Raw genomic sequence first — 71456 nt, forward strand, 5'->3', positions numbered from 1 at the left:
TGGCAACAGAAAGTGTTTTAGGGAGGCAGTGGTTCCAAAAGGTTCGGCAGGCAAGGGCAGAAAAAATAGAAAACACAAACTACAGAGTCTCTCTCTGTGTGTCAACACAAACTGAAGATTTATTGCAGAGCTGTTGTTGCACTGAACAATTTTCTCCATATGAGGGTACATGTGTGTTTGTGTCCGTGCTGTAAACAGCATCAGTCCTGTTCTGGAGGACGTAATGATGTATCGAGCCCTGTGCCAGGAAACCTAACTTGATTAGCAGCTAATGTGGCCAGAACCGAGCCCATCAATCTTCATCACGGCCCCGCCCTCCCCACGGTGCTGAGTGTGTATTTGGACAAGTGTAGCCGGTTTATGTAGAGAGTGAAAAAATATAATAAACACTTGGATTAAAAGGCCTTTTGAACTGGCGAGCCCCAAACCGTGTGATTTAGCACCGAGCTGGGACTTGATTGCACATGAAACAGAGATGATGACACTTCCCAGAGTTTCGGCCGTATTTCTCTTGGTGCGACTACAGAGGCTTGTCAGCTCGGTCTAAAAATGAAGCATCGTGACAATATTTAAAATTAGCTTAAAATGCTCCGAGTTAATCCACATTTATCCCCCAAAGTAGCACAGAGACTCCGGCACACTGACTGTTAAAATCACTGCAAGGTGACAGAAACATGGTAACAAGGATTTTAAATGATTACTAAAAATCATAACGTGGAATGTAAACAGCAGTGCTCGGCTTGGTTTAAGCTGCTTTCACACGTGCGCTCCAGCCGGGATGATGGCAGAAGCAAGCCTTTCAGAAAATGTTTTAAACCCTTGTTTTTTAAGGAAATATATTTTAAACAGTTTTATGTTGCAGTGCCCAATCGAAGTTAATTCAGACAAGACTTAAAAATGTCCACACCAGCATATATCACATCCCCTTCACTGCATTAGGTGTGTATCATGGACTGTGGTTCCCTCTTTGGGTTTTAAACTTCTTATTCTTGATGTTGTTCTCTATTATTATTGAAATGTACTTGACTGGTGTACATTCAGTTTATAAGAAGCACATTTTCCTTAATTATTAATTATTTGTATAAATAAACCTCTAATTTAATTTATTTCAGCTGCATTTTACTCGAAATTATTGCTTCATGTTTACTGAAGGTGAAAAATTGCTTCTTTCAGTGCAGACCTGATTACTGCCAGACCCACTGAATCAATAAATCACTTAAATAGAACCTGTTTTGACAAAGTGAAGCACGCTAAAAGATCTCAAAAGGCAACACATCACGCCACGATCAAAAGAACCAGCTGAGAAACAAAGTCGGTGACATCTATCAATCTGGAAAGAGCTACACAGCCATTTCTAAATCTTTGGGACTCCAGAGAACCACAGCGAGAGCAGTTATCCACACAATGGTGGAAACTTGGAACACTGCTGAACCTTCCCAGGAGCGACCGGCCTTCCAAAATCAGAAACACTTGACTGCAGTTCTCAGTGCCAACGGTGGTGCAACCTGTTATAAGGAGCAGTTACTTTTTCACACAGTGCAGGGGGATTCAGTTGTGTTTTTTCTTAATAAGTGAAAATAAATGGAATTTATTCAGGTTATCATTGTCTAACATTAGATTAGAATTTGTTTGATGACCTGAGAGTATGACAAATACTAAACAATCAGGAAGGCGGCATACACAAATCATACATTAAAGCTTATGAGAAATCGTTATTCTATATATACACACTGTGATGGACCGAGCAGTGAAGGAAACTTAGACACAGGCTAAAGTCCAAAACAATGATTTTTTATTTAACCCAAAAAACATAATTGGTTAACTCATGCCAAAAGAATCAAAATCTTGGGCCCATAAAAGAGGTCAAAACAACAAAACTCTACTCAAAGTTGACAACACAACTGATAACACACACAAACTGACCTAACTTAATGAGACAAAGGGGGAACTTAAATAGTGGCTGATCAGCCCACAAAAACAGGAAAAGGGGTAAAACACACAAAACCTAACTAAACCAAGCATAATGAACTCCAATTCCCCCCCATGGTCCTGAGTTATGGCATGAACCAATTTGTAGTCTTCCTTTAAAGCTCGCTCCGCCCCTTTTCCACCTCTTGGCTCCATAATCAAGGGACTGGAACAGCTGCAACTAAGGAAACTCAGAAAACAAAAGATTAATCCTACATAACAGTGTAAACTAAAATGTGCGCACTTATTTTAGAATGCAGCGTTATGTGGATATGTGAATTAACTCTAAACCAAAACCAGTTGTTTATTGTCCTGTAAATAAATTCCTATATTTAAAGAAAGAAATGTGAATGCAATGTTACTTATAAGCCTCTACACTAACATGGTGGGTATTACCACTGTGTGGCTGTAAGTGCAGCCATCACACACACATACAAACATTGTAGTGGTCAAGTGTTGGTCAAGTTACTTGAAAAAAGTAATTAGTTACTAAAAACTGATTACTTCTCCCAAAAAAGTAATTTAATTATTACTTATTTTCAAAAGTATTTAGTTACTTAGTTACTTTTTAAAAACATGATACACAACCCGAATACGTAATAAAGCAACAGACCTTTCAGCCCAATTCTATTTTTTCTGCATAATCCATCATTTAAAATGTAATCAAATGGAAAAGTCTCTTTTTAAAACTTGTTCTATTAGTTTTAATCTTTTAACTTTATGCATCAAGCAAAAATTAAATTATATGCAACATTCTTTGACTGGAAGAAATTGTTTAACATTTCAACGTATTTCCTGCAGATTCCAACACATAAAATAAAACAGTGTTTTGTGTTTACACTCAGTCTTTCAAATAGATGCGAGTAAAATAAATAAAATCAAAGACTCAGCAGCACTGAGTCCTGCCGCTCTTAAATCTATTGTCACCTGTTTAGCAGGAGTGGGACGGGTGGAGGTTTGCCCGGTGCAGCAGCCGTCATGTCAGTGGGGGGATCCGGGGGTTTCTCTGTGAATGTCACATTCCCGTGTTTGCTCAGATTTGAAGTTAAATTTTTCGCTGTAGAAAGACGTTTTCTTCCCACGCACAGCGGACACTAATGTTTTTGTCACTTTTTACGGAATCAAACTCAAAGTAATGTCAGTACTTCCACGCTGTAAACGCTGCATGGTCGTACTCTCCCCTGCACTCCATATTATCCACTGGTGTTCTGCACGTTGTCATGAGACACTCACAAACAAAATCATGACGGTAACGCAGCATGCTTACGGGAAAGTAACAGTAATCTAATTACTTTTGTTGCAATAGTGATCCCTTACATTACTTGTTAGTTGAAAAAGTAATCAGATTACAGTAAGCCGATCCTTGTAACTACACAGCACTTTAGCTGTTACTTGTAACGCGTTACTGCCCATCTCTGCCTGTGATTAAGTTGAACTTTTGCTGCCACTGAAACCTCAGTGTTCACACACATTTGCCTCCATCCTGGATAACTCCTGCGCACATGTCAGTGTAAAGGTAATATCTGAAAATGAAACTTTGCCATGATGTTGGTAACAAACGTAATAAAAACTGTTCTTTTCAAGCAGCTTATGCACACAAAGGTTACAGTTTCTCCATCACTGTGCATGTGCATTTCGAGATTCATTTACGCGCTAATTAAAGATGAATTTCTTTATATTTTACTATATGGTAGTAATATTAGTAAAACGCATGACACCGACAGATCTAAATATTGTTAGGCTGTGGAGGTTTGTGTGAACAGAGTGGTCTGTATTATTATTTGAGTCCAACCCTGCTTTGGTGCTTTGATCAGCTCTAATCCCCGTCATATTAAACACATTCACATATGGAGAGCATGCTTGTAGGGTTACCATGATATGCAACACAGAACTGTGGAACAACACAGAAATGTTCCGTGTAAGTTAGCAGATACACACTTGAGAAAAAGCACTGCAGCCTGAAACTCCAGAGAAATATGTATTATTTGATTTGATTGAGACACCTTTGCACCACATTGATTTAATTAAAGATTTATTGAACTAGATTATTATTTGCCGCAATAACAACTGAGTTACGCAGTTTGGCTAAAGTCCTGTGTAGTTAGTGCCGTGTGAATCACAGTGATTACAACTCAGCCTGAGGAGGGAGGAAGAACATGTGAACCAAAAGTCAGGTCAACGGTTTTATAGTTGAGAAAAATTAGACATGAGGCCAGGGCGAGCCAATAGAAAACAAAGAAGCATTTCATAATTTAATGAGAACCCTATTACAAAAATATGTTTAACACTGGAGAGCAAAGTTGCTGTTGACACATTTTACTGTGAGGCTAAAGCAAATGTTAACTTGTTGGTGGAGGAAAGGTTAGATTGTTTCTTCCAAGTAACAAGTTTGAGATGAAACAAGCACAGTAAACTCTGCATGCCCATTTGAAAGAGAACTCGCTCAGGCAATAAAATCATTTCTGTTCAGTCTCTCCTTTGTGTCAGACTGTGAAAAAACAAAAGTCGTTTTTCAGCATTTGTAAATTTTGCACTCACTTTCCTTGGACGTCTTCGTGGGCCAGCCTGAAACCTTTTCATATAAATATGAGTCCATTTTGCTGCTCTGTCCTGTACGATGGATTATTAAACAGAACAGTGATTCAACCTGATGAAAGCTTTTACATTTAATGTTCTAAACACACCAACGGTCTGGTGGGTGTTTCTGCTCTGTCAGACAGGAAGTGATGCCTTCTCTTCTGCTTTGTTTGGATTCAATAAAAGGAAAAAAATCAGTCCTGACCAAGGAAACATGCATTACCTTTATGGCTGGTAGAAAGAAAAAGAGTGAAGGAAGAGGACAGATTAAAGAGATTTTAATTTGACAATAAGAATAGAAATGTGAAGGACAATGTGTGACATGACAACAATCGAAAATGATTTAAGGGTTAGACTGTTTTTATTTCTTAGAATACACAGAGACAAAAAAACAGAAAAGGAAAAACAACCTCAGAAACAAAAAAGGACTTAAAATGACACAAAACAACAAAGATGTGAAAACAACCACAGACACAGTGATCACAAAATGTCCACAAAGAGACAAAAAAAAATGCAAAACCACTTGAAACTGATGTAAAACAAACGCAAAGACAAAGAAAGGGACCTGAAAAAGACACAAAAAAGTCAGACATCAAACAACCACACACTGACCAAAGTTAGCTGCCAAATAAAGACGTGCAGATGGATGAAATAATGTGATAAGAAGTTAAAATGAGTGAAACAATTACAAAAAAAGACGAGTACAAACATATAAGCTCAAAAAGCAAATGCAAAACAGATGAGCAAAAGAAAACTACCAGATTTAGTCTCAGAATGACCCACACACCAAAATGAGACAAAAATTGACCAAAAAAAGACAAAAAAGGACGTCATAGACAAACAAAAAGACCACAATGATGTACAAAACACATAAAAAGCCATAAAGAAACACAAAACTAGACACAGAAGATGCACAAAAACAAACACAACGGTATGCAAAATGAGGCAAGATGCATTTATGGAAACACAGAGCCGCAAACCACATGGTGGGATGATTAGTGGGGTTTTGTGGGGTTTTTCCGTCTGCGCTGCTCTTCTGGACGGAGTCACGAATCCAGTCACGATTTTAGTCAATCTAAAGACGATGTCACTTTGACTGAAGGATGACATAAAGGACAATGACGAGCTCCATTCAAAAGAAATGTGTCTCATAGTTGCTCTGATGAGCAAATCCTGCATAGTCCACAATCCTAAAGCCTCTCACAGGAAGGGACTGGAAGCCACCTCCACGTCCCTGCTGCAGAGTTCAGCCCGGTGCCAATGCTGGCTCCGTGCATGTTAAAGATCTGTGACCACGGCCCATCAGCAAAGTTTGTTTTCTCGCATAATAAATAGAAGCGACAGGATTTCCCTTTTGTCTGAGTTGCTTTCTCAGGAGGATCTCTTACTGTTCAAACACCATCAGATAACCAACATTTATTAATCTGCTTTGTTTTCAGAAGACTTTGGAAATCGCTGGAGGACGAGGAACCAGCGGAGCCAATTACGCTGGTTTATGTGTCGGTATGAAACGCACCCAGACCTCGGAGAGCCCGAGCGTCGAGTCCAGTCACTCCTCTTCTTTCCACTCCTCTCTCGCCATCTTTCCCTTCTGAGGTTTTCATCATGTTTTATTTACACGTCCGACCAAAAGAATCCTATACACAGGAAATGCTTGTGATTGTGAGTTCCTCTCCTCAAATGTGGGCAAGTTTATTTATTTCAAGCAAACATTCCTGATTTGCACAGCGCTAGCCTCAAACAGTGCAGCTTTTTCAGCGGAGTGTGAGTCTGAGCGGCGGGCCTATATTTAGACATGGCTGCTCTGTGTTTGTAATGATGCTGTCAGCACAGCGCTCTGATTTCCTGCAGGTGTCATTCTACAACAAGTCGCTCACAGACCCTCGTTTGGGACTTTCAGCACCATCAGACCTTAAAAGGCTTCTCATTAGCTATTTATGACTCCCGGTCCAGAGCAAAAGCAGGGTTACCATTGTTATTCAGCTGTTAGCATTAGCGGTGAAACCAGGAAACACAAGCTGTGTCTGTACGTTAAACTCGTCACTTCTTCCAGGTAAGCTGAGCCCTGCTGAGAAGTAAATCCAGAAAATACGGCCTCTGTCACCGCCGTGACGTTCCTTCCACCCACGCCACGCGCAGCTGTTGTAGGTAGAAGTTATCAGCTAATGCTAGCAAGCTTGGTTATCAAGCTACGATCATAAACTGTTTGGGGGCAACACGCGGACACAAATACCTGCACCTCACAGCAAGTCATTTTATTTGTCAGATAATTCAGTAAAATGGTCCAAAAGGCTCCGGCAGCACAAACACCTCCAGGACATTCAGTTCAGTGACTGGATGTAGTTTTTAATCCAGGCTGTAAATGTCTTTATTTCTGCTGTAAACATGAACATGTTACACGGGAGTTGCCTCATTTTTGAGGAGACGGCCTCAAGTGGACATTCGAGGAACTGCAGTCTTTGGCACTTACATGACCTTGTTGCTCCTGCAGGTATGAAGCCAGTGACTACAGTCAGTGCACAGTGAAGAAGACTTATGAGGTGATATTTCACAATAATTCTAACCTTATTTTAAATCTTAGATGTTTGCACGTGAGGTGTTTTATTTTTTAAAGGCGGGAATGCTAAATACACTTTCTTTCAGTCTAACATGGATAAAATCAGGCTGTAAGGATGAGAGATACTTGAGAAAAGTTTGAAATACAAGAAGTCTCTGTCTCCATAATTTAAAACGCTTCAGCAATAAATGACACTTTTGTTTCAAAAGCTGTACATTTTCAAGTGAATAGCAACCTTATAAAAACGAGTGCGTCAGCCACACGTCACCCAGCAGACAGGAAGCAGGACAAATGCTGCGTCCAGCGTAGTCACTGTCGTACCACCTCTGAGTGCGCTACGGACTGAAGCGTTTAGAAAATCAAGCAGGTTGCATTTTAATAACAGATTGCAATCATGGCAGAAATGTGTTCGTTTCCAAACACTTTCCAGGATGTGTTATATTAGAACCCCCCCCCCTCCCCCCAACCACACACACACCAGAAAACGCCCTTCATTTTCTGTCATTAAAAAAAAAATACAGATCAAAGTTATTATGTAACAAATGGCAGGATTGCAAAGGACTGATGTCCTTATTATCTCCACAGAGGGGTGGAGATAATAGGGCTGATTCTTCTTCTATAAGTTTACTCAAAAAGTTCTTGATGCATTTGAACATCTGAAGCTGCTTTTGGAGAAATGTAGAAGTGATTAACTTTTGTTGTTGATCCAGATCCAGATTTAATTATTTTTGGAAGAATTCCTCCATTGAGAGAGCGCTCAAAATTTCTTGAATTGAAAGAAGAGAAAGTGGAAGAAATCATTTTGATATTCCCGAGGAAACAGTCACACTCCAGCCCGGATCTGTCTGGATGCAAGGAGGGAATTTACAGCCTGATGCAGACTGCTCCAGCTTGTGTATTAATGGAGCAAACAGACATAAGATAGATTGCAACAAATGATGATAATTGTTTTGTATAAATATAGAATCAAATAAACATGAGGCTGTGTGTTACATAATTCTATATGAACACATGAGCATGAATAAAATATCTGGAGTGTGTTGAGCTGTTAGTTATGTGAATGCTTCAGCGTGTCGTTGCGTTTACCTGCATGGAGTCATAAGTCATAAGTATTTCACACTTTTATGATTTAGTATTAATATTTCAGCTTTATGATGAGAATTTGTTTTATTCATTTGCCTTTCGTGCTGTTTGAAGTTTTAGCTTTAACTCCTAATGTAATAATATAAATGAGAAAAAGGTACCAGAATTAAAAAAATACAAAAAGTTAAAACATGAGAAAATTATTAGATAGGATTATTACTGTTTTTGGTGTTTGGTTCCTTTGAGATTTAGATTTTTTTTATTATTATTTACTGTGATTTTTACAAACTCATTCTTGATGTGGAAACAGTTGAACCAAAAAACGTGTTTCTAAATGTTGTTTGCAGGTGACCTCAGACATGGTTAAAGGCCCAAGGAAAGCTGATAAATGGACGTTGAGTTTAGGTCATGGTCAGCGCTGCAAACAATAAAAACATGCCGTTTCTTTTTGTAGTCCTAGATTTGGTGAATTTGACAGCTGCAGCTGAAACTCTGGATTATGTGAACTTCAGTAAAACAAAGATTTTCCCCATTTTCACTGACGGATGGTTCCTGGTTTTCTGGGTGTTGATTAAAACACACTTTGAAACACAAACTTAAACAAATAAGCTCAGCAGAAAATAAAGCACTTAAGGTCTATGTATTTAACTTAAACTGTGCTAATATATCATCATCATTAGGCTGAAATCATAAGTAAACTGTGGACTTTTGGGGGCGCCTGGGGGACCTGGTGTTGCCACCTTGCACAGGGTGTACCATATGACTGATTGCACTGATTTAAGCAGGTATTTATGAGAACACCTTCACACACAGATCTGTGTGGCTGTGCCAAATATATCCACACGTACAGTATGTATAAATACTGGTAAATTACTTTAAGCTTCACCTTCACAAGGTCACCATCCAGCCTGGACTGCTCTATAATCAAACGCTTTGTGGGCAAAAGCTGAAACCGCTGGTTCCAAACATAAAATAATCTAAATGCTTCAGACTCTGGATGAATGCTGGATGTGGAAGAAACTATATGGATGTGTCTCTTACTGATCATAATCATGATCTACAATTGTTTTCTGTGCTCGGCACTGTTCATATGAATGCTTCCTCCTCCACCTGGAAGCCTTTTGATTCCTTTTATCACATCGCACTGCATTTCATTGCGGTCGATAATCTTTTCTCACCGTATGAAATGCAAAGGTGGGCCGGTCCTCCTCAACAAATACCAGGGAGCAGCACAGCATGATGTTTATTTATAAAGCTGCCCTCCAAAAACTGCCCGGCTGCCTCTGCTCTCTCATTCCACTGAAATAAAGCGCCATCACCGCACATTCTTACTGCCGCTCAACTTGGAAAAACATGATTTAAATACTTTGCTGTGTTCACAAATATGAAGTTACATTCTCTGATTTCCCCAGAACATTTTCATGTTTTTTTATTAATTGAATTTTTATGAATTCTGTAAATGCACAATGTATCTCTCTGTTCTCAAACGGTACATGTTTTTGATTTCAATGAAACTTTGTTATAATTTTTTAGATAAGCATCAACTTTTAATAATGGAATGTCTGTCTGTCCTTAAACTACAAGGCAGTGTCCAGTTTTTCAGTTCTGTTGCTGCTGATGTTTCCGTTGGTGAAAGCCCTGATATGGGTTTTATTTCATTTTTTTAAACTCATAAACTTTAATGAAAATGAACAAAACCAAACACGTCGTCTCATTCTTAAAGCAAAACGGGGGGAAAACAAAGGTGCAGTTTTCCAGCAGTGTTTCTATTTATTCTTTCGTACCACAATTTAAAATAAATCACGTCAACATTTTTGGCTAAATTTTATTTTGCAGTAAAATAAATGTTCAAATCCAGAGCAGAGTGGAAAATAATAATAGGTTTTGGTTACATCATTACTGAGTACTAAACTTCATATTGTACGGCATCTTCAGGCCCAGTCACGACAATTAAAATTAAATTACGCACTGTTCTTGCTTTATGGGGTTTCACCATCATGAGTAAAGTGTAGCATATGAGAATATCCGTAAATATTTACATGGCAGGGACGACATCCTTTTATTGTACTGAGCATTATGTTTTGTGCAGCCATAATTTCTGAGGAGCAACAGATTTGGGAGGAAAAAACTGAATATAATCACAAACCTGAAAATGACGCATGCGTAAAGATGGAGATAAAAGTCTTCTTGACGCTCTTTGTTCATTTTTGTCCGAACTTTAAAGTAGATGATGGCAGAGATCCTGTTTCGTGTCTCTGCGTGTAAAGCTAAACACAGACTTTACACTTTTACGCGTTTGGTGCGTAAAACGCACGAAAGTCTGCCGGTCATTTAAAATGCAGCACTTTGTCAGGGTAAGACAGCGACAGGTAAGAGCAGAAAGGGAATCCCATCTGGTACAACTGATGCTGACGCGCGCCGAGGACCACGGACGCGCTGAAAGCCGGATTTTGGCCCTGTGCGCATGTCTCGGCCGGCAGGCCGAGGATGCTGCCTCGTATTTCGTCCTCGCTCTTCGCTAAAATACTGTCTATGCTGAAACCTTTGGATTTGTCCCTGCTCAGTGTGTTCCCCCTCGGCCTGTCTGGCGCAGGTGCGGCCAAGTTTGTGTTTCCTGCGCAGCTGACGGTGCAGAGAGGACCTCTTTCTCTTTGGCTGAACGCAGACTTCCTCTCCTCTGATTTCGGGTCAAGGGTCTCGTCTGGGAGATGAGCGTCGTCCGTCCACAGCGCAGCGCGTTTCGGCGCGGAGCACGGCTCGGGCTGTGGGGCGTGAAGCTCCCTGCCGGCGGCCTGACTGTTGTGTTGGTTGGGGGGCACTTTAAGTCTCTGCGTGGAGGGGCTCTGCGGCTGTTCCGCGTGATTCAACTCGCCAAGAATATGTTTCCTGTCTGCGGGCGTCCTCGCCTCCTCCTCCTCATCCCTCGCGGGTGCTTCTGTTACCCTCGAGCCAGCTTGATGTTTCGGGGAGGTCTGAGGGTCCCTAGGTTGCCCGGGGGCCTTGGTGCGCTTGTGCCCGGTGGCCTTGGAGTCCAGAGCCTCCTGCTGACACTTCGCCTTCCTCTTCCTCCGGCGGTAGTTGCCGTTTTCAAACATATCCAGACACTTGGTGTCCAACGTCCAGTAGCTGCCTTTGCCCGGCCGGCCCTTCTCCCGGGGCACCTTGATGAAGCAGTCGTTCAGGGACAAGTTGTGACGGATCGAGTTCTGCCAGCCCTGTTTGTTGTCGTGATAGAAGGGGAATCGGTCCATGATGAACTGGTAGATGCCGCTGAGCGTGGCGCGCTGCTCCGGTGCGCTCTTGATGGCCATGGCGATGAGCGCGATGTAGCTGTAGGGCGGCTTCTGCGGGGGCTCCTGGCGGGCCGGCACGAAGCTCAGGGCGGTGGGCACGACCCCGCCGCTGTCGCCTCCGTACAGGTAGATCAGCGGGGGGGCGGACAGGCTCAAAGCCGAAGATGTCACACCGAGCGACGGCAGACGGCCGTGGTAGAGAGTCATGACGGCGGGAAAGCCGCAGTGTGTCCCGGGGAAAGTTGAGCCTGCTCCCGCAGCTCCACTCCTCCACTGACTGACTCTCCAGCCTCATGAGGGCCCCAGAAAAATGTTAATAATTGTTGTACGTTTGCTGTGTTATGTTGACTTTGCACTGGGAAATAAATTGTCCATCATAAACAGTCGGTGCTGCTCTTAGCCCACCCACATTAATTAAAATTTCATTGCGCTGAAACTCCCTCATGTCCCCCTCCTCTGCCCAACAACCAATGAGGTGCCGGGTTATTCCCTCATCTGTTTATAGAATTAGTCGCTTGATAAGTCTGCCCACCCAGGTTGAATCAAGCTGTGTTTATTTGGAAAAATTTCCGGGCACCCAATACATAAACGCACTGATGTGCTGTTTGAAATATCACGTCCACCCCTGACGCTCAGAGTTGCTCACACAGAGAGAACAAGCAAACATTGCCGAGTCCTTTCTGGGAGTTGCTGTGAGTTCACTCGAATGAAAACAAAGTGTATAAAAGGGAAAATAACTTAAACAATTTCTCTTCACTCGTGTCAGACTCTCGTTTTGCTTCCAGTCCAACACAAATGACGCAGAGGGAACATTTCTGCAGCAAACTTCATTTCAAAGAATATCTGAGCGCATAAATCAGGCATGGCTGACAATATGATAATAATGATCAGCTTAACAGGAATATAAGTACTTCAGGCTGACAGCTGCTCTAAAACGATTGACTGGGTTTTGTAGGTGGTGGCGTTAAAAAAAACAATTATATGATTAGCTCAAAATTTGCAACTTATTGCGATCAGCTAATGTTGAGATTATTTTTATTAAAACATTTCTTGATACCAAGCAGTAAGGTACAAAGACAATATTTTTTTTTTTTTATTGATTGAAAGATGACACAAGAAAATGGGGGCATGCTTACACAAACAATGCATAAACCTAGGGACCTTAATATATTACAAGATTAACTTATTACACAAATATACAAATCGCATTTCCCAAAAAGAAAAGGAACAAATTATTTTAATTTGCCTTTGTAATGTGTTCAGTTTTCAGTCCACTGTCGATTCTTCCAGTTCATGTCTGTCTTGTATAAAACCAGGGGCGATTCTAGAACCAAACTTTTAGGGGGCTCAGCCCCGGTCATATTGTCATGCATGCAGTGCCTCGCAGTTAATATAAAGAGCACATGATGATTGCAAATGTAGTCAGCTTTTTTCACATTTGCAAGCTTCATTTCAACGAATCGTGACAATGTTACCATCAAAACAAGCGTAATTACTTAGATCTGGGTCTAAAACTAATTCAGTATGAATAAGCGCACATTTCAAAATTATACACCAGTTTTATCTCGTACCCTTTATTTACCAAACCGGAGACAAAGGCTCAATCATGCTGACCAGAGCTTTCTAAAGTAAGTTAAAGCTGCTGTTGAACATTGACAGATCACATCCTCTGACTTACTCTCACCTGCACTTGGAGCTGTAAACGAACACTGAAGCTCAATTCGACCAAAATAGGAATAAAAATCGTTAACAAACTAAAATTATGAAGTACACCAGCTCCTTGGGTGGTAACTAGTGATGTGTCAGCACACTAATGGCCCTAAAGAAACATTATAAGAGTTCGTGAAATGACCTCTTCATTTTCTTTCTGCCACAGCAACAAAAACCTCCCCCCAAAAAGTCATATTTATTCCTAACAAACCTGCTGTTGAAACAGCAGCACCTGTGTGTGAGTGCACTGTAACATCATTACAGCAGCAACACCGGACATTTAAACCTGTTTTTATTGGATCCTGTCTCCAGTAGACCAGCTGCCAAAATATAATATCAGAAGACATATAAGATACATTGTTATTATTGCTACTCCTTCTATTCTATTTTAATGGGTGGTATGATCAAATGTAGGGGTGCCCGAGTGTCCCAAAAAACATCTAAACTCACCTAAGGTAAAACTAAATTTAAAGCTCCGTGTTTGGTGAAGCCGCCAAACTCCAACACTCGATAAAGTGTTAATAGCTACAGAAGTTAGCAAAACACGATAAACATCTGGCAGTCTAAAAGATGGGCGTGGCTTCGGGATCTGACGTTATTGAATGACCAGCAGGGGGCGACCCCCACCACCACCACCTCCAGTGCCAACCTCCCCACGTCAAGACTTTGTTATGTTAAATAATAATTTTAAATAAATGTGATGTTAAAAGATGATTTTGTTTTGTACCAATAAATAGTTGGTTTTGAAACATGTTAACATATTATGAATATTTTTACAGGTATTTGATCCATGTCAGGTTGCAGAAAAGCCGGTGCCGACCCCTGGAAAGATCAATGGTGCATCTCAGGGGCAACACAGAGACAGGCATCACACTCTGACATGATCCCATGAACAACTTTGCTTTTAAACTGAACTCCTTCCCGGGAGAATGGATCTTAATTTGCTTCTGCTAACAATCATCAACTTTAATAGCAGGAAATGAACTCGGCATATCATTCTTTTCCGTCTCTGTGTTTTTGCCACATTTTCCAAGTAACTCGTGTATTTAAGAACAGCATAATAAAACTGGAAATTCTGCTTTTCGTGTGCCACTCCAATATTTTTAGTGGCCCTCATATGGCCACCCCAATGAAAAAATTCCGGAGGCGCCCCCGATTCTGTTTCACATTTCTGATTATTTAAGTTCATCACTGTATTTTCAGCTTTATCGTTAATATTCTTTTTTACATTCAGGTACATGTATTTCCTTTAAAATTCTAAATTTTGTAGCTAAGTGATAATTTTAAGAAGTGAGTCTCTTTTTGACGTGAAGTAAAATGTAAATTTTGTAGTTCATCTTCTGGAAATTATCATTTCAATGTGTCAGACATCCGTCATCAGTTTAAGGAGGCCGGTGTAGGAGAACCACGGCTCGCTGTTCTCAGTCATTATGAGGTCTCCTTCACACCTTCCTCTGACCTCATAGGGTTTTCCATCAAGGAAACACTGATTAGGAAAAGGATGTGGGAAGATTTTTGTATCTTCTTTTCTTATTTCATTTATTTCTTTGTTTTGTTTTGTTTTGTTTTTGAGTATCTGACTATGACCAAAGACCCACGTGAAAGCCAGCCTTCAAAGTAAAACAGGAAGTAACCAAACGCTCACACTAAACATGAAGATAAGGGGAGGTGAACACAGCGCTCAATGAAAATTTCTAATTATATAATAATGGATAAAGAGTGTATTAATTAAAAAAAATCTGAAGGGCTCAGAGAATTAAAATAGCAACGTATAATCATATAAAACAACTGTGTAAGTACTGAAATGTCTCCTACAGATGTGACCAAATCAACTCTCTGCTCTGTGGAAAAGTTCTGAATGAATATTTGTTTTCACATCGACTGCAGCTTCTTCAGGTTCTTTTCTGACCGTGTCCGTATGAAAGTGGGACAAAATGAAACCCGACTTTAATTGTCCTTGGAGAAGCTTCGTGGAGCCACTCGGGACTGTATTGCCTTACAAGGACAACATGGACAGTGTATTATTTGTAGATGTGAGCATGATGCTTTATATTATGTATTTTCCTGTTTATAGGTCAGAGGAGGATTATAACAACTTTACAAGTGCGCACAGCTGGCTCCTGCTTACATTAAGGCCTTGGAGCTTTCAGTGGATAAACTCAGAAGTTGGTCTTTTCTCTGTTTCTCTCTGAGCAGACGGTGATTCATTAGCAAATTAAACTAAACTAACATGAAAGTATGAGACGAGTGCGGGCCACGGCGAGCAGGATTCAGGATCTGACATTTTAGTGGAAATTCTGCAGGACGCATTTTGATATCTACAACTTTATGTTCGAGCAGCAGATGCACGAGCATGATGTTTTATTGACAGTGATGTCACCCAGTCGCCCAGCTGTTACAACCTTTATTTGAGAGTTCACAAAAGCAGCACTGTGTGTCCAAAGATCAGGAGCATTGACTCCCCAAACTCAGTGTTGTAGGGTCGCTTTATTAGAAACAGATTATTAGACGTGATGTGCCAGAGCGCTGACTTGTTTTTCCTTTCTGATTGCTTTCTGCTTTCTTTACGATCTTTTCCATGTCAGGATTGTCCATGACACAGTTTCAGCCAGTCTCCCAGACCTGGATTAAGCCTAGTCCCAGACCAAAAAGAGATTCCAGTGATGATCTCAGACTGAGATTAGCTTTCATCTGTATTTATTTGGGTTTTTGTAAAGATTTATTCTAGTGCATTTTATCCTTTATTGCTGGAGAGAACAAGGGGAACAACATGCAGGAAATGGCTTGTGTTGCTATGTAGTTGCATGTTCATCTTTGCTATAATATTGGGTGTCTTTGCAGACACTTTGTATCTGTTCGCAGCGGTTTTTCACCTGTAGGCTGATGAAACTGAAGGACGAGAACAGAAAAAAACTAGAATGAATCTGCAGGAAGTCAAAAAGCACCTTAACGACCACAAGATTTCAGAAAACACATCTTCAGTGGACAATTCCAAACCACAGGGAGAGCAAAGACGGTAGAAATGACAAAGACTGAGGAGAATGACGCAGATGAAATACTCTTCTCAGCAGAGGAGTGAAATAAGGAGTGGGTGAAGTCAGTCAGTCACTAATGAGGGAGGGGAAAAGAGAATGGAAGCAAAAGCACTGAAAGCCACATGAAGATCTAACCTTCAAAATAAAACAGGAAGCAAGATGCCAAGACCTCACAGACGAGGAGGCTCACGAGAGAAGAAACCATTCAGCAAAACAAAAGCTGTTGTTTTTACACATAAAAAAAATCGAAAGCTTTTAAAACTTCAAAATGAGAAAATGAAGCAAAGCTAATACAGGAAGCACCCAGAGAGGAGGCGCTGTCTCTTGCAGTATTTGCTTTGAAGGCTAGCACGGTGGTCAACACTGCTGCACAGCAAGAAGGTCCTGAGTTCAATTCCACCATCAGGCCGGGGCTTTCTGTGTGGAGGTTGCATGTTCTCCCCGTGTTTGCGTGGGTTCCTCCCACTGTCCACAGACATGCAGTTTGTGGGGGTAGGTTAATTGATTAATCCAAATTGCCCATAGGTGGGAATGTGAATGGTTGTCTGTCTCTATATGTTAGCCCTGCAACAGACTGTCCAGGGTGTAACCTGCCTCTCGCCCTATGACAGCTGGGATAGGCTCCAGCAACCCTGAAAAGGACAAGTGGATGGAAAAGTAAGTTTACATTTTTCTTTTTAAACGTACTTTAAGAAGTTGTACTTTGTAGAGAGGGGGAGGAGAGGTCAGAGTTCAGATGTTACATAATATTTGGGCTTTTTGCCCATTGTTGACCAATAAATCATTAAGTTGACATTGAAGACCTCAGTGGAGTTAAGCCACATTTTAAAGCGCAGGTAGTGAACTCCAGTCCCCAAGAGCCGAAACTTTTAAATGTCTCCCTGCAACAACACACCTGGATAAAATTAGTAGGTCATTAGTAAGACCTGACTGCATGCTGAGGTGGCAGTTCAGCCATTTGATTCATGTTACAGCAGCTCATGAATGAATGAATATGATGCAATAAAAGTACTTTTAGAAGTGCATTTTTCCAAAAACTTACATTTATGTAAATTTACTTGAGCAAGGTAAGGGGTTGCCACCTCAGCATGCAGTCCAGTCTTGCTAATGACCTCCTAATTTTATTCAGGTGTGTTGCTGCAGGGAGACATTTAAAAGTGTCAGGACATCGGCTCTCGAGGACTGGAGTTCGACATCTGTGTTTTAAAGGATTGTTAACACGCCCCCATTCTAAAAGTTCATTCGTTCAAAACACAATGACGCAAACACAAATGCTACCAAATACATAACCTCCTCGGTGGAGCTAATAAATACCAGGATGTGTTGTGTGTCTTTTCTAGTTACTTTGCATCTATTTGCAGTGTTGCATTTGTGTCATTTTCCTCACTTTAGACATTTTTGTGTTTTTGCAAAGAAAACGTGACCATTCTTTACACAGTGGTTATACGGAAACTGCTGTTAAGCTTTCTTTTGTTCTTTCTTTCTTTCACAAATTGCTGTAAACCAAAATAAATTGTTTCTTTTCTCACCTCTTATTTGCTTATACGAGCAAAATGAGCTTTTTATGTCGTCTTCAGATAATTAAAAACAATCTAGAACACTCAGTTAAGTTTAAAAAAAGGTGTTGATAAAATGCAGTTTACTGAATGGTTGTGTGCATGGCCCTCTCACAGTTACAGCCTCTGGTTGTTTGTAGACACCAGGGGGAGACAGTTATCTCTTTTTCATCATTTCAGTCTCTTGGGGGTCACATTGCACCTTTTTCTGATCATTTTTACTCTGTTTACACTCATTGGTGCATCAGCTTCTGTTAATATTTCTCCTCACTTTGGTCATTTTGAGGCTTTTTGTGCACATCTCTTTTCAGTTTTCTCTGTACCAGGGCTCCTTGACTTCTTGTGCCTCGGGGTCTGTATCCTGTTCAGTCATCCTTTCCTCTGTTGAAACATCCCATCATCTGATTTATTTGGCACCTGTTAAAATGAACAAAAACTAACCTCTACTGTTTCCTGCCGAGTTGGTCCTCATGCACAGTGTGATGTTTGGAGAAAGTCAAACACAGCTTATCAGCACAAACATATCGTTAGCTTCATAGCATAAGTGCCTAAGTCATTTTTTGGTCAAATTGAGATTTTTGCCTAACTTTACTCCCCTACCACTGCTGCATCATCCTGTCCGTCTGCCTATGTCATCACAAAAAAATGACTTAGGCACTTATGCTATGAAGCTAACGATATACCGACTGTCAGCACGGTGGTGGCGAGCTGATGATTTGGGCACCTTGATGTCACTGAGTCGACCACAAACTCCTCTGTATGCCAAAGTATTCTAGAGGCTGATGTGAGCCCGTCTGTCCCACAGCTAAAGCTTAGACCAGAAGAATCGACCTGCTGTAAGGGCCCAGAGTCCAGACCTCAGCCTGACTGAGATGCTGTGGTGGGCCTTCACATGGCTGAAGCCACGATGTAAAGAACAGTGGACCAAAATTCCTCCACGATGATGTGAGCTGTGGTCGTGCAAAAAATGATTGCTTCAGATTATTACTGTCAAAGGTGGTTCTACAAGCTGCTGAATTGTGGTGCTCACTTACTTAGTTGTGTATGTTATTTATTTATTGGTTGTTCTCATTTCCTTATTATCATAAACTGTTCAGTTCCTAAACTTCCATACAATGGCAACATTGTTTTCTTCTTTGCCTTTTCTTTTAGTGACAGTAAATACTCACGTATAGGAGGCACAGCTCTGCAAAAACTCCCTCCTCTGCCTACCAGCATCACTTTGTGAGGTTTTGATTAGTTCACTTCACATTTTTTGCTTTGACGTGCGCATTACTGAACCGCTGCATCAGCTCGACTTTAACAAGCACGGTCTTCAGCGACACCTCCTGGACGAATAAAGAACAACTCTTTTACCTTTAACCAGGAAATCTGAATATTTGATCAGAAATAAACCCTGAGTCTGATTTTCAGGATTATGAGCCTTCATACTGATGAAGAACGTGAAATATGGCTGCATGAGAGCCTGGATCGATACTGAAAAGCTGCCAAGTTTAAAAGAAAGAAAAATATCTACTAATGCAGCTTTACTAGTTTTTTGTTTTCTACAAATATGACGACTTTGACTGAGGTTTGGGTCTAAGAATTCTACTGCAGGTGAGATAATAAAGCTGCTAACTGAGCTTCTACTGTTAATACTGCTCTAATCATCTCCACACTCAACAATGAAAAAACACAAAAGCACAGCTCCAACGATGCTCTGAGACATGAGGCGGTTCTATGGAGAAAACTACAAACATCCTTTTTATTCATCTGCCAAGTTTTATTTTTCTTTTATCAATTTTGTCTGAAAAACAGAAAACTGTGGGGGGGGGAAAAAAAAAGAGTTTAGAACGCAGATTTTTACTCAACTGTCACAAATATTCATTTATCAAAATGTGGAACAATCAAATATTTTACATTTTTGCTTTCATGGATAATCAAACAGCTGCTGATGACGTCTGACATCAAACTAATGTCAGCTGAATATTGCAGCGTGTGACATTTCCATTAATCACAGACAGGAAAGGTCTGAAATCCCAAAAGAGAGCAAAGCCACAACCTCTGCACTTACAGAACATTTAACAGCAAATGATTGAAACGAGACTCCAAACGTGTTTTATTTGGACATCTTAGCATCTAGAGGCTGAGAAAATATTCATTTTTAACCCGTGACAGCGTCACACAGCATGAAACACAAGCATGGTTTCACAGTGTGTGACGAGTTTGTGCATCGGTGTAAGCACGGCGTTCCTGCTCAGGTGTAAGGAAAACTGCCGTTTGGCTTTATTTCGGTCAGTAATTGTATTTATTGATGATTTAACATTGTTATTTGTGTAGAGCTCACCAAAAATTGTTAAACAAACATCGACCGTGTGTGCAAAACATTTTCGGTGTCTTTGGCATTGCTGTCATGTGCTTTTGTGAAATGCAAACCTCTTCTGTTTGCAAATTTTTATACAAAATATCAGGAAAAAAATCAATCAAATTAAGTTTTAACTTCCTACAAGCCAAGGTGATGTCTTATATGCTCAATAAACCAAAATCAGATCAGTTTCTCATTAAATTAGGAAGCTCTGACTGAAACGCCAGCACTTTGTTTTTATTTTGTTCTTGGAAAATGAGGAAATCTTCATAAAAGCTAAATAAATAACAGCTGTAAATTCCCTCATCAGCTGATGTGGACCTTCGTTTGATAAACCAAACCATCCCAAACAGAAATGGCCATCAGAGCGGCCTGAGGACACCATCATAACCGACAAACTGAAGCAATACCAGAACAGAACTAAAGACAGACGAGAGGTAAACTAGGCCCGCTCACGCTACGTTTGCAGGATTGTCTGTCTGCTTTGGAGTCACGAGATACTTCACAGCCCAGTGCAGCAGAGATTCAGTCATTCTGAAGCGACTGAAGTCCTGCAGATTCTGTCCACACACGCGGTACGAGTAAGAGAACGGCCTGCCGTCGCGATGAACCTTTGGAATTTTTCTCGGGACACTCCCTGAAGCCTGTTTAGGACTGCTGCCGTCTTCAGCACTGGAGCCTCCTACCGGAGTGTCAAAGAGCCACGATGGAGGACTGCTGCTCAGCTCCGCCTCCTTGTCCTCCGCCAAGGTGGAGGTGTCGAGGACTTCTGGTGTGGACTCGCTTTGCTTTCTCTTAACTTTTCCGTGTCTTGTTAAAGTTGTCTCCTCCCTTTCTCGGTCCACAGGTGGGAGGCTCTGCTGTGCTGTCCAGGTGCGATGATTTTCCATTTCTGGAGCAATCATGGAGCCTGAAGCTGAACAAGAGGAAGTGGCAGTGGTGGGGAGAGCAGTCAGCTGTTTCTGGTAGGGTGGGAAGTAGCTGGACTCCACCAGGTGGGCAGGAAGCTGCGTGCTGGTGGCGGGATCAGGTTTGGATTCTGCAGCAGAGGCGGGGTGCGGCGAGATGCTTGGTGTAGCTTCTGGAGATGCATCAGAGGAAGATGAGGAGATACAAGGAGGAGGAAATATGTTCCACGGGTTGGACAAAGGCTCGTCAGTCCCACCTGTGATCACATCCTCGTGGAGCAGGCTGTCCTCCATTGGAAGAGATGAGCTGTCACTGGATGCACAAACTCCTTGTACAGCTGCTGGCTGAACTATCTGCCAGTGTGCATCATCAACAGAGGGCTGCGTGGTCTCTGGAGGGTTGCAGACTTGCGGTATATTCTCCTCCTCCATCCTCTCTGTGCTGCTTTCAGCATTTTTTAGAGTCTGGACCTGCTGAGAGTCTTCTTCTGGGATAAGGAGATATTTCACAGGGACACTGAAACACTTCTCTCCCTTATATCTGATCCTGTCCACATCCCAGCGTGTGCTAGAGCAGGTCTGCGTGGAGTGACAGGTGGAGGTGGAGGGCTGCAGGCTCGCGGCGCGTCCCCTTGTCAGCTTCTCCCTGACGTCCTCCAGCACAGCCTGCAGACAGTCGTGCTGCCACTCTCCCAGCAGCTCGGATAGGTCAAATTCACACTGGCTCTTCTGAGAGTCCTCCTGACCCAGCAGAGCTCTCCACGTTTTACAGATCTTCATCCTGACAGAGGACAGGGTGGTGCAGCAGGGAGTGTTGTCTTTAACTGGACCTGCTGCGGTTGTAGCTAGTTCTCCGACTGATAAGAAGAACCTGCATTTAGTCTGTTCTGAGGCCATGTGGAACTGCAGCCGGTAGTCCTGGATGCAAACCGTGCTGTTGAGTAGGCTGCTGAAGCACTCACGGTCCTCCTGCTCCTGCAGATGCTCCCAGGCTGACGCCGTGAGGACGGCTGGGATCTGGAGTACCCCATCAGACAGGAAGAGCAACCCGGTGGGGCCCTCGGTGTTCCCCGCCTGGGACTGGGACATCTGACCCACACCGATGACATGAGCCTTCAACCTGCTGCCCACCTCCTCCTGCTGCTCTTCCTGGCTGCCGTAGCTCAAGATGAGCCGCTCTATCCATGGAGACAGTCTGTTCCGCGGAAGCCGAGGCATGTCCGGAGTTTTAAACCGTACCGCAGAACAGTTACGAGACTCAGTCAGAAGAACACTCCCACCACATCCTCACTGTAGTGACAACTTTAGCAGGGACTCGGTGAAGTCCACACACTCGTCTCTCGCAGTGTCGCCATTTATATTTTAGCCACGTTAGCTGGACACTTGCTTAGCTTAAATATTTGATCAGCGTTGTAACCTCTGTGCACTTCCGCTCTGCGCGTGTCTGCAGTCATGGCGGCGACAGTCAAGTTACCGACAGAGAACAGCAGCTCCTTCAACATAAAAGCGCAAAAGTTAATCGTTTTATTTCGAACGATAACAAGAAGATGAATTATATATATTAATCATTAGTCATATTAGTTATATTAAATTATATTAAACCGTCGAAGCCAAATACTTGGGTAAAATAGCGAGTTTATGCCTTTAATAATATGTATAGAAACTTTGACTGACATCATTCTATCGGGGATAGTTTTTTTTTTTTTCGACCATGAGCCACGTTTTACGACATCCGCCATTATGCTTTCAGGCATGAATCCAATAGCTGCAAAGAATTTCCAGCATTACCCTCCTGGTTTCGGGTCGCCTTCGAGCATTAAAACTAGCCGGCCGTTTTACACAAACTGAAGTTTTTTGTGCTTCAAACTCGTAGTTATTGTGTGGAAACACGTGACAATAAGGGAATGGGTGTGGTCGTAAATTCTAAACCGACCAATCAGCGTCCATTACGAAAGTCAGAAAAAAATAAAAGACATTGCGAAAACTAAAATAAAATACATAATGAAATGTAACATGTTTTTTGTCTTTAGAAACCAAATGTACATATTTATATCGGTTGTTTGATTCACAGCTGTTCTGTTGCTGCACACATTTTAAACTGCACGCGTTCCGCCCTGATGCTCCGTTCAGGTGGTGTCGCCAAAATACATTGCAAACGGCAATTTTTTTTATCTGTTTAAAGCAACCGAGGTGGTTTCTTCTTTATTATGAAAGCTTTCAAAACATAGTGGCTTGAAATATAAATAGATATGTTCTCCGTTGTACGTTCTCCATTATCGTCACATATATTCGAGATGGATGTCATATTTACCACATTTTCCCAAGATTTGAATGTAGCACAACACATGCCTTGACGTCTACTTCCAAAATTTTCGTCCTGAGTGACCAGAGAGGGTGGATGAGTAATTCATGTAGTGTAGGTACGCCCTGTGCCCAGAAGAGAAAGGTGCATTTTTCAGTCTTAAGGTGAGATACTTAAATTTGTAATCAGTAAAAGGAAAGGATGACACCTCAGGTTTTGCATGCACTGTAAACAGTCCATGTCGGAACCCCATGTAAACATAACTCCACAGTTTTCATTTACAAAAACATTTTGCTAAAATCATGTAACGATGTTACTTAAAAAAAAAACGTTAATGGCGGCGTTGTCCTTCCTTTATCACGGGAAATCTTTATCGAGGAAATCTTTATCGACATGTCGGTTGTTTTGGTGCTATGCTAGCATTTACTGGCCAAACCTCATTTAGGAATATCAGTTCAAGTTTAGACTCGATACAGTCAAGATCGCTAACATATATAAATGTAAATCATTGGGTCCCATGGGTCCTCGGGTGTTTCCGTAATATTCGGCATTAAATTGATTCACTGAAAGCATGATATGTTTGCTACGTTTGGGTTTTGCTAACGCGGCCCGTTTACACTCGCTGTACTGGCAGAGGACTAGCCACTCCAGAGAAGTCCTTTATTTAAAAAAAAAAAAAAGTTTCGCAATGAAGAGTTTATGTTGAGACTTTTGAAACTCGATTTTAAGAATGGACCACTTTTCTTTTACTTAGTGCCGTAAACTGTGCATTACTGTCATCGTATGTTCGACAACATTAGGTGGTACTGTTTGAAGAAGCTCAGTTTGGCACTATGTTGGCAGGAGTGTGCTGTGCGTCCTCGGGCTGTCGCAAGCCTAGACATGCCCGACACTGCCTCCAATGAGCCCGGTTCGAAGGTTTCGGATCCACAACATTCCCAGAGACTCCTGAGAGTCCTTCGCACCTTTTGGCAGGAGCAAAGTTTCCACGATGCGCTGCTGGTGGTGGACGGAGAGGAGCTTCCTGTCCAGAAAAATATCCTGGCCGCTGCCAGCCCCTACATCAGGTCAGTCAGTCACAGCACATATCGAACTGTTTGTAAACACCAGCCAGGGACAACAAGGGCGTGTCCAATTTTATTTAGTGGCAGTGCTATAGCTCAGATGATTCTTGCTTTACTTCCTGTTAGGACCAAGCTGAACTACAACCCTCCAAAGGAAGATGGGTCTACTTACAGAATCGAGCTGCAGGGGGTCTCTATGGCCATCATGAAACAAATCCTGGACTACATCTTCAGCGGTGAAGTGAGTGGGGATGCTTTAAAAAGCAGAGTGACCTGCTGATATCCTAATAGCGTGTGGCTTTCATTGACTGTTCATATGTACCTCACACACAGATCACCTTGAGAGAAGAGACCATCCAGGACATGGTGCAGGCATCCGACCTTCTCCTCATGACCGACCTCAAGTCAATGTGCTGCAAGTTCTTGGAGAGCTGCATCACTGCAGAGAACTGCATCGGTATCCGCCTCTTCTCTCTGCACTATTGCCTCTACCACGTGCACTACGTCGCCACAGAGTTCCTGCAAACGCACTTCCGTGACGTGGCGCTGACTGAGGAGTTCAGGGAGCTGCCACCGGACCGACTCTGCGAGGTGCTGTCCATGGAGAAGCTGAATGTGGGCAACGAGAAGCATGTGCTGGAGGCCGTGGTGCGGTGGTTCGCACACGACCCGGATGATCGCAGGGTGGGTAGCACTGGAAAATGTTCTCTTTTTTTGCAGAGATACCTGCAGCATTCAGAGGCGAGTCTCATTGTCCAGCTTTAGTTTCATATCAACAAAATACTGATGAGTGGTTTTTCTTATTAAATTCTAAACTACCTAACTATAAACACTTTTCTTTTTTATGCATATAAAACTGTGAAGGGCTGGCTCAAACTGAATAAAAAAAAAACTGTTATCCCATCTGAATTTGCAGGTACGCATGAAGGAAGTGATGTCTGCCGTGTGGCTGCAGGGTTTGGATCTCAGCTACCTGAGAGAGCAGGTAAACAGTCTAAATACTTCTTACCAGCTGCTACTGGCAGGCACAGGGAGACCGTGTTTGGATGTGAATGTTACACTGAAAACTGTTGTGTCAATTAGAGCAGGGCGATATGGCCAAAAATATTTATCACGATATATATTTGAAAATTTGCGATAACGATATAACCGACGATATAATTGATGCGAGACAAAATACAACTCCACAACATTACTAGCGCAAAAAGACAACCTTCCATTTATTTTCACTTAAACAAGAAGCTGGTTTTTATGTACATTAAAGCTTTATAAAAATGTAACAGTGCAAATGCAAATTCCTTGCTGAAAGTTTAACCAAAAGGCATTTCCAGTAGAAATGTGCTGACATATCCTGAGCATAACCATGTATAATATTCACTGAAGTTAAAAAGAGGTGCTTTGCAACATTAAACTGCAGTGTGCAGTACACATTTTTCGGACCATAAGGTGCACGGGATTATAAGGCACATTAAGTGAAACAAAGCAGTCAGATAAATCAAACTTTATTAAACTCATTCTTCTTGCTTCCTCCACTTCTGTACCATTGATTCATTAATGTTGAATTCTCTGGCAGCGGCTCTATTCCCATGTTGTTGCAGTATATTAACTAACCTCGTATTGTGGATGGATTATCTCAGTTGTTCTCCTGACTGAAGATTGGTCCTTTTACAGCATCCTGCCATGCGATTGCATTTGTCTCTAACTATCAGGAACCTTAACGTTAACTTTTATAAGTGGAAAAGTGTTAGTGTTCGTCCTCCAGCTTCACTGTTTATGTTATGCTAACATAGCTGTGTCACTAGCGATCACGTAGCACAGCATTAAATACCAGCTAGCCCAACTTCAGCAACCCTACAAACGTCACTGCTGTTTAGTTTCCTGTCTTCATTTATGTTGGAAGTGATAGCAGAGCTGTACGTTTGATTTTTTCAGAAATCTCTCAGTCAGAACATGCTAGCGAAACTAGCGAGCTAACTCCCGCTAGCTTCCTGCTAACTTCTAACTCCGTTAAATGTAATAAATTCTGTTTTCATGGATGCCTGGAAGTTAAACTTCATAGTTACACCTGGTAAAGCAGCAATGCTGATCGTTTTATTAAAGATGAAAGAATTTAGACAGTTTTTAACTCTCAGTGATGCTGCAGTGTTCGTTTGACCTGAAGGTTATGGAGTTTAGGACCCAGATTACTCCCAGATTTAAGAGCATCTTAGTCCGACAATAACGACGGGCGCTTGCATGTTCTGCAAAAAAATGTGCTTTGTCGTGTATCTGACGGACAAACACCAAACCAGTTCCACATCACTGAAGTTGCACCATTTTTACAAACCAATTCTGGTTCATTTGTTTCACTCAACAATCCGCCATGTGCGTATGAAAACAAAGCCACTGCGCATGCGCGTTGTACTCATATTCTATCGCGATATTTCATTATCCTATCGTTGCCTAACATTATACCGGTATTACCGTGAACGGTATAATATGGCCCAGCCCTAGTGTCAATGTAAATGTATGTCATGAAAACTGTAACAAGAATCAGGAAGTATATTCGATTTTATGAGCTAGGATTCTGATCCCAGCTTATCGTTTGGCTATAATGACAGCGTCACAGCTCAGGTTAAAGGCTGTAGCAGCTGAAATGCAGGCTGAGGCTGCCTTTCTTCAACATTAAGTGTGAATACAATGAGTCTCTTTCTCCCCGTGTTAGCAAGGCTAACTGACAAATGAACCATGGTTTTAAATCTGAGAAAACATCAAATGGCAGCAGAGAATTTCAGAACAAAGTGGCTCCTGTTTTCAACATCTAACAACACTGAGCATTGATAACTGAGTATACTGATGAGTGCTGTGTGTGTAGTGGCTAAAACACACACACTTTGTCTCCTTCAGCCTCACCTGGTACATCTCCTCCACCTGCAGACATGGACAGTTTAGCTGTGTGTGAGCCAGTGATCCTCACACGCAGTCATTCACCATGAAAACTCTCCTGAAAAGCTTTTAGTGACATCCCAGTGCGGGAGGAACTGCTGATTACCACCTTTATGTGGGAAAGCTGTGGCTTACTCAGTCTGCTATAAACATACAAATGCAATATAAGTTTTGAGCTAACCTCGCTGTGTGCTACCGTTGTATCCCATCAGGCCATGGGGGAGCCTCTGATGAGGGAGGTGATCAGAGAGTACTGTCAGCCGGTGCTGACGCAGGGTCAGCTGCAGGGGGAGGCTATGCTCGCTGCCTTCAAACCCAGAGGGTATTCTGAGTGTATCGTCATCGCTGGAGGTGAGGATCGCAAGTAAGTCGCACTCGCCAACTTTGTTTTGTTCTGTTTGGGCTTCATGCAAAGAAACAGAAGTTTATTTCATACATTTATTTTGGCTGCAAATACATTACCATTTATATGCTTTATTTATTGTACTGTATTCTTCAGTGTCTGCTGATGACATCAAAACTGAAGTAACCTTAACTAACCGGCCTTAACTCGAGTGTAAATTGTGTAATTTTGTGCCATTCTGGAAGAATGACTCACGTGAAATAACCATGACGGTATTTTTGCCTGTGACTATGAAATGTTGGTTCCATGTGTCACAGTGTTCAACAAAGATAGCCTGGGACAAAATTCCGACACAGTCAGAATGAATGGATGACCATGTCACAGCTACAACCTGCGTCTACTGAGCGAAGAAAGGAAAGGTGGGGGTGGGAGGTATATCAGCACTTGTTGGAAGGAAAAAAAAAAAAACAGCTGACGGAGGGAAAAAAAGATTGAAGCAGTAAAACTGAGCTGAGCGCTGCAGCAGAAGCTTGTTTGTGTGCTGTGTCCTTCAGATGCTATCATGACTGACGCAGCATGGAAACAAAGCAGATAACGTAGACTTTGAGATTCAGTTATCACCTTTGAACTTTGAATGCCTCTGAAATCTCACAGTGTGCTTCACTCTGTCCTGTAACCAAACCATCTCAGCTGAGATTAGTTCAGGTCATGGTGGAGGTGCGGTGGGTTGATGCAGTGTTTTTGTTTAATTACGTAAAAGCTCAGATACCTAAGGAAGCTAATAAATCTGATAAGACAATTTTATTGTGACTTTTTTTCTTTTTTCCTAAAAAACCCTGATCTGTACGACATCAGTGCTACTGCAGTGATTGATATGATGGCTGTATGAGTACAGACTCTGCGTGAGCGTTGATCAGGGTGAATGTGGGAATAAAAACTGTACAGATGTCTGCTTGATTTTGCATGCAGCGCTCTGCAGCGCCTACTAGAGGGAAGCAGTTGGAACAGGTTGTGTCCGGGGTGTGATGAGTGCGATGGCGTTGAAGGTGAAATAAACACTCCAGCTTCAAAAAGACTTTTCTGGCAGTTATTTCATGGTTCAGGCTTTGCAGGGTTAACCCCTCCTTAATATTTTGTGTGTGGCTCTATAGTGTACTGGTTAGCACATTCAAATGGTTGATGGTTCGATTCCATCTGCATCTGACACACGGCCCTTTGGGGTTGTGTCAGGAAGGGGATCTGATGTAAAACCTTCCCAAATCCAGCGTGAGGTTTAGGGAGATTTATATCTACTTGTATTTATATAAGTAGATATAAATACTTACTTTTTGTCTGGTTTCCTGAAAACTGTCAGAGATTTAATGAAAGTAAATACAGATTACTGTAACTTGTACAGGGAGAAGGAAATGATTTTCAGGCAATTCTTTTTTTCTAGTACTGGAGCTACAATTACTCTGCAACAGATCTTTCTGGCTTCAAACAAGAAGATCTAGTGTGTTCTCGTTAGTTGATTTCTAAAGGCTTTGTCCTAAGCACCCATTTAAAAGCTATATTGTTTTGTAGTTTTCACTTTGTTGGCCTACTTTTAAGATCAGGCTTCAAACTTTCCTTTTTGCTAAAGCATATAGTCAGGGCTGGACCAGGTGACCCTGAATCCTCCCTTAGTTATGCTGCAATAGACGTAGGCTGCCGGGGGATTCCCATGATGCATTGAGCTTTTCCTTTCCAGTCACCTTTCTCACTCACTATGTATTAACAGACCTCTCTGCATTAAATCATATCTGTTATTAACCTCTGTCTCTCTTCCACAGCATGTCTTTTATCCTGTCTTCCTTCTCTCACCCCAACCAATCACAGCAGATGGCCCCGCCCCTCCCTGAGCCTGGTTCTGCCGGAGGTTTCTTCCTGTTAAAAGGGAGTTTTTCCTTCCCACTGTTGCCAAAGTGCTGCTCATAGGGGGTCATATGATTGTTGGGTTTTTCTCTGTATCTATGAAGCGCCTTGAGGCGACTTTTGTTGTGATTTGGCGCTATATAAATAAAATTGAATTGAATTGAACTTATGCAACACAATCAATTGTTTGCAGAGAAATCATACTTTGACTGTAGCTCAGGAAGTAGAGCAGGTCATCTACTGATCGGAAGGTTGGTGGTTCGATCCCTGGCTCCTCCAGTCTGCAAGATACTAAAGTTGCCAAGTTGCTCTCCAATGCATCCATCGGGGTATGAATGTGTGTGAATGTACTTAGAAAGCACCAAGTATAGAGAGAGTGCTTGTGAGAATGGGTGTGATTGGGTGAATGTGGCATGTTGTATAGAGCGCTTTGAGTACTCCAGTAGAGTAGAAAATCGCTCCACAAGTATCAGTTCATTTACCATTTAAAAATATGCAGTCTGAACAGGTCTGAACAGGCAGCCTGTTCTCGGTCTCCTGTGTGCACTTGGTCTTCAGTAAAAGTACCGGGAAGGCCGACTCACATCCTGTCTGAACAGAGTGAGGGGAAAACCTTTTGTCTGATCTGATGCGTTCACTCTGTGCAGAACCAGGAAGCCGACAGCTGCGTCGCGCTGCATGTGTCCTCTGTATGACGCCAACAGGCAGGCTTGGATAGAGTTGGAGCCAATGAGCGTCGCCCGCCTCGGCCATGGGTTGGTTGCTGCCGGTCAGTGCAGTCCACCGCACCTACATGTCTGTAACAAAACGCTTTGTGTTCAGTAAAAGACATTAGCAGGTGTGTCATTAGCAAGGCTGTCTCTGTTGGTCAGGGGGGTTTCTGTTCGTGGTGGGTGGAACAGATGAACACAACGCAGTCCTGGCCAGTGGAGAGAAATATGACCCCGACTCCAACACCTGGAGCCCGATTCCCCCAATGCTACAGGTAGGATCACGTTTCTGAAACAGTTACTCATGGAAACCCATAAACAGATAAACGGCAGAAGTAAACTCCTGTGTGAGTGTGCAGAAAAAGTGCAAAATAGGGATGCTGTATTAAAAACAGCAGAATGCAGTGTTTTGCAAATGTCATATGATACACTCTCTCCTTCTGCTCAGTGCTTTTCTGTCAGATGTATGAAAACCATCATTCGTGCTGCTTGGCTACATAAATATTCAGTATATACCAGACGTAGAGCAGATATGTTGCTGCCATATTGTTTTATATTTGACTTCATGGCCATCAGGTGTCAGCAGTGCTGCAAAAATTCCCTGACAGCTGAAGGGTTAAAGGCAGATGATACACAAAGCGCACGATCGTTCTCCAGAAAAGTGATGTCATTCACTAATAAAAGTTTGCTGTCATTAGTAAGTTCCTGATATGAAGTAGCTGGCGGAAACATGCTGGAAGGTGAAGTTAGGAAAGGGCGCCGACAGAGCTCCACCAGCAGATCATCAGCTTATTAAAGCTGCTGCACCGAGATGAATTTGGCACAGGAGCACTGCACACAGTCTGAAAACAATATAATAAATAATACACTTCAAGCCAGTCATGGGGTCTGATCCCACTGCTGCGTTTGTGTTGACACAGACAAACAGCTGTGTGAAAAACTGACGTCACCAGCGGTACTCTTCGTGGCTTTGGTATGCTCTAATAGCGTATCTGATTTAAGCTCAAGTCCCCCTTTGCAAACAAACCGGGCCACAGATCGCCCAGCTGTGCCCAGTTGTGCTTTGCACTTATGAAACATCTGAACTTGGAACTCAGACGTGGGAACACCCAGAGACCCCAGGAGGGTGTTTGTTTGTGGCTGAGCGCACAGCTGAGCTTGGGGGATGTTGTTGGCGGTGGTGGTTGATTATATTAACATCCGCTGACGTTCTCAGGCTCGTCAGAACTTCGGCGTGGTGGAGCTGGATGGTCTGATCTATGTTCTTGGTGGAGAGAGTGAAGAGCTGGGGCTGATCACCGTCGAGGTGTTCGACCCCTACTTCAATACCTGGAAAATGCAGACCAGTATGACCATGATCCGCAAGGTAACCCCCTCACCTACGCACACGCACACGCGCACACACGCACACACACACACACACACACACACACACACACACACACACACACACACACGCACACCTCGGGTATTCATATCATCTAATTGACATAATGCTTTCCCTAGCCCCTTACCCTAACCATATAAAACAAATGCCTAAACCTAACCACAACCTAACTATAACCCTGAAAAATGCCTTTAGATATATAAAATATCTAAATGGTATCAAATAAAATAAAAACAGACATTAAAATAAATAAATGTTGACGTAAGTGTTGAACAATTAATTAAACATCAAATTAACATGACAGAAATGCCCAAAAAGAAAATGTTAAAAGTGCAGAAATTGCATAAATAGAAGCAGGACAAATACTAAATGTTGTGCAAGCAAAGGAATAAAGTAAATACAGAAACAAATAAGGGTCTAAGGTGCTGCCCATGTAACTGCCAGGCTCAGGTTCTACTGTGGATTTTTGCTGCGTGTCATCCCGCCATTAAAACGATCAAAATAACACCATGAAATAATCGTAGACCACTTGGTGGAAAAAATGTCTAAATGTGGGTTTGCTGAAGTGGTGCGACAGATCGAATCGATACTTTTAGTGAGTTGGGTCTTTGTTATCAGTAGTTAGTTTTTTAGCATTTCTACAGCTTTTCCATCTGAGCTCATCTGTTCTGCAGAACCGGAAGCTAACTGGCTGCTGAGTGTTAATGATGGGTGACAACGTCAGCAATTTGTCATCTTACACGAGAGTCTGAAACCACCAATCAGAGAGCTGCATGAGGTCAGCTTCTTGTTAAATTTGAAGGAAGGACCAGAAAAAGAGAACAGATGATGACAGTCTCACATTTAGCTTGGATGGGTTGTGAATGTTTCCAGTAACGTCAGCACTAGAATTCCCAGCACAATGCCCCTATCTATGTGTATTGGACTCGGTGTTTAGCTATTTTTGGAATAGGCTGGAATTTGACCCGTATTCCAGTTGGGAATGCTGTACCACCCGGAGCGCTTGGAACTACGGTTGTCGTCACTTGTGTACGCCAACGATTTATTGCTCAAGCTGGAATTCAACTCAAACTGATGGATGTCACTTTGATGACTGAATGTAAAACTCTGAGTAACAGGATTTGTCTATAAACTGTATATAAAAGATGACCTGCAGTTATGTCACGCAGCGATTCTGGACAAATGTATTTATATTTTTAAAGTGTGTGTTTGGGATTTGGTTTGGCAGCTGTATCCATACATGGGTTCAACACAAAGATCTCCTTCGATTCTCCTTAGATTAATGACTGGATGTTGGTGGTCTGTTATGACCCCGTCTTCAGCAGTAACTTCAGCAGAACAGCTCTCATTGTTCTGAAATGTTAAAAACAACAACAACATAAAATCAGTGACAGAAATATTTGGTTAGCTCGACGGCTGGACGACGCTTTGACCTCGTCTGATTTGTACGATCGTCTCCGTCTTCTCCTTCAGGTCGGCTGCTACGCCTCCATGAATAAGAAGGTCTACGCCATCGGTGGGGGCTCCTACGGGAAGCTGTTTGACTCTGTTGAATGCTTTGACCCCAAAACCCAGCAGTGGACGGGGCTGTGTCCTCTGAAAGAGAGAAGGTAAGCACAGCCTCTGCTGTCTGTGATCTTAAAACGTTAAAGTCGGTGTTTCCTCACAGTCCTGACGTTTTTGTTTTCTTTGCAGTCAGCCTGTTTTTTTTTGGGGGGGGGGGGGGTTCTCTCACTGCATGCACACTTGCTGTGCAACACTTAACATTTAACTTCAGTGTTGTTGCTTTAATTTGGACTAGTTTATGTTGCACAACAGGAAATGAAACATAGCTCTATAAGTCACTGTCATTCTCCCCAATCTGGAAGTTTTATTTTCAGTTTGACTAACTTTATCTAACATCACAGCTTCACTGACTTGCTCAGCAAGTGTAGCTGTTGAGTCATACGGTGCAGTCAGAAGATTCAACACTGTGGTTTTTATTGTGCGTTAGTTGTGTCACACCTTCTCTTTCGTATTGCTGAGTCCACACCAAGCATGCTAGACCCGTCTGTGCTACTCATGTGGATTTCATCCATCCACAGGTTTTGGTTTCATTATGCGCTGTTATGAGGGTTTTTTTCTTCTCTGTGGGCGTCTGCAGAATTTCCTTATTGGTTTTTCTGTACTTTTTAAGCACCGCTGCTGCAACTGCGCTTTTGCCCACAGTATGTTCAGAATCTGCTGAGGATCCAACCCTCTCACAGCCGTGGCATTGTACTGAAATTCAACTAAAAAATGCTAAAAGGCAAAGGAATAAATTCAATAAATGTATTTCAAGAGCTGGACCAGGCCTCTGCAATGTGACCCATGAGTTTACGGATTTTGGATCCTCAAACTTTTACCTGCCACCATTTGGTTCCAGAAATGATTCTATGTAAGACAAAATGACATAAATATTTATTCATCCCAAAGTTGAGTGAGGGTCGAGTAATAAGCTGTCACTTAATGATAGCAAGCTGCTCGAGGCAAGCCAGGTTATTTGTCTCATTAAAAATGCTCCAAAAGGCAGCGATGGCACGAACCCAGTGTCACTGCGCTGAAACCACATTGGTCTCCCACCTTCCTCAGAACGTCAGTAAAGTTAACCACTGAATAAGTTCTGTAGTTGAAAACAGACGACCATAAATCCTCGAGTTGTGGAGAGAAGCAGTGTTTCTGTATTCTTGAACAGAGGTCCTCGAGGCTTCACGGGGTGTACGTGGTCACATGCATCCTTTTTATAGCGTTAATTATTCAATTCAGATCAATTCAGTTTTATTTATATAGTGAAATATCAGCGCTTTACGTTTGTAAAGTAAAGACCAGCAATAAGATGACGCTCTGAGCCGGCACTTGGCGAGAGTGGGAAGGAAAAACTCCCATTTAAGGGAAGAGCTCTCTCCCGTATGACCCTAATTTACTCGTTACTTATTATCTTTAAATGAATTGTTAAACTCATTGCATAGCGAGGAGCCCGCTTTACTGTCAACCCTCAAAATGTCTGTGCTGCTCAGGTTTGGCTCGGTGGCGTGCGGCGTCGGTCAGGAGCTTTACGTGTTCGGTGGAGTCAGAAGCCAAGAGAACGACAACCCCGAACAAAGACAAATGACGACCTGCAAGTCTGAGTTCTACCATGACGAGATGAGGAGGTGAGTCGTTAAACGTTAAAACCACAGACGCAGCCACAGTGACGTAAACTGTGCTGGCGCAATAAAGTGCTGTCATATTTCAGCGCTTTCCCAAATGCTGTTAAACAGGGCAAGGAATTTTTAACAGTTTTATTTTGAATGCTTCCGTTATTGAATTTGCACACAGAACTGAAAAGATTTCACAGAATTCAACGATCCGCTTTCGCCCTTCTCATTCTCCGCCATGTGCGTATGAAAACAAAGGCACTTGCGTGTTTTACCCATATTCTGTCGCCATATTTCATTTTCTAATCGTTGCCCAACATTATAGCGGTGTTACCGTGAACGGTATGATATGGCCCAGCCCTAGTTCTGTTGACCCCACAGATTTCTGATCGGGTCTTTGTGTGAGTCAATAACGTTCCCTTGTTGAGTCAGAAGACAAAACAATGACCCAGACCCAGTTTTCTTTCAAAATCTTCACGTCTTTCCTTCCGTCATGAGTCCACCTTGATGAAATCCCCACTTCCACTGAAGCATCCCCACAGCATAATACTCCCACTACCGTGTTTCACTATGGGGACAGTGTTCTTTGTTCTTTGGCCTCTCCCTTTGGCTCTAGTTTCATCTCATAATCGTGCTTAAACGTTCTCCAGGTTGTCTTCAGCGCACTTCGTTCTGGTTTGAAGGCGTCTCTTCTGTTTTTCTTGCAGTCTATTCCTGTCCAGGAAACGCTGTGATAACTTTATATATCCATTTCCTGCTTTGTGAGCATCAATAATTATTTTCCTCAAGTCTAAATTGATTTCTTTTATTTTTGGCATCATGCTTTCTCCAGTGACAGCTGAAAGTCTTGTTGAAGCTTTTATTTTGTGTGTATTTGGACGATAGCGCTCCATTTGAACTTCACTTTTTAAACTTGCAGCACATCGTTGCACAGATGAGCAGAGCTGACCTTACAGTTTGCACGTGTGGCTAATCTTACGATTGCATTATTAAAAGAAAAGAAACACGTTCTGCTGCAGGTGGATGTTCCTGGATGACCAGAACCTGTGCATCCAGACCAGCTCCTCCTTCGTCTACGGCGCCGTGCCCATTGGAGCCAGTATCTACGTGGTGGGGGACCTGGACACAGGTCGGTGAAAACATTAAATACAGCTCTGCTGGGCTTTCAGGATGTTCAGTGTTTGATCCTGTTACCCTCTCGCTTCCTTTGGTTGCAGGCACAAACTTTGACTACATCCGGGAGTTCCGGCGCACCACCGGGACGTGGCATCGCACCAAGCAGATGTTACCCAGCGACCTTTCCAAAACGGCCTGTGCCAACTTGCGCATCGCCAATTGTCGACTGTTCCGCCTTCAGCTGAGTCAGGGCATGTTCCGGATCAGAATCTGAGCCGAGACGGCAGCCGGCAGCTCTGTCCCGGCTCCATGTGTCTCCACTTTTGCACACTGGTACGCTCTATCTGCTGTAGGTCTGAGTTTATATACAAACACTAAAGCGCTGTAGTCGCTACGCTTTGAAGATCTCAACTCCAGTCATTGGTTTATACTCACGACCCTTTTGATGTATATTTATTGTTGACCAAATGGGATGGACTTTAATCTGAACACATTTTTAGCTTTATGGGTTTTATGACATTTTTCTTATCTAAATCTATTTTCTTTGAAGTGTGGGATCCTTTTTTTACAACTTTCTTTTAAAGGACATTGCTCATTTTGAATGCTTTCTGGTTCTCGGTTACTTGGCGAGGGATTCATTATACACCAGTCACTACCCCTTTATTACACTAGAAATCACGCGGCACAGTTTTTGCAGAGGCAGCGAGGCCCGCTGTGGTGCCGCTTTATTAAAGGATCACTCTAGATCATTTCAAGGCTGCAAATATCCCATTATTATCACCGTTATGACGTTCCAGTTCATGATAACTTTGCACACGTCACCTTGTGGTAGAGATACGAGGGAAGGATGAGTCACACATGAAAGCAAAGTGAAAAGTTGCAGCAGGAATCAGCTGCCTTTTTGGTAAACGCATTAGACGCTTGCCAGCTGACTCAGTCACATGCATATTAAGCCTCACACGCTGGTTTGTTTTACGTGTGTGTGGATGGATAATGTTCTGTTTGGCATGTGCTGGTCACAGCAAAAACTGTGACCAGCACAGTTTGACAGTTTAGAAGAAGGAAGTAAAATGATTTTGTACAGGAAGCTGTAGGAGCACAGTTCTGAATCCACAACCAAAGATTTCACAAATGTCTCTTAAACTCCAGGAAACTGTCGACGTTACTGGAGGCCCTCGCAGTGCGGTTGTGTCCTTTAAAAACTATGGCGTGCAGCTCAGACGGTGTAGAAAAGCCACGTGGAATTCTCCAAACTATGCACGAACACGGGTGACTTGCTTTTGGCGACAGCACCTGATTTCCGTATATTCACAGAAACGTTCCCACGTGCTGATTTCAGCGTTTGCCTCTTGGAGCACAAACTCTTTAACTTTTTATCTGAGCTGGTCCGGGCCGGTCCATTCTAAAACAGAGCACCTTACCCTGGTGATTTACTGGATGTGCTGCAGCTTTGCTGACCTCTGACCTGGCTTTACAGTCAGGACAGTTTTGGCATCTCTTGACCCCGTTTGTTCTGTGCGAGTTACAGCTGCTGGTGTCTGTCCTGCACTCAGCGGCTGCGCTTACAAAATGCCCCGTTCATGCAGCGCAGTGTGCGTTAGGGCCGATCGCCCCGGGCCAAAACACAACTCTTTCAATTTGAAGCGACGCGAGAATGTCAGGTTTTAAAGACTTGCGCAAAAACTTGCATTAGACTGCAGTTGGAGTCACGTCTGTTTTATTTTGTAAGCTTATTATTTATCATAACATAAATATTTAATACTTCAACACCATAAATATAGCAACAGCATCAGTTCAAGCGGTAATTTGGTATAAACTGATATGTTGCAGCTGGTCGCCTTTATTTGCTGCACTGTTACTGGTTGGTTTGCTACACAAGCATTTGTAGCTCACCTAACAAAAACACTCCTGGTTTTTTTATTGTTATTTATTCCAAAATATATGCAAAATGTCATCTCATTTGTATTTTTGTTTGTTTTTTTGCTCTCTATTATTACCAAGCAGCAACCTCCAGGGCTGGAAAATGAAGCCAGTCCATCAGTATTACGAGCTGTGGTCTGAGGAGCTTGGAAGACTGAACAAGCTTCTTGGATGAGAGGTGAAACAGCTTCAGGAAACTTAAAGAAGTCCAAGCTCCTCAGACTACCGTGACCTGCATGACTGAGAACCTACACAGACATTAAGATCTGTGGTTCCTCGGATCAGTTTCTGTCAGTATCCAGACTCACAGGTTAAACTGTCCCCATGCACAGCAGAAATAAATACGTTTACAGCCTCCTACACAAAGACAGTGTCTGTTTTCTATACAGGCGCGACTTCTCTGGCCCCCACACAGACCGACCTACCTGCTAGCTGTCTGCAAGGCTCCCCTCACCTGGAGCGCTCATGTTCCATGAATTGAAGCCGGACCTCTCGATGGAGGTTGCGGTGCCCATATCTAGACGTTCAGTTACCATTTATTTGCTCTCCATGTTACAAAAGTCTCCAGAGACTGGGGGGACGCTCTAGTCGCCTTCGTTAACACCTCTACACGTTTTTCTAATAATAAATTGTCAAACACAAGAGTTGATTGTTTCAATATGACAGTGATTCCAAGGGCCTAAATATTACATTTCGATAATGATCAACTATATGTAACAGTTGGCTAAAAATAGTTATTGGCTCAACAATAACGGATTAAATATCGAAATAATTTGCTACAAAATAATAAATAATGCACCTTCTGTCAATTCAAAGGGTTTACGTGTGAGGACGTCATAAAAATCACATTAAAAGGATTTAAACAGCCGCAGATGAACAACCACACAGGGCACATTACATCGTGACATTATTTAACTAAATCTAAGCAAAAAAGCAGAAGCAGTGTGTGAAATCCTAAAGACGCCGTGATTCAGCAGCTTCTACAACCACCTTTATGTCCCACCGCAACACCTCCGTCCGGCTGAGGTCTGGACTTTGATTGAATCTCCTTTCTGTGGCTGTAAAACAAGACCAAATCTTTATATGTAGAATTTTTGGACTTCAAATTGTGAAAAGTGAGAATGAAAATTTCCAAGAGAGACCTGCACAAAGGTTACAACAACTACGACACATAAGAAGTAAAAAACAAATACAATATTTCACACAGACAAGTGAGCAACAGCAGATCATCAAGAGCTACATTAAAAACAGTCACATTTCTGACAATGTCAGCTCTTTCTGTAGATTATTCCAGATTCAACGGGAATAATGCCTTTTTTCTCCGCTCTGTCCTGATTCTCAGGACGATCCTTTGTATGACGCTGTGAGAGCGAACGCTCTATTGGTTGTGGCTTTTGCACATATAAACACACAAATAAGAGGAAACCAGCACAGGCAGAGTCTGACCTCACAACCCAGGTCACTGCTGATGTCTTTCCTCCTTGGTATTGTGTTAACAGACCAGCAAACTGCCAAAGTTTGCACACTTGCAGATGATCAGTTAATCGAGTGCATCTGACTCAGTACCAGGCTGCTCAACCGCTTATTTCCCATGGAAGCAGTGGGGGTGCATCTAGTGTTTCACACGCTGCTTCTGCCTCAGGGTTTATTTTCGGTGAAAGAAACAACGACTCATTGTCACAGCGTCGTGTATTGTAGTTTATCAGAGTTGGATTCATCAAATTTTAGGACCCGATAAGGAGCAAATGACTTTTATCTCCTGATATTTAAAACTTAAGAAGTGATAGAGGGTGTGCTTTCTCGTTACCATGACTAATTGCAAAATCGCTAAAAGAAATGGCAGGAAATGTGCAAACCTAAACACAGCTGGTGCAACAGGCTGTGAGGCACACAGACGAATATGAAGCAACAACTACAATGAAACGGTTTGTGTTTTGTGCTGTAAACGGATTGTTGACATCAGTGGTGTTAAAGAAAGAACGCGGGTTTATTTCGACCCGGACGTAAATGGGTCTGTTGTGGCCGCGTTTCTGCCTGTATAGACGTGAGGAAAGACGGAGCTGACAGAGGTTTTTAAACCGTCTGATTTTCATCATCTGACACATTTGTTTTGTTTTTTCACACTATCTGAAATTCATAAAAAGGCCACAATTGGACAGAAAGCTCTGATATGACAGCCCAGCTGTAACATTCCAGGGTGTCTTAACATTTAAAGTAAGTCATATGGTTTCCAAGCTGCTCCGTGTACGAAACAGCACTTGCTCTCGTGTGTTCGCACCTCATGACTGTCTTTGTTGTGATGTGCTGGAAAACATAAGGGAAAATAATGGCCGTCTAACCTGAAAATAACCAAAGCTGTGTTGTGAAAGAAAGAGGGAGTCTTGTTTCACTTTGTACTTTTGTAACTGGTGCATGAGGAAGTTTTGTAAGATGTTTCCCATGAGTGTCGTTCATTTACGTCAGAGGAATTAAAACTGTTGGTGGTCAAGCTGTATGTTTTTGTCTCATTTGCTTCTCTATTTTATTTCAGCCTCCAGAGAGAGCGACATGCTAAGTCACTTTCCTGCTGCTCATTTTGTATCGTGCAAAGAGATGCTGAAAGCTCCTTAATAACACCTTTTATTGCTTAGGTTGACTGCATTGCTCAATAGCACATTCGGAGTATTTGCATTGGTATTATAAGGCTGGTGTTTTTTCCTGTTCTGCATGCGATCTGTGCCTGACCAAGTTTTCTTACTCGAGATCTACGCGATGCACTAAAGTTCATCTCTAAAACACAGACGTGTGCGACGTGCTCGAATTTGCACAAAGTTGTCCGCATTCCGTTCGTGAGGGTTCTCAGTACAAACAAGCACCAAGGAGGACGGGAGGGTGAATCATGCCTGTAAATGTGCTGATTCAGCTGAGAAATGCTGGGAAATATTATTTGAAAGCAGCACAGAGAATCTGCAGAGCCTCGCTGCTTTGCTTACCAGCATTCTGTTCAGTTGCTACTCGGGGAAGCTCTCTGTCGGCAGCTCCGCTCAGAATCGCAGCCAAAGAGCGGAAGGTCTCATAATGTGGATGCTGCACCAAGAGCTGAGCATGAAAGCGAAGCTGTTGATTTACTGCTTGACCGATGGCCACGAGCTGTGATTAATGACCGAAGAAGATCGTGGGTAAAAGTGTTGGAAATGAGCTCAAAGTAGGCCCGCTACATCTGACCGCGATGCCTTCACGGGCACCTACAAGGTGAGCTGTTTCAGGCATGTCCACCTGGGAGGAGACCCCTGGGTAGACCAGGACACACTGGGGGGCTCGTGCCTCTTGGGGATGGCCTGGTGTCCCCCAAGAAGAGCTGGAGGAAGTGGCTGAGGAGAGGCAGGTTTGGTATCTCTGCTTAGACTGCTGCCTCCACAACTTACACCTGGATGCTAATGAAGGTAGAAGTTGATGCACAAAAATATGCAGGAAATGACATGTGTGACCTCAGAGCCTCTGTTTAATGTGCTTCAGCAAAACCTACACGCAACTGCATTTTATAGTAAACTCCCCAACTTTACATTGTTATTTATCTTCAGGCCACTGAATCTCAACTATCGGTACCTGCAGGGCTAGTTTAATTTAGGAGGGTAAAAATGACGTTTTCATTGTTTTGTTTTGTTTTTACTTTTTCACAATCTGTAATGACTGTGAATTTCCAGAGAAATGGGATAGTCTTACACGGCCAAGCGAGTAACCTGATCTCAACCCAGTAAGAACATCTTTGTCAGGCATTGGGAAAAAACGATCCTGAATGCAGTGAGAGCACAGAATGGCTGTAATTGCTAAAACAGTGGAAACGGTCGTCAGATATTATTTCAAGATTATTTTCATTATTGCCGAGACAAACTCCATCCTTGATGGAACTTGCATCATTTCCTTTGTATTTTGTTTGAATTGATTTGATATACCTTTATTAGTCCCACAAGGGGAAATGATTTCCAATAAGACCACAGTAGACTCTGCCTGTTATAACTCGTCTCCTGAACAACACTCACCGGAGGGCCCGAGGTGTTGCAACAGGATGAGCTTTCCTTTTGAGGCACTGTTGGCGGTATGGTAGGGGTGGGGTCTCTACGAGAAAGGTGAGATGACCCAGGGGAAGCATGTGTAAACCTCAGAGGTGATACTGAGGTAGGCATTGTGGTTTGGGACCTTTGGGAAGAGATTTTAAGCTCCTGCTCTCTCTTTTAACAGCCTTTCTCCTTCATAAGGACTCACTCGCTGCTTTGTTAGGTACACCATGCAATTATCTAATCAGCCAATCACATGGCAACAACTTGTATTTCAAGATTAAACCTCCTATCAGAATAGAGAAGTAATCTCAGTGACTCTTAACCTGACATGATTGTTGGTGCTAGATGGGCTGAGTGGTTCAGAAACTGCTGATCTAATTAATCATGTGTAGAGTTACCTGAGAATAATCTGAGAAATATACAGTGAGCGATAATTCTGGGTGAAAACCCTGCAAAATGCCCACTCGGGGTATGAACAGACCCCACTATGGCCCAGTACAGGTGTGAAATCTGTTTAGTGTGGACAGCCCACACTAAACAGAGAGAGGCCCACAGTGAGGGCCCGTGGCGTACCCACAGTATGCCCACATTATAGATGTGAGCTGCCCTACATTTTACACAGGTACGGAGGCCCAGACAAGATAACCCACACACAGCACAACTGTGGTTCAGATTAGTGGGGATATTTTCTTGGCATGCTTTGGGCCCCTCAGAAATAAATGAGCATAATTTAAATGCAGCAGCATGCCTGAGTATTATTGCTCACCGTGTCAGTCCCTTTATGACCACACTGTACCCATCTTCTGATGGGTGCGTCCAGCACACAGCGTCACAAAGCTCAAAGCATCTCAAAACTGGTTTCTTGAACCAGTTCTCTGCACTCCAATGGCCTCCACAGTCACCAGATCTCAAACTAGCGCAGCGCCTTTGGGATGTGGTGGAACGTGAGATTCCTGTCGTGGATGTGCAGCCGACAAATCTACAGCAACTGTGTGATGTCAACACGGACCAGAATCTCTGAGGATTCACCACCTTGAATCTGTGCTGTGAAGAAGGGCGTCCAGCCCGGCACTAGCAATGTGTTCATAATAAAGTATCTGTGGAGTGCATGTTCCAATCCTAATAAGGTTTTCTCATGCCCAAACCTTTTTGTTGTTCCCTGTGTATATATGAAGATGTGATCCCCCTTTGAAGTGTTTGAGGGATGAAAAAATGGTTATTTCCCACATTTTTAGGACATCTAACATCTTTTTTTCCAGGTACTGGCTTGCACAGCCTATAGCTTGTTCAGTAAAATCAAACTTATGTCGGCAGAGTTTAAACGCTGTCTGAACCTTTGCTCTCACTGACACTTACATGTTTGTAAAAACACAGAAGCGACTGGTGTCGCTTTGTCTGTAATAACTTTCTGTCTCTTTGTAGCTCCTTTTAGTATCTTTGTGTCTCTTTGTGGTCACATTGCACAGACATTTTACGTGTCTGTTTGCATCATATTGCATCTCGATAGGATGTTTTCTCTTTAAATTCCATCTATTTGTATTTCTGAATGCTGAAACTGAGTTCTGTCACTGTCCAGTAACAAATGCGTAGTTACTCTTACTTTGGAGCCTCATGATGTCATTAAGTACACAGAACACAATCGGGCTTGGCACTCTCTATTTTTCATGCCTTTTTTCTCATCATTTTCATCAGTGATATGTTCAGGATGTTGAATGTAATACTTAAGAAAAACCACAGAGATCACACTTAATCAAAGGGAGATTACCCACCATGGATAAATATCGCCACCCCCTCATCACCTGTGCATTTGTCATTCAAATACATGTTTGTATTTCTGCTGATTTGTATGATGCACAGATAAACGGCCTCTGTGGGTAGAAGTTCTGCCATGAAACTAAACAGGTAACAGAGCTGAAATGCACAGAGGGTTAGGAAAATCAGCCATTGCCTTAATGTAAAGCATCTACCTGGGAAGCATTTTTTTATGACCCACCTGTGTATGTGAGTAAGTGGAAACATGAGTCACGGTGACTGTCAGCAGTGGCTGGGAAGGCATGACTCCGGGGCTCGTATTGTTCAACATCCGCTTGGATGAGACATCTATGACGGACATTGGCAAGTTGTGGCAAGTTGATCTTTGCGATCCAAAATAAACCTGTCGGGGTCCAAAGCTGCTCTGATGGCTTTTTTGATGGACGAGAGTAAAACCAAAGGTATACAATATCCTCTGACGTGTGGATGTGGACATAATCCTGTTGGTTAGTCATTCTGCTGGGGCAAAAATATATTTAGTATTTTCATGACTAAATACATTTTTGAATGATAAAAATCATTATTTACTAATTTTCAAATATTAATATATTAACGTAAACACAGTAAAATAGCAATAAAATGTTTGGGTTTTGTTCTTAAAAAATTATGTGGAAATTCCGAACACAAAGCTTCCGGGAAAGAAAATGCAGCTTTGGGAAGCTGAAATAGGCACAATGCTACTTAAACCCTATTGGCTGGCATTTGCAAAGTGTTTTTAGGATGATACCTTAAGGAATATCTTCTGTTTGACCTGTTAAAATAGGCCGTTTCTAGCATTTTTAGACAGGTCTCACGTGTTCACGGTTTTAGTCCCTAACCCCTGCGAATACCAGGGGTCAACTTTAATTTGAGAAAGTCTATTTATTCTGGGCTTCTCAAAAAAAACTAAGGGAAAACTTGATAAACAACAATAACTGGAAGCTGTCTTTTTGCAAACAATCAAGATGGATGATTGGATGACTGAGAACCGACACACAACAATAAAACAACATCCAACGAGTGATAGTTTTGCAAGTGCTCTCCACGTACCATTGCTCTCATCTTGTCCCACCTCACTCATGTTTCTCTAGTTTTACCTTTTTGTCTGTGTCTTTGTCATATCGTAGCCAGTAGACTTTTATAAGATCATGCAAAGTTTGCTATGTCTTGCAGAACAGCCTCATATGGAAATTTCAAGTTATTTTCCGCCATGTGATTCAGCTAATAACAGAAGGATTTCATCATTTGTGAAGCCATGCTGAAAATACTCAGCGATTTGTGCATTCATGACCTGGTAGGTTAGTTGTAACATTTGTAGCTGAGGGCTTTAGCTTCCAGGTAACAAGGAAATGACATAATTCACGTAGATTACTGATTGGCAGCGCTAAGTCATAAAATAAGTCGAGTTATGGATACTTTTTTTTAGTGGAGGCAACAGGCTTCCAAAGCCTCAAGAGTCTGGGAGAGATAATGGGAGATGGGCCGTAGAAGGCCATCAACCCAGCAGCAGGACTGGTATCTGCTCCTTTGGGAGAGGAGGAGCAGCGAGACCGCTGCCACAGCCCTATAAAATGACCTTGAGTGGGCTACTTGGATGCAGGTTTCTGACCAAATTGTCAGAATAAGACTCCGCGAGCACAGGATGAGGTCCAAACGTCCAAAGACTGGCATTCAGTCAACCTGAATGCCAGTCACACAGCACATGTGACAGATGTTATGGCATGTAAATGTACATGCTTTTTGTAGCAGTTGGGTTTTTCAGTTCTCCTTTGTGGTGGCTTGTCACATTCTTGCTGATGAGACTCTTCGTCTGTCTTCGTCTGTCTTGCATGCTTTTGAGGCTATGCACAGATTTTAGATGAGGTTTCGGTTCAGGGACTCTTAGGGCCACAGGAAAGCCTTCAGCTTGCACCTGCTGACATATATAAATTCCCCTCTTGCCCCTGCAGGCAGTCTTTTATCCGTCAAGCTCGGGTCCTACCGGAGGCCTGGGAGCTTGAGGGTCCTGCGCAGTATCTTAGCTGTTCCTAGAACAGAGATCTCGGATGTTGTTCCCGCGCTCCGATTACCACTGGGACCACTGTTACTTTCACCCTCCACATCTTCTCCAGCTTCTCGTTTCCCTTCTTTCTGATGTTGCTGTCATCTGGTATCGCTACATCTATCACTACAGCCATCTTTCTCTGCTTGTCTACCACCACTATGTACGGTTGGTTAGCCATCACCAGTTTCTCCGCTCGATCACTCGAGAATGACTTCCATGTCATGGCGTTCCATGTATGCCCTGCCTGCTAGCATCTTGCACCCTGCTGTTATGTATACTTATTTTATGTTATGGAGCTTGTGCTCAGAGCTTGTTCCTGTGCTGCCATGATTAGTCCCTCTGTGCTGTCTTTCAGTTCAACTTTGTTCAGCCACTGGTAGGATTTCTCAATTATTAGCCACTTTAGTCACTTCTTCTATCAGATATGCTGTGCAGGGCCCTCCCCTTTCTCAGGTTGCTGCTGCCTGAGGTATTCACTAAGCACACTATCAGTTGTGGCCATCTTCCAGATGTAGGCTACTCATGGATCTGTTGTTTCCTCCTGGACAGCGGCTCTGACACTCACTAGTCCTCAGCCACCTTTCTTCCACGTAGCACACAGTTTCAGGGTGCTGGATCTGGGGAGAAAGCCCCCATGTCAGTCAGAGTCAGTGGCTCCTATCTCCTTCTTTGGTCAGCTTATTATCCCAGCAGGGTACCTGATCACCGGCAGGCCTTAGGTGTTCATTGCCCAGGTCTTGTTCTTCCCATGCAGCTGACTCTTCAGGACTTATCTGACCCTCTGCGGGTGTTTGGTGGTTGCAGCTTTCATAGCAGCCTCTTCATGATACTGATTCATTTTTGCAAAAGATTCAGGTTCAACACATACTGGAATATAATGCAGTGAAGCTCTCAGGCTTTATGTTCTGCTTTCAAATAATCATTCCCAGCTGCTGTCATATTATCATAACTGCTGAGTCTATACACTTAAAGGGATCATTTACTTTTCTGTCCGATCTGGTTTCAGAATTTATAACAAATGATATCCAACATTGAGGCCTGTAAATACAAATTTCTTCATTTTATGTACATAATGTATATTACTTTAAAAAAATCAATCCCTTTCCTTTCTGTTCCCCATTTCTGTTCACAAAGTTGTCTCTGAGAGCCACAGAAAACTAACCTCTGCCTTTGCAAATGGCAGATGTATCTAATCTGGCTGTGGGGGCAGATTTCGATCAGCAGCTCGGAGCTGTGTAAACTGCCCGTCGCCTGCACGCATCAGCCCGCCAGCGATCGTCTTTTCCTTCCCTGGAAAGTGACGACGCTGCATCATTTCCTCAGAACTGGCAAAAGAAAATGAGGATTCGCCTGAAGTCGCTGCGCCCTCCTCCATTTTTCTGCGCGCACGGGGGAGGAGGGTGAGCGAAGCTCGAGCGTGCGCCCTCGGCAGACACTCAAGCGCAAAAGACACACGGCTCATCCGCTCACCTCCCCATTGACGTCAGTCCGGTGTCACATGAACGAGCGAGGACCAATCGGCTCGGCGCTGCCGGAGAGTGCTGGCTGCTTTACACCAAGATAGGGGGAAAAGACTGAATAAAAGGAAACCGTGCCAGTGAGCTTGTAATGACCACAAAATCCCACGGAGGAGCCCACGGTCGCCGCCATTGGATACTCGTCCCGTTTCCTCGTGAATCCCGCACGTTTCTCGCTGTGGATTATTGCGTTTGGAGCCAGGGCGGACGGAATGGATAAGGCCATGGCCCTAACATATTGAGTAGCTCGTTGGTGGCGGTGGTGGAGGGGGAGGCGAGACGCGCACCGTGGAGACAATTTATGGGGCATTGTGCGGGGAGGAAAATGGTGGATTATTTGCAGTGTGTCACGAAAATCTCCCCACATCTGGATCTCCTGCCTTGAGACACTGATCGGTGGCGTTTCTGCGCCTGTCTACAGTAACCGAGGTCGTGTTGTAGCAGTTGGTTGGTAGGTAGGTACCCCCCCTCACCCCCCACCCCCAAGCTCGATCTGAACGACCTCATTTTTTTTAAAAATTATTATTATTAATATTGGTTTTTTACATATTCATGTCGGATTGTCGTGTCGTGGCGACGCGCTCACTCTCCCCCCCTTGAGAGCAGAAACTGTTGGATTACAGACAACTATGGATTTCACCAGCGGCGGCGGCGTTGAAGGCAGCGAGCCGCACAACAATCAGTTCTACCAGTGCGAGGAGAACAAGCCTCTGCTGGCGGACATGTCGGAGAGCAATAACAACACGAAGCTGGGCGCGGGGCCGTGCAAGAGGTCCCTGCATCACTGCAGCAGCAGCGGGATGCGATACAAGCTGCTCCATGAGGGGGACATCCAGGTGTGCGTGGTCAAACACCCCCGCACCTTCCTCAGCAAGATCCTCACCTCCAAGTTCCTGCGGAGATGGGAGCCGCATCACCTCACGCTCGCGGACAGCAGCCTGACTTCGGCCACGGTAAGGAACCTTCCGGCACACACACACACACACACACACACACACACACACACACACACACACACACACACACACACACACACACTTTCCTCATAATATGCTGCGTTTCACATTCCAGTTTTGCTGTTTGCCTTTTCGTGTCTGAACGCGCACCCAGATTACGCACAGTCTGCTGTTGACGCAGTTGGAAGAAGGCAGCCTGTCACTGCTTTCCCTCCTGCTCCTAATCTGGAACCCCTCCCCGCCACACCTCCATCACTTCTCCTCACCTTCCCGGCGACCCTGCCGGCTTCCCAGGTGCCTCTCTCTCGCTTTGAGCTCGTCCTTTGACTCCGGGAGGGGTTGTTGCGTTTGGGTTTTAAATATTAACAGCTAAGATCTTCTTCCTTTAATGTGTTGGAATAAAAGCCATCTGTGGGGGAGGGGGGTTTAGGCTTTAGGTGTGTAACATGAAACCAGCTGAAGGTCTACTCCAGCAACCTGACCAAACAAAGCGCTGCTGCTTCCTGCCTGTCAGAGGGAGGCCAAGAGAAAGAGGATGCTCTGACGGGGTGACGTCTCTTTGGTCATGTGATCACATGGAGGCTCTTTCCTCTGCGGATGTGCAGGCCTATAGGTCCTGGTAATCAGCTGATTGAGCCAATGAAAACAGACCTGGATGGGATCTAATGGGATTGTTTAACCAGTAGACATAAAGAAGGAAATCCAGCAGCTTCCCCCTTTCAAAAGAAACAACATGGCCATTATTTTAGGAGCTGAAGAGCCTGGAGGAATCACACACTCTGTAATTACAGCATTAACTGCAACAGGACCCGCGTCAGTAGGGATCAGTTGTAATTGTTAGCAGAACAATTAAACCCTGTGATTTCCCCCTTCTGTTGTTATCATCTCGTGACATTTTCCTCAAAGCGTGTTTTATCAGCACACCTTGTTAAAGGCCCTTTGGACGTCTGCCTATCACACCCACGCTGGAGGAGTTTGCAGAACTGCTTGCTGCAGTGTGCAACACCTTGGCAGCTGTTATTATTTCAGAAAAGACTTTCTGATATAGTTGATGACTTTCTGAATTCATGCAAAATATCACATTCGAGAAATCGTAGAGCTTTCAGGGAAAATGGATATATATATATACGTCACGGCTCAACTTTTGCCTTACACTGATTGTTGGTCGCCTTTTTGCATTATCTCATGGGCGTAACACAGCAAGTCCATGACACCCTGAGATATGTGCGAGGAATCAGGGGTTATATGCAAGTGTTTTCATTTACAGGATGAGGTATCATGAAACTAGCTGATTAATAGAAAAATAACGTGCAGCTCTTTTGATAACGACTCCGTAGTTATTTGTGTAACCAGCCTCTGCAAAAGCAATTATTGCGGTTAATTCAAAGTTACCACGTTACTGTTAACATCAGAGTTGCCCCTTTCCAGGGCACCAATATGAATATGTCCTTAAAGGTGTGCCAGGTTAAATACCCAGTGCCATCTTGTGGTTCAAAGTGGGATTACACAAAAATACATCCCATATTTTTTTTGTAATTATCATTATTTATTCATTGTAGCCTCAAATACAAGATTTGTAAGAACGATACTGATGTATGATGATGAAATGATACGTTGTCCTTTTCTTTTCTTTGCAAGACACAAATCGCGAACACATTTTCCCAACGTTTGTTATGTGCAGATATTTACCAGTAATTAAGATATTTTGATCAATGCAGTTAAAAAAATAATTTTACTGTCACATAAACTTCCCTCTGTTCCTGACAGGAAAGTTGCAGAGTGCCCCCTGGTGGGCAAAAGATGTAACATCAACACTTACAACATGGCTGAAGGGTGTTTCTTTCATCTCTTCTTTACTTTTTACATTTATCAGCTGTTATAAATGCAGATACTGATAGAGCGCTGCTATATTGGCCCCACTTGAATTATTTTAATTTAAATTGATATTTTGTTGGTATTTTGGATGTAAAGCCACAGCAGATGTTTCTTTAAAATCTGCTGATAACTTCAGAAAATGTTTGCAGTTTGAAGTAATTGTATAAACTATAATTTAGTAGCTGGGAGGTGTGTGGGGGGGATTTCTTCGGTTTTTGACTTTGCAAATTGTAAAGTTCCAACAACCCTGGGGTGCCTCTGTCAGTGCGCCCCAGGCTGGCTGTGGCTACAACGTAGCTGCCATCACCAGTGTGTGAATGTGTGTGTGAATGGGTGGATGACTGGATGTGTAAAGCGCTTTGGGGTCCTTAGGGACTAGTAAAGCGCTATATAAATACAGGCCATTTACCATATTATCCAATATCTTGTATATATTAATTTAAAGATAACAAAGACATTTAAACAACACTTGAAATTAAAAAATATTTGAAAATGAAAAACTGTAACGGTTTTTATAAATGTGTAGTACACTCTGTACTGGGCTCAGCCTTAGAGATGGGGTGAGGAGCTCGGCCTTTCAGGTGCTCCATAATGGGCTGGCTGTGGCTCAGCAGGTAGAGCAGGCCATCTACTAATCGCAGGATTGGTGAGCCAATTCCTTGGTTGCTCTAGTGTACGTGGCAAAGTATCCCTGGGCAAGAAACTGAACCCCGAGTTGCCCTTGATGCATTGATTGGAGTCTGAATGTTAGACAGTAAGCAGCTAGATGGAGAAAAGAAGTGCCTATATGAATGTGCGTAAATGGGTTCAGTCCATGTATCGTTATCATATCGAAGGGATCAAGCAGAGGCATCAGACTAAGATGCCTCCTGGAGGCCTCGTAGGTGAGGTGTTGTGGGCACCTGTAGCTGGGAGGAGACCCGGGACACGCTGGACAGGTGTCCCTCAGCTGGCTTGGGAACACCTCAGTGTCCACCCCAGAGGAGCTGGAGGAGGTCTGGGCATCTCTGCTTGGGTGGGTCTGGATATGCGTCAGAATACTGATTAAAAATAACCACACTGAGGGGTCATTGTCATTGTCTGTGACCCTCGTGCTTTGTGAACACTAGTCGTGAAACTATTGCTGCTGAGAATGCAAAAACAACCTGCAGGTATCAGTTAAGCCTCCACCTTTTCATGCAATCTTTTTAGTTTTATTTTCAAAAGCATTAAAAAACAATAATTTCTGATTGAATCTTTTAAAACTGCAAACTAGAAGTCGGTTCATTTTGGACATTTCTGTCCTGCTCTGACAAACCTCCTGACTGCATGCTGTGTCGTCTGTTTTAATATGACATATTAGAAGCTTATTGGCTGATGTCTCATATGTTATCCTGTAAATCGCTCAGCAACAAACAGCCCTTCACTCAGCACCGCATATTTTCTTACCATACTGCAAATACCAAGTGGTGTCATTTATCACAAAATGTCTGTTAGCCTGCTTCGTTTCAGGAAATCTACCGTGTGACGTTAATGCTGCTTTGAATTATGTCACATGTGGCGTTTATTCAGAAATCCTCATGCAGCAGCGGTGCGCCTGCGAGCCGTCTCCTATTCTTTGCCCCCGTAGAGGCTGAAATCTGAGCAAACAGGGTTTTATTCAGGCCGGGAGCGTGAATGTGCACGTCCTCAGTGGAGTTTTTGTGCCCAGCGTCAAGCGGAGCCGGTATGTGGGCCGACGAACAATGCTGACCCATTTGCTCTGCGCTCTTCCAGCAGGGCTGCTTCCACAGAGCGTCGACTCTGCGTCTCCAACAACATCCCCACGCTCTGCAAATAACCGAGATGATTGTGAGGACAAAAAGCTCTGTGAAACTGAGCGCCGCTGCCAAGAGGGTTTCACCTGAATTAAATTAAAGTGGTTGCCATTTTTCTAAAATCCTTCTCATGTGTACACAAGTGTAGACAGTTGCAGTCGCTTAGGCTTTCACTCATCTGTTAAATGCTTTTTCTGTCTCTCGCTGAGTAGCAGGAGGGAGGGTTGTGACTCACTTTTCATTCCTTGCTTCGACAGACCTTCCTGCCACGGCTGTGCTCAGAAGCATAACCTACATCACATTTATGTAAGAAGGCTGCAAAGTGCAGGAAAGCACTTCCTATATCACGTCTCGCTCACAAAAGGCGAGAGATGAAAGGAACCTGATTATTTTGGGTTCATTTTAGATGGTGAGGTTGAACTTGGCATTTAAGAATCGCTATCTCGCATGTCCTTATAGGTGAAATATTTAGCAAGAAGCAACATCGCTGATCTATCTTGGTGTGCGTTGGTGTGACCCATGATGTCACTTTTAGAACAGATAAACTGGTTACATGGAACTTTATTTTTTCACAGCATTGTGCTGGACTGATTGAGTCGGAGCGTTGGAGACCATGTTTCCTTGATGGAACGAGAAAAAACAACAACAAAAGATGGAAAATGAACACAAATGCGCTCAAAATGACTGCACGAACACGCGACAAAAGAGCAAAAAGGACCGTAAAAGATGAAAAATGACCACAGCCTCAAAAAGACTGCAAAAGATGACCAAAAATGTTGTAAATGACATTTTTAGTCATTTTTAAGTGTCTGAAGAACAAACAAAATGACAGAGGCAGACCTGAGGGACGTCCTGTTTCTCTAAGAGAAAACTAGTCTTGTAGGTGGTTTCAGGTGATTTGCTGTGTGGCGAATCCTAAAGTGTGAGCGGCTGAAGTCGCACAAACAGGTTTCACATTAATGAAAACACGTGCCTGTTATTCTCAGTCACTGTGTGGATGAGCCCGTGTGTTATTGTCACCTTGCTGAACGTGTTACACTTCGGATTAACTTTGAGTTGTAACACCTAACTCCTTCACACCGAGGTGTCCAGCAGTGTCACGTGTGGGACGAGTGGGAGGCGTGGAAGTGTCACACTTGAGGGAGCACAGAAGAAACGGCGCAGAGCTGCATCTTTAAAGAAGACGTAGAACAAACTGATCCTCGACGACACAACTGCACAGCACGGAGCTGTGGGTGTGCAGCTCAGCAGCTGTTAGTGAGATGCTAACAGAGCTCTTAACACAGTCAGGCTCACAGTTAAGAAGTATTAGGACCTGCTGTAGCTTTACACTGACAATATAAATGATTCACCTCCATGAGTGAAGCAAGCCCAATTCCAAAACTCCTAAAGAGGACCTATTCTGCTGCACTCAGATCCATTTTACAGTGTAAAAGTTTAAAGGTAAACATGATTACATTTCACTAATTAGAAAACAGCAATTAGCTGCCGATTATACATTGAGAAAATATGCGTTCATAGTATTCTAGTTTTCATTTTCAGGACAGAAATTGTTTTTAAAAGTGTCACATCACTGATGCTTTTAGTTTCAGCCCAGCTGTTAGAACTCCCCTAGTTTCTTTAAAAAAAGGAAAGAAAAGTCAGCTAGACTTCCTGATGTGGTTGCTTAATGCGTCATTCAACTTCATAGAGCAGGCCTCAACGCCAAGCCACCTATCTCCACCATCTCTAAAGTAGGTCTAAGCAGCAGCTGATTGGTTATGATTTGTACAAAGACAGGAAACTCTGCTCTAGCCTCAAAAGTGATATCTTGAACCATTTTAAATGTGCCCCTGTTTTCAGAGATGCTTCTGCAGCGATAGATTTGATTACATCCAGACGCAGTCTTGACCTGCAGGACTGAAAATCCTGAACTTTTAATTGGATTTTTCCTTAAAAGTTTAAAAGTTTTGCACTCCTTTTCACGCAGCAACTTATCCTACCCTCTTTAAGCTCTACACCTGGCTTGCATCCACAGCTGTGTCCAATTTAGAATCGGCGATTAACCTAAGAAGTCCGTGTTTGGTCTGTGGCAGGAAGCTGGAGTACTTTTAGAGAAGCCACCGAGGCACTGGGACATGCTAACTCCACACAGCAAGGCCTCCAGCTGGCCGGCAGTTTTGGGCCCAGATCCTTTTTGCTGTGCGGTGACGCTGCTAACCACGTGACCGCTGCCAATCCTGAAGCTTTTACTCTGAAGGTGGTGAAGAAAGCTTGTGCAGGAGAGTAGAGGATAAAAGTATACATCCAGATCGGCTGGCCACATGTTTTGCTCCCAAAAGCAGAAGGATCTTGTTTTTGCAGTTCTGATAATACAAAATGCCAAGAGAGTCCCAAACAGGTCTGAGCAGACCTCCCTGACAGGCCACCATACGTGTTCATACTTTAAAAAACGGATCCTCCCAGTCTGTGTTTGAACAATGCAGCCATTAGGCAAAGATCTGACTTGGAGTCAGGAATGATGGTGCTCCCTGCCATATTGATTTATGATATTTAGAATGGATTGGAATTGGACTCGTTCCCCTTATTCTGCCTTGTTATGTGTGTCAGCGAGTGATGGATAAAGTGAAGGAAAACAGAGAAAACCAAACGACAGAGTTTGTCAGGAGGGAGAAAAAAGAATGTAGACTGCAGCCAAGCAGCAGTTATTCTCTATTGTTTTTAGTCGTGTCTTTCAGGAAAACTGTGGGCTGTTTTTAAGGCAGCTGGGGAAGAAAAAAAAGAAGAAGCTGTAGTCAGTTCGGGCAGTGGGAAGTTGCACACAGTGCTTTTCTGTAGCTGAACGCTGTGAAACTTGTTGTTTTCCACCTAAACTGAAATTTACATCCCGCCCGCCCGTTTGCATTTTAAGCTTTCTCTGATGTCACACAGCAGCGCATTGTCTAATCGTTTGCATGATTTAGTGGCTGATGCACAAATGTGTCACAAGATAACAAGCAAGAGCTAATGGATTGTTCATGTTATACTGTTATTCTTTCCGTACTAGCATAGCTTTGTGTAGCAGCTGTCTTTAAGTTAACTCACTGAGCTGTCAACATTTTAGTCAAGTTTTCCTCAGCCTAAGTTTGTCATTAACACGTTTCCATCACACTTTTCACCGTAGCGCTGTTTGAGTAGTTTACCCAAGTTTACAACCAGACCATGAGTGCTGCTGGTGGCCAAAACCATTGTGAGGAGGTTCTCAGTGCAGCATCAGTTGCTAGCAATAAGGAAAATCGCTATTGGCTGTCCTAAAAGTCGCTAGAAGTTGCTAAATGACCTCATCACCTAATTTGCATAATTGGTGACCCGAAATAGGCACTGGCGGAGTTTCTTTTTTGAGTGTCTTTTTAAGTAGTTTTAAAACTTTTGATCCACAAAAAGTAACAGTGAAAGAAGACTATTTTTAACCATAGCGTTTTTAACAAACTACATTAACAATCAAAATGGTCATAGCAAACCTCACCAGAACAGCGTTAGTCGAAATCGGATGTACAAGATGGAGTTGATTTATTTTAGACAAAGAAAACTGTACATTTACTGCTGCTCCCACCCTGCATTACAATCAGCGCGGGAGCAGCGGCTTCGCTAATGCACCGTTCATTAGCGGTTTGAACGTGTAGGGGTGAACTCTGATGGCAGCTGGGGGGGACTGCTGCCTGAGGACTATCTGCTGCCTTTGGTAAGGGCGAGGTGCCCACGGCAGCACCCGTGCTTGTTGAGTGTGAGAGCGATACTTGCTTTCACGTCAGAAAGTCGTTATAAGTCTCCAGTAACACCAGCAAAAGTCGCCAGATTTGTCGCTAGTCGCTTTTTAGAAAATTTTTGCTAAGGGGGTCTGAAAACTCACTAAATGTAGTCGCTAAGTTAGCAACACTGGTTGCTAGCGACCTCTAGCAACCACTCCCCAACCGGATAGGGAATGTGCATTTTTCCAACAGGGGGCGTATCCCTGCGTGACTGAGGACTAATGTAACACTGAAGAGGCTAACACCAAAGAGTCAGCAGGTTGGAGCTGTTTCTGCTACCCCGGCAGTGTTTTTTCTTTTCATTTGCGGCAGTTTTTGACTGAACTGCCCAAAATTTGAAAAAGAAAAGTTCAGATGACATTTTCATCGACTTCATCCTCTCTTAAAAGGTCGTGTGATTTAATGCACGTGTTGTTTTTTAACTTTATTCGTCCGTCTCCAGCTTCACGTGTGTGTGGAACATAGTAACAGCAGGGAAAAGTGGATTCAATGTGACGGTAAATGACAGGAGCATGCAGTAAAGACTCCCACACTGAGATGAAAGGAAACAAGTGCAAATAAATCAGCCAACGTATGCTGAAGGTGCTGATGAAGAGTTTGTGCTTTGTAGCCTGGATTCCTTGTGCTGTATCTAATAAAACAAGACAGTAAAACAGCTAAATGTATTGATACGGACCAATAGGCAGATTGATAGACTAACCAGAGACAAGCCAGTCATTTCTTTGATTAATAAACTGCCTCTGAGTTTACTCTCTGCATCTCTTTACCTCGCTCGTACAGTGTTCTCTGGCTAAAAAAAAAAAAAAAAAGAATAATGTAAAAATAAGCATGTGTTTTTAATGAGGGGGAAAAAAAACTCTGGAGTGCATTAAGATTGCAGTATTTTACCGTCAGCAGTGACCCTAGCTATTTGGAGCCAACATCAGATGAAATGACTGGTGAGAAGTCTGGTTAAAAGCCCAGGAAAAGGAAAAAAATCAGTTTTTCCATTCTAAACAGCTGTTGCTTCTTTGTGTTGTTTTTGGCTGCAGAAACCAGAACAGTAAGAAAAGCACGCATGCATACAGAATGACGACCAAACAAGCATTTGTTCGTCGAGTTGTAGGTCACGTGACCTCATGAACAAGTTTGTGTCAAACTCATAGAAGCGATGAGTGTCATCTGCAGATGTGGAGGACGAGCTGGCAAAGAGGAGGCTGACGAGAACAATACTACGGTGCCGTGTGGGAAGCAGGAGTCACACGTGACGCCTTTAAAATGAACACACTGCCCTCCTCTCATTGGTGCCTTTTGACCTCATCTGCCATTACTTTACATTATGCTCCGCTGTGGACGTGAACAGCTGGAGTAACAAAAAGCTGCCCATCCAGAGCCTCACGCTCGCCGTCTAATGACAAAATTTGCAGACCTCGGTTCAAAGTTTCAACCGAGACGTGGAAACGTGACGCACATTTAGAAAACATTTAAAGTAGCGTTCAAGATTTATTTAACCTCCTTTTTATTTGTGAATGGCAGGAGGCAAGAAATCCCGTTATTGTGCCGTCAACGCCAAATGCTTAGAATACGCAGGATCAAGTAGTTCACGTGGTGGTCTTGGAGCATCTTCAGCAGAAATAAATGAGTGACTAAGCAAAAGAAAACCTCGGTAGTGTTTGTTGCATTGATGGTGCTGTGTACTGTACGTATTTCTGAATTAATAATACATTAATTACAAAGCTTCAACCAAGCATGTTCCTGTTGTTGAATCATCTGCACTGATATGAAAGATTTTTATTCATATAAGAAAAAAATCAGCCCTGAAACCTGATGAGTCAGAAAAACAAATCACAGGCTACACTTTCACAATATATGGCAACTTGATTTGAAAAAGCATATATTTAAACAAAAAAGTGGAGGGACGAATGCGTTTCAACACTGCTTTTATTCAGGAAGTGACTGCAGCAGTTTGGTTTAGTGTTTGGGGGGGTCAGAACCGGTGCCCGATGCCCCTGATGTATTGTCTGGCCTTCTTGCTGGTGACGTCTTGAGCTCATTCATCACCAGACCACAATGAGCAGTGAAGCCATGGCCTCAACGTCAGGGGCAGTATCGCAATCTAATCTTAAAACACAAAAACACCACCAAGGGAACAAAACCTTGAAGGCTAAAGTGAATTTGAGTGTTGGTTCAGAACAGACTGTCAGGCAGTTAAATCGCTGCGTATTTATATACGAAATGACGTTACTCCTCAGTTTGTCTGCACGTCTTCAGATGCCATTAAAAGGTCATAAAAGAAGCTTCGAATCCTGTGTGTTAGGATATTTACAGATAAGTGTTAGGCTGGAATTCTAATGTGTTTGATCAGTGTTTAAGTTGTTGTCGTCATTAATGATATTACATTACTTGCCATGTTAGATTAGAGCCATAAAAAGGGATTTGGTTACACTGCTGCTTTACCTGCACGGAGAAGTCATCAGTGCACTTCTTCGCTGCCAAAGATAAAAAGCCCTCTGAGTTCGGCATCCACATGCTGGTTTTGTTCATAGGGTGTGTAGCCTGCTGCACATTTACCTCAGTGTATTGACTTTACAGAGATCACTGTAGCATCTCCTCCACAACGTAACCAGCAACAAACTCATTAGTCTCTCTGGGTGACGGTTGAAGCTGCTGCAGTTTCGGAGCTTTAGCACTGACATTCAGCCAGAAATCAAAGTCGCTACAGGACAGTTTCAGTGCCACGTGAAGCCCTGTGCATTCATACAGATGGCATTATGTGAAAAGCGGCCCTGTACAAGAGTGCACCCTGCCTCCTGCGCCACGGCGGCTGGGATAGGCTCCAGCTGACCATGACTTGAGTAGGCGGAAGAAAGTGGATGAAAAGTATTTAGACTCTTTAGTGTGAGGAATAGCTGCTACATCCAGCAGGTAACGAGGTGCAATGATAGAAAGTTTGCAGTTTGTCGCAGGGATGCTGTGTGTGCAGTTAAGCAGGTCTTACATGTTACCTGCTAAACAACTTGTCAGTGAACCGTGCTGCGATCATATCTGCATTCCGACGTATCGCTCGCTCTGCTGCTCCAGTATTTCCATTAAATACCTGAACAGGAGAAGGATATTCAGCCACGCTTTTCACACTGTCTGATGTAACTGCGTGTCTGCGCTCAGGTCTGTTGTGTGTCACAACACCGAGCGCCGACCTGCTGCGGCGGGGAATAACGACAGCTCACGGCAGGCCTGTTTTCCACAGCAACCTTCCTCCACAGTCACAGCAACGTGTGCGTGTGCATGTGAGCTTCTCGAGTGTGATTTACAGTTTTGTTTGGGTTAACGTTCCGTTTGGAGCCGGAGTCGAGCCGCTCACGGCGTTGCAGGCTGCCAGGAACCGCTACACCCATTATTACTGTGCTGTTTGTTTAGTTGTTGCTGCTTTTTGGTCAGTATATCCTGATGTCCCGCTGGTGTTAAACACACTCCCTAATACCGCTTTAGTTTTCAAATTAAAGGCTAATCATATCATTTGTGTGCTGAGCACATTCCACATACTGTTAGCGCAGGAATGAGGGTGAGGAATAAATCAGAAACAGCTTTCCAGGATCTATTTTTATCTGCTTGTATTTGAAAATGTGGCAACAGATGATGTTCTGGTCGCTGTCCCGTCCTAAAATGAACGGCTTGTAAAACTTCTAAGCATATGCTCCAAACTTAAAGTGACACTAACCCGTTCCTGTTCTTGTAAACTTAAATATTACTGAAGAAAAAGAAGAGAATGTGCTCGTTTTTCTCTCTTTTTCTAAGAAAACTTGTGGTTTGTGGAGAATGTTTACACCCATTTTGTGCTTTTAGCCAAGCCTCAGGGGCACAAATGTGGCAGTAAAAACCGGTGTAGTTGTTTTGGAAAACTGACATTCCTCCTTTGACTTTTTGGTCTTTGAAATTATTAAAACTAGCAATTTATTCTTTTTGTATATTGTATACTGAGAGGATATCAAAGACCTGTAAGACTGCAAATATATATCTAATGTAATACCAGGATTTGTTGCTATATAAATAAAACAATTAACATAAATGATGAAGATTTATGACCACTTGAATCAATCATGTTTGTTAAATGCGATTCGTCTTGATGCTGGAAGCAGGAAGTGGACGTCCCTCTGTCTCCGTCCTCAGTCCTGCACATGCAAAGCTCTGCTCTTCTTTCTGCTGCAACGCTGCGAGTTGCATTAATCAAGTGCAGCGTTAAGCTACACGTGTAACACCTTCAGTGAGTTTGGTGCTGCTGTGTGCACACACTGTTCCCCCACATGCACCGTCCCGCGTTAAGTCTTTGCTGGAGGGGTTCCTCATTTCCTGCTGTAGCGACGCCGAAGCGCTCCTTGACTTTAAACGTTTCTTGGAACCGTGTCAAGCCGCAGCGCACCAAACGCTGGGGCGGCCCGCCCGGCTTGTTGACAGTGCGCCGCGGGTGTGTTTACGAGCTGCAGTTTGCTCGTTCCTTCGCAAATGGAGAAGTGCAGCGGCTTATCGTTGAGGGAAGTGACTCTAATGCTTTGAGTCGAGCAGCTTTGCACGAGGTCTGCTGTGTGACTAAGCCCCTAAACAGAACACGTGACATGTTTATGTTAGCGTGTGATCAACCTGCTGGTCACGCTGAGCGGGGGTCTCTCCGTTACCGTAGCCACCCCTCAAATCTGGGTCGCCGCTGAACGTCCATCTGCTCGGGAAAGGCTGTTATTGGTAAATAAGAGCACGCAGGAACACAGGATGTGAAAGGGTAATGTTTGCACGATGACAGGAACAGGAAGAAATGTGCAGCCCTCCAAAGCCTGCTTTTCCTCTTGCTATCTGTCTCCAGCAGGAGGGCTGCGGCTGTCAGTGTGTGTGGTGCACCAAATGGCGTTGACTGCAAGACGCCAATAAAGTTTCTCCAACCAGACTTCTCTCAGTTTCCTCAGTGTTTCTAGATACGGTGACATATCTGACATCCTGCGTCATTATATCCTCTGTTTGTCCTCATCTGTTCTCAGTACGCTCAGCGATATGACTTACGTGGAACAGCAGAAACATGAAGTGAAAAGAGGAAGGTGTGAGGGAGAGGGAGGAGAAGGTAAAGGAGTCAAAAGGAGGTGAAATGGTTCCAATCCAGTGAAGAGAAAAAGTAAGAGGAAGCAGAGGAAAGAAAAGGAAGAAGGATTAGAAAGTAAATGAAATCTGGAAAAAATGTATTGTGTCGTAAATGAAGGCAGAGAGAAAGGAGCAGTGGAGGATGTTGAAGGAGAATTGTAAAAGAAAAGGGTGGTCGAGGTAAAAGGAAGTGGACAAAAGTATTCAGTCAGGGAGGAGAAATTAAAGATGGATGAAGTTGGAAAGAAAAGAAAGCAAAGAGAAAGTAAAGAATGAGATGTTAAGTGAAGGAAGTGTAGGAAGAGGGCTTTGTGAAGGAACTAAGAGACGGGGAAGGCTTTAGGAAATGAAAACAAGGAAAGGGGAAACAGGTTGGGAAACAAGACACGAGAGAAGGAAGTAAATTGGGGAAATGGTGAGAGGATGGGGGCATGAATAGGAAATATGTCAAATGAAAAACATGAGGATTTGTGGACTAAAAGGGGAGGAAAATACCAAAAAGGTGAGGAGAACTGAAAAAAGAGTTGAAGGACGGAAGCGAGAAATAAGCTTAAGGAAGTAGGAGAAGCATGAGAAGGAAGGGGGGAAAGGAAGGAAGGAAGTATCGCTGGATGAGGAAGTAAAAGGAGTAAAATGGAAGAGGAAGTAGATGTGTGGAAAAATAATGTTAGTCGACGTTAAATTTGCATCTGAGGTTTTTATCTAGAATTTTTCCTTTGAGAAGAGCAAATAATTTCCATTTTTAAAATAAATGGTTACATATAAAGTTACGTATTAATATCCTGTTGCGTTGTGGATTTAATTTGCTCAGGCTGACGACTCACATTAGCTTTCATAGTTCTTCCAGGGGTGAATGTGCTGCAGTGCTCTGGCCTTTGTCATTGGCCTGTGAAACACCTGCCAGGTGACTCCTCACACCCGTTCAGTCAGCTGTTTGAGTCGCCCGCAACTTCCTCTGTCACCCTCCTCCGGTTTCTCTTTCTTTGTCTTTCTCTCTGGCTGCTGATGCGCTTCCTGCTTTGACTCATCATTCACGCCGTTTAAAAAAAACAGAAAACTCCTCCTTCATGCGGCGCTTTGCAAACTCTACTCAGTGTATCGACGAGCTGTCAGGGCTGTAGAGGACTGAGTCAGGGTTTACAAATGCTGACACAAGGTCACACCACACCTGAAAGGTAAAGGAGGAGGCACGCCCCACACCCTGTGCTTATGTATACTGTTGCATGCACAGAAAAGCCAACGCTTCCATGCTAACTCGAGCCTTTACTTGAGCTGGCACGGATACTTGCAGAGGAGAAACTGAGATCATGTGTTATTTAATGACGTCGTCATATAAGAGAGCAAAGCACCTCCTTACCTGGTACTCGCATGCATGTACCCACGCCTCGCTACCGAAATGTGGGAAAGAGATGTGGTTCTTCACATGAGCGAGCATCATTTCATATCCACAGTGTTACATTGTTAGGGATGTAAAAATGTGGCCGATAGCCAGCTGTTACAGCAGAGCTTGTACCTGGCGTTGCCGCACTCCTGAACAGTGCCACATGCCAAAAGTGACGCCACATCCGCCGTCACAAGCCACACTTTGGTCTCCTTTGAGCCACGCAGTCGTGCACCGCCTTGGTTTTGTAACCTCGAGCGGGTGCCGTGGATTGAAATGCAAAAGTATGATCATTCTGGTTTTCGATGATACATCGGCACAGAAGACTTTCTGGAAAAATCTTTGGAGAGAAAAACGATCTTTGTTCCCGGTTTTAACTTCTCCTCCACCTCCTTTCCCAGTGCTGATGGGGAGGTTTCGACTGTTGTCGTTTTGTCTTGTTTGGAGCGAAACTTCAAACATTCCTTTCTGCTCGTTCTCGGCCCCAAACACCCGTTTGCTCCAGTTCCCGTTCAAATTGTTTTTCGTGATCAGGAGTCTTTTTAAATGAGGACAGATTCAACATCGCCAACTCAAGGAACTGGATGCCAAAACCGATGGGAGACAACAGATCAACATCGACCGCTGCCACGGTGATGTCATCTTGTTTACTTATTTGTTGATGGCTGTAAACAAGACAAAAGCAGATACCAATGGTCAGCCAATAAACGGGCGCATCGCTACAAATGGTGTTTAAAGTCTACTGATTTACATTTTGGTGGTTTTGAATGGAAATCTGTCCATAATCCTGCCAGTGATGGAGAGGTGATCAGCACAGATGAGCTGAACGTTTTACTGTAAAATATAGTTCATGCGTCACGGTCTCTTTCTTTGTGTCTTATTTCCTCCGTTCTCCTTCCATCACTGCTCGCTGTCTGCTTCTCCCTGGAAACAAAAAAACATAACATACATCTCCATCCTCTTGTTTCTATAGCAACGCAGCAGAGCGGCGAGGAGATGAGGAGCCGTAGCCTCCTCCAGCCCTTCTCCGTGATGAGAAGCACAACAGAAAGAGACAGAATAAGCCAAAAAAAAGAAAAGGAGAGGTTTGGGAATAAGATGTAAAAAAGAAAGAGGAGGACTGAAAGAGGAGGAGAGGGAGAGGAAAGGGTAGAGAGAGGCAATCAGTGCTCGCTCTTGTGCAGGAAGGAGTATCTATGGTAACCTCGGCCGGTTATCAGAAAATTGAAGTCTCCTCTGTTTGTCTCCGTTCTGCTCTCCCTCTGCCTATTCAGAAATGCATTTATCGTCTCCTTTAGCTCCCGGCTTCATATTCTCCTCTTAATGTTGCAGTTCATCTTGTTAGTGTGTCATGTGCGTGCAAAAAACCACCGCAAACACTATTTGGCAGCTTTGAGACATGCAGACGGAGAGGCGGAGGGATGGACAGAGGCAGGGGCTGAGGTTTACTCTTCCGAGGAAATGAGACATCTTGCCCAGAACCAATATTTGCCGTGGACGTCGTCTGTAATGAAAATCCCGCACGGGTGCAGGCGCACAACAGGTATCCTGTCTGCGGGGAGGCGGGGTTACACCGAGAAGCCAGCTCACCCATCGGTCGTGGAGGGAGGTGTAAATAAAGAAATAGCATGTACGTTCTTCACCGAGGGTGGGGTTGGCGGAGCTGTTTGTTTGCTCTATAGAGAGAGATGGACGCAATTAAGGACGAGAACCACCTGTCTGCCCGAGCGGGCTGCAGAGGGACGCCAGGCGTCTGCTGCTGCTGCTCTCGTGTAGCTGCTCAGATGTGTTTGTGTTTACTGGAGCTGCAGACGTGCTGTTTATCTGTGTGGAAGCACACGCAGGGAAGAAGATGCAGTGGAGTCATGGAAGGACGGGCCTTGTATACTTTTAAAGTCACTGTTAACAAATGTCTCTGGAACACTAAAAAAAGAGAGCGAGAGGCCCCACGTACAGAAAGAGTGAAAACACAGCTGCAAAGGCAAACGCCACAAAGCTACACATGTTCAGCTCATTCAGTCCGTTTTATTTAGACTGTGCCTGTTCACTGCAGCGCTCGTCCTTAGGTGCTTTAAAGACTTCAACTGGAGACAGACCCAAATGAACAGGCGGGAAGATCCTGTACTGGAACCAAAGCAGGAAAGAGAACAGAGGAGCCAGACGACGGCACGCAGTAGTGCTTTGTAAAAGAACCAGGGGCGGATTGAAAGCGCTCAGAGCATCATGGGAGGTCTCACAGTGGCCTGGGCGTATGGTTCAAATTCACCTGAAAATCAAAGGATGACAAAAAAGGCCTAAAGATGACTACAGGGAGGTTGATGACATCCGGAAAAGGCTTCTTTGTCACAAGTTGTTACGAGCACACTGATACCAAAACATGTGTTATTGTAATCAGATAAGAGCAGATTTTCCTGGGATTTCATCAGAAACATTATCTGAGGGGCAGATGTGGCGCTCGCAGAGGCCTGAGCTGAAACGTGTAGATTTACTCTTCCAGTCAGCGCTGAAATGAAATGAATATAAATAATGCTTCTGCTGCCCACCAACGATGTCTGTTTATGTGGCGTTTCTCAGTTATGGTTGAATAGTTTAACTGCTGCATTATTTGTGCTTTAAAAGAAGAAAAGGTGGCTCGAGTTAAGCTTCCTGTATCTGCCCGCCTGCACTTTTATGTTATTAATACAATAAACAGGAAAAAAAGGAGGGGGTGTCCTTAACTTTAGCCCATCTCAGTCAGGTGGGCAGCTACATGTGTGCTACTATATTTACATTGTTACTACTGATACATAGACCTGGTTACTGCATTATTAAACCTACGTCTGACGGAGCAGATCAGCTGTGGTTCTCTCCCAGTTTCATTCTCAGTCAGCAACACGCCAAATAAAGCAGGTCAGCTACGACACTTTAGTCACTTCTCTCTTTAGATACCAAACTTCATGACGTTTTTGCAAACCCGGTGTTTTGCAATCAAGTCACCGCGAGGAAGCCAAAATGGAAGTTGTAATGTGTTATCTGTGTTTAACCACTGGCATAAAAACTCAATCTGTACAGTTTCACAGATTACAGAAATGGCTTTCAGAGCGGGACGTCCTGCACGTGTGACGAAGTTGCTCCCAGTGAAACTTTTCACACTCGCTCTGCCGCCCTGAGAGAAAATGTTGCCTCTCCACTCTGTGTTTTCCAAAGTTTCTGAAGGGAAACGGCCTCAGAAAAATGAAAAGCAAAATAAGGACGATAATTCCAGCAGAGCTATGCAGAGAAAGCCACTACAGATGACGTCCACTCGGGCCATTTGTGTGGATATACAGTTAATCTTGCCATCGACAATAATTGGTCGAAAATCACGCAGTGACGCGGCGTCTGGGAAATCAGCTGATGATTCATTTGCTGCTGTTTCTGCAGTGCTGGCCGACACTCGTCTTATTTTAGAGTGGCATTAAACATTTCTCTTCAAGCTCCTCCTGCGGGTTAGAAGATATACAGGCTCGGTTTCCTTGTGGCTTTCTCTCAGCCTCGTTATTTTTATCTGCTTGGCTCCCCCCGCCTCCCTTTCTCTGAAGACTCTTCTGTTCCTGAGTCCGGAAACTTGTGGTCATTTGTCAGCGTTTCTGTAATCATTTTGAGACTAGCAAACGGGTTGTGGCGTGTTACTCGTGTGCACTGCGATGAGACTGCGATCAGAGCTCTGCCATCGCACCAAAGGGCCTTTTCCTGCATGCGCGTTGAGTTAAAGCGCCGCCGTCGTGTCTTTCTGGCTGATGTTTGTGTATTTGCGTGATTAATGGCTTTTGCTAAATTGATTTTCCACTTTGCTCTTGCATTCGGTGAATGTTTACTTGGAACTAAATCAAATGTCACCACAGCTGATAAAGATTACTCTGTGTACTGTTTTCACAGCATTTACCACTCGGCTGTATTTGGAGGTTTTGTTTGGCCTCGTGTTTACCCAGGGCAGGTTAGCCTGGGATATGTTTCTTTTTGTCTTTCCAGCTGACTGCCAGTAAAAAATAAATGCCTTTTTCTCCTCCTGCTTTGTTTAAATATACAATATGTACTGTAAATGTTAGACAGTGGCAGACTAATATCCTCTTGCTCTTTCCCTCTCTCCTCCCCAGCCCACCGGTTACATGGAGACATCATTGCCCTACAGCTCCATAGAGGACCTGCAGCTCCTCTCTTGGGACAATGCCCCAAAGTACTGCGTGCAGCTCAGCTTCCCTGGTGGCACCGTCCTGCTGCAGGTAATTCATTATCATTATTACGACTATTTTCGCCTCCACCAGGGAGGTTATGTTTTTGGTAGCACGTGCGAGCTGTGAGCAGGGTCGTGTTAATGATCCGTCACACCGAGGGCTTCGAGGTCGGCCGAACGATTTGTTGGTCAAAAAGTGAGAAAAAGACTTAACATTTGGAAACAAGGTTGACGTTGTCAGCATGTAGATATACACTTCATATTTCTAACTAAACATTTAACCAGACTTAACAACAAGTTACCGACCTGCCGTGTCTTACAAACGTACAGAGTGTATATTTAAATAGGTTTCAAACAGCAAAAGCGCTGCAAACTTTATAAATACTTTAAAAACAAAGACAACAGAATGAAAACGTTAATGCTGTCCAGAGAGGTTAGTGGATGTTTTCAGTGTTGCACTGATTGTTGCTCTAATAATTTTAACCTCTTGTGTTCAGCACAATTAGTAAATTACTAAGAGCAAAGTCCTCCGTGCAGCTGAAGTCTCCTTTGTCTCCTTCGGAGCATATCTGTAACTAGGCAGTTTCTGAAACTAGATCAAAACATTGTGGCTTGATTTGCACATTCCAGGAACTCACGGTCAAAACACACTTTCCACATCTGGTTGCGTCAGCTTGTCAAATCTGATCTGCCCTATCTTACTACAGATTCTTATTTAAAGGTTAAGTTTAAACTTGATCACAGTTGTACATCAATACAACGCTTACTTCACTAAATGACTACAAAGCGACACCGGTGACTCCAGACCAGCTACAGTGGAACGAACCTGGGAGCCGACACCTCTGTGGGCAGCAGCCACATTTAGAGGTGGCTTATGTGGCGTCCAGTGGATAATTGGATCAAGACTCTCTGCTCTGTGCTCTGGTCACTGTTGTTGTTACACAACAGAACGGTAAAAATTATCATCAGGTCATTGATCCTTCTTCTTATTAGGCAGCCATGTTTAAAGCTGGAATAGCATCACTCTGTTTGCGCCCGTCACATTGATTTTCATTTATTTAGTTTCATTATTAGCAAGTATTTCTATGAACAGCTGGAATGTGACAAAAGGTTAAATAATTGCAGATAATTGTGTAAATGCTGTTTTGTTTGTAGCATTGTTAAATGAGTATTTTTACGGTTTTACGCAGTCTGAATTTACCTCGATCTTTAACTTATTAAAGCTTGTCTGTCTGCTTTGGCTTGGGACAACACAAGGTCCTGTCTTTGGCCTGTTGCTCCATGTACCTGCTGAACTCTGAGAAAATTTCATTTCAGCATTAACCAGAGCCGCTCAGGGGGCACATTTAGTACCGTTACCCATTAGCCCAATTACCTTGGATACACAGCTCGGCCTATGATTGGTGCTGGGGGTCAACAGTGAATGTCAGCCTCTTCAGCTGTGTTTGCTTGTGCCTGCTGGCCTTCTTTGGACCACCGCCCGATGCTCCCACTTTGAAGCTTTGCTGGTCGTGGAACGCTGACAAACCTGGAATAAATCTTCAGCTATGTAAAGAACACTGACGTGCATTTAGTGTTTAGTGGATGGATGGTAGATTTGAAGGTCAAGTTGATGACTAGAAACCCCAACCTGACGCTATATTGTAGGTTAAGCTGAAGCAGGCAGGTACTCATGAGCACCAAAGGCTGTAATTGTACTGTACTTTACTATATTTAAGTACTCTAGTACTTGACTTGCCCCAACATCTGCTTTTAATACAAAATCAACAAACTGAAAGCCTAGCTGTTTCACTGCACAGAAACTGTTCCTTTAACTGTTGTTTAGCATCTCTTTGTGGTCATGTTGCGCTGCATGCAGTGTTTCTGTGCGTGATCTTTTTGATTTCTGGTTGTGTGTGCGGAACCGCACACACGGTTGTATGTGGTTGTGGTTGTTCCTGGTACGTACTGTACCAGGAACAACCACAAAGGCAGTTTGTGCAGCACACCGCATGATAGCGCTGCGCAAATTAACAAAGTAGTTTGAAGTAATAATGTCGTAACAGTCGCTCATGGGTTGGCTCGGCACATTGTGTAAGTCGAATACCTAAAAAAGGTTTGAACGTAGAGATGAATCCAACGCCGGAGCTCATCCGCGTTCACGTTAAGCTGCTGCAAGCACGGCGGCGTTTCAACGTTTCGTGATATCCTGAGTATTTATCACCTTTTTTTCTTTGACTTTTTTGTCAATATCTATTTTATCCAATAAGATAAAGTTATCTGACTGCAGTTATGTATTTCCTGTTAAATGAGATTGTCAGGCTGTCAACACTGTTGCTAAAACCTGCCATAAGTGTTGCCATAAGACAGAGTCAATATATCAATCTGTGATATCAGACTGCGATGGAATGGGGTTGGAAATAACATGCAATCAGTTTCTGATAATACAGCAATTAATGTCGACATATCTGTTCTTGTCACCATAGACAGAAATTCATGATAACAGACATTCAGAGACATTTCTGTCGCTGCGGGTCAACGGCGGCGCTGTTAGTGAGTAAAAGCAGCCGGCAGCTGGTTCAGAAGAGTCCCTTTGAGTTGTGCTCAGACTCATTCAGACTGGTAACAACAAATAATTAATAAAGTAGGCGACGATTCTTTGTGTCGTATTTGTTGGAGGTTTGTCAGTTGAGCTGGTTTAATGTGAGTTTGTGCGATGTGTCACGATGGGGGTGCAGGAGATGAGAGTATTTTAATTGATTTAATAAAACATCCATATTTGGTGTCCTTCCACTGAGACGATATCACCAAGCAAAATATTTGCGATTTGAAGCCACCGCTCTGTTTCTAAAGACACGAGTGGAACGGTCTCACTGTGGACGCCATCAACTTTATCAGGAAGTCCGACACGTCCAGTTATTGCATTTTTATTCTAGTTAAAAGACTTTAAATTAGACTAGATTACTAAGATTACAATTACTTTGATTACTTAGAGATTTCTTGGCAGATGCACAGAGTGGTTGTTATTATTAACTGTGCATCTGACAGTTGCAGCACTGCAAGTTTTTGATATTGTTTTAGCAGCTCTCTGACCGTCAGGTTTGCTTTCATGGGTGCATTAAATCTGTTTCTCTTCTTCACAGCTCAGGAGTCTTTAATAAAACTGTAGATCTGGTCATTTAATGCTGGCTAAAAGGTGAACTTGTGACTTTTTGCACAGCAGCAAAAGTTTGTCTCAGGATATACTCGAAATCATTTGACATTTTGCGTGTGTGTGTGTGCGTGTGTGTGTGTGTGTGTGTGCGTGTGTGTGTGTGTTGCTGCAGGCTGCAAACAGCTACTTGAGGGACCAGTGGTTTCACTCCCTGCAGTGGAAGGTAAGGTCACTGTTTTTTCTTTCTTTAACTATGAATTCAATCATCTCTTCAGCCTCATTAAAGCTGCAGCCTTCGCCCTGTCCTCCACTTTGTAAAGATTACCACACACGATGACATTTACTGCAGAATTATCATCTCAAAACATCAGAAATGGATGTTTATTATTGCACACCTTTCCCCAACCCCACACAGCATTTTATAGCACTTCACAGACCTTTATGAGGACCAGACCTCTAAACCTGTCAGGTCTGAATCCATGCTGTGCTCACAGAGCTAAATAAAGCTGTACAAGGAAGTATGCCTTAGTACTTGCAATGACTTCTGCACTGTACAAATGTTTCAGGTTAGTGTGTGACACACACGTTTCCTGGGACACCTTTAAAATAAAAGTCCAACACAAACACGGAGGAAACTGTGACAAAGGAGGACAAAAACCACTTTTATATGATTTCCTAATGATTTGTGTCTGCTTTGCTTATCATTGTCATACGTTTATTTGGCTTTTTTTTTAGGTGTTTTGTACATTTTTTCCTTTTTTTCTTGGCTCCATCCAACTATGAGGAACTTTTTGTCTCTTTGTAGCTGTTCTGTCTCTCTTTGCGGTCTGTGTCTTTCCACAGTTGTTTTCTTTCTGTGTATTTTTTGTGTGTGGGCTTAGTTTTTTTCTTTCTTTGCATATCTTTGCGGTTCCTTTTGTCTAAAGGTGGATTTACGGTCTTGGATTTGTATCCATTTGCATAAGTATTTGCCTGCGGACAGCCTCGCGCACCTTCGCCAACATGTAGTAGCTGTTTGTTGTCACCAACAGTGGCACAAACAACCATCTGTGGGTTGGTGTCGCTTGTGCTTTAGTGGGTCAATAAGTTGCAGAAGAGCGAAGTTCAAATGTAGAAAAAGCTGAAGTTAAACTGAACATTAAAAACGATAAAAAGCATTCGCTGCTCTGTCTGTGCTTCTCATGCTGCAGTGTAGTAAACTCAGCTGTCACTCAGCTACATCATCGAGCTATGTGGCTGTTTTTTCTTTGTTGGAGCATTGTACACAAGCAGTTTTCCTGGGCCCTCCAAAGGCAAATACCTGTGCAAACAGACACAAACGCAGCACCCTGATGTGTCATGTGCAGTCCTGCGGCCTTTGGGCCGGTGCTCAGCTGTTCATCGCATCGTTTCTCCTGCAGAAAAAGATCTACAAGTATCGCAAGGTCCTAAACAACCCGAGTCGCTGGGACGTGGCGCTAAAGGAGATCAGAGCGCTGGTGGACATGGCTCTGACCTCACCGCTGCAGGATGAATCCATCCACCAAGCTCCACTGCACATCATCTCCACCCTGCTGGCTGAGGTAGCACACTCACTCGTGTTGCGTGACATTGCTGTGATGATGTCGTTTCCTTTAAGGTGGAGAGCTTCCATCGTTAGACGTACTCATAATTAGTTCTTCCTTATTTTTGATTTTTTCCTTTGCAGAACTCAAACCTCAGTCCTCAGGATCATGAAAACATCATCGTGGTAAGTTTGCTGTCACTGTGCACTAAACTGATATTTAACAAGTTTATTAATCGTTAACAAGCTTCAGTTGCTTTGCTCGTTAGACTGAAGAATATAGATTGTCCCCGTGTCTCTCTTTATGCTACATTTTTTTTATTCGTGTGTTTTCGACCGTGGCGGTCGATACCCACGCGGTGGTAACTGGGCAGAGCAGGGGGAGCTTGATGCTTAGGGAAATTGCAATGTTTGTGTAGCTCACCTGCGGCCTGTTTTCACACAGCTCCTTCACCTGACAGCATGCTGGCTCTGGGCC

At 43.3% G+C, this 71456-nt stretch overlaps 4 protein-coding genes and 1 long non-coding RNA gene across 5 annotated transcripts in view; 3 read left to right on the top strand and 2 right to left on the bottom strand.

Annotated features, from left to right (window-relative positions):
* The first annotated feature begins 5442 nt into the window (after nt 1-5442).
* Nucleotides 5443-8073, top strand: LOC106456434 (uncharacterized). The gene is made up of 3 exons (XR_001290559.1): nt 5443-6598; nt 7037-7085; nt 7813-8073. It is a non-coding gene; the product is annotated as an uncharacterized LOC106456434 (long non-coding RNA).
* Nucleotides 8074-10025: 1952 nt separating this feature from the next.
* On the bottom strand, nt 10026-11815 carry foxl1 (forkhead box L1). The gene has a single exon (XM_005748257.1). The coding sequence runs from the start codon at nt 11683-11685 to the stop codon at nt 10513-10515; it is 1173 nt and encodes a 390-aa protein (XP_005748314.1). The 5' UTR covers nt 11686-11815; the 3' UTR covers nt 10026-10512.
* A 7705-nt stretch (nt 11816-19520) lies between these two features.
* Nucleotides 19521-22539, bottom strand: acd (ACD shelterin complex subunit and telomerase recruitment factor). Its single transcript, XM_005748258.1, has one exon. The coding sequence runs from the start codon at nt 22247-22249 to the stop codon at nt 20576-20578; it is 1674 nt and encodes a 557-aa protein (XP_005748315.1). The 5' UTR covers nt 22250-22539; the 3' UTR covers nt 19521-20575.
* An 824-nt stretch (nt 22540-23363) lies between these two features.
* Nucleotides 23364-37874, top strand: gan (gigaxonin). Its single transcript, XM_005748259.1, has 13 exons — nt 23364-23497; nt 24177-24400; nt 24524-24638; nt 24731-25081; nt 25314-25382; nt 27535-27686; nt 30206-30327; nt 30431-30543; nt 31485-31634; nt 33129-33265; nt 34691-34825; nt 35830-35939; nt 36028-37874. Exons 2-13 carry the CDS (start codon nt 24216-24218, stop codon nt 36198-36200), a joined length of 1812 nt encoding a protein of 603 aa, XP_005748316.1. The 5' UTR covers nt 23364-23497; nt 24177-24215; the 3' UTR covers nt 36201-37874.
* A 9023-nt stretch (nt 37875-46897) lies between these two features.
* The window catches only part of cmip (c-Maf inducing protein), a 38542-nt gene continuing 13983 nt past the window's right edge, over nt 46898-71456 (top strand). Inside the window, exons 1-6 of the mRNA XM_005748261.2 lie at nt 46898-47690; nt 47842-48188; nt 66226-66351; nt 69608-69658; nt 70836-70997; nt 71123-71164. Of these exons, the coding sequence (XP_005748318.1) occupies nt 47865-48188; nt 66226-66351; nt 69608-69658; nt 70836-70997; nt 71123-71164 (705 nt within the window). The 5' untranslated portion in view covers nt 46898-47690; nt 47842-47864. The remainder of the gene's footprint in view (nt 47691-47841; nt 48189-66225; nt 66352-69607; nt 69659-70835; nt 70998-71122; nt 71165-71456) is intronic.

Source organism: Pundamilia nyererei, unplaced genomic scaffold (assembly GCF_000239375.1).
Source record: "Pundamilia nyererei isolate P.nyererei 1_Seehausen unplaced genomic scaffold, PunNye1.0 scaffold00218, whole genome shotgun sequence".
Taxonomy (NCBI): domain Eukaryota; kingdom Metazoa; phylum Chordata; class Actinopteri; order Cichliformes; family Cichlidae; genus Pundamilia; species Pundamilia nyererei.

Excerpts from the sequence above, each read along its gene's own strand:
- gan (XM_005748259.1), top strand. The coding sequence starts at position 24,216 with ATGCCCGACACTGCCTCCAATGAGCCCGGTTCGAAGGTTTCGGATCCA. Across the intron at positions 25,383-27,534 it reads TCAGCTACCTGAGAGAGCAG|GCCATGGGGGAGCCTCTGAT; the intron begins GTAAACAGTCTA and ends GTATCCCATCAG. Across the intron at positions 30,328-30,430 it reads CCATGGGTTGGTTGCTGCCG|GGGGGTTTCTGTTCGTGGTG; the intron begins GTCAGTGCAGTC and ends TCTGTTGGTCAG.
- acd (XM_005748258.1), bottom strand. The coding sequence starts at position 22,249 with ATGCCTCGGCTTCCGCGGAACAGACTGTCTCCATGGATAGAGCGGCTC.
- foxl1 (XM_005748257.1), bottom strand. The coding sequence starts at position 11,685 with ATGACTCTCTACCACGGCCGTCTGCCGTCGCTCGGTGTGACATCTTCG.